Source organism: Aplidium turbinatum, chromosome 14 (genome assembly GCF_918807975.1).
Source record: "Aplidium turbinatum chromosome 14, kaAplTurb1.1, whole genome shotgun sequence".
In the NCBI taxonomy this organism is placed as follows: domain Eukaryota; kingdom Metazoa; phylum Chordata; class Ascidiacea; order Aplousobranchia; family Polyclinidae; genus Aplidium; species Aplidium turbinatum.
In genome coordinates, this window is record NC_137485.1 from 6326859 (window position 1) to 6395284 (window position 68426).

The 68426-nt window shown below is 38.1% G+C and overlaps 1 protein-coding gene and 2 pseudogenes across 2 annotated transcripts; all 3 read right to left on the bottom strand.

Moving 5' to 3' along the window:
- Window positions 1–17991: 17991 nt before the first annotated feature.
- On the bottom strand, window positions 17992–33204 carry LOC145782848 (uncharacterized; annotated as a pseudogene).
- A 1681-nt stretch (window positions 33205–34885) lies between these two features.
- On the bottom strand, window positions 34886–52413 carry LOC145782795 (uncharacterized; annotated as a pseudogene). Its single transcript, XR_014290888.1, has 3 exons — window positions 52374–52413; window positions 41519–41744; window positions 34886–35853 (listed from the first exon to the last, which is right to left on the bottom strand). The product of XR_014290888.1 is annotated as an uncharacterized LOC145782795 (transcript).
- Window positions 52414–52597: 184 nt separating this feature from the next.
- LOC145782794 (uncharacterized) lies at window positions 52598–56688 on the bottom strand. The gene has a single exon (XM_082594559.1). It carries the CDS (start codon window positions 56680–56682, stop codon window positions 55246–55248), a length of 1437 nt encoding a protein of 478 aa, XP_082450685.1. The 5' UTR covers window positions 56683–56688; the 3' UTR covers window positions 52598–55245.
- Between the last annotated feature and the right edge of the window lie 11738 nt (window positions 56689–68426).

The following is a 68426-nucleotide window of genomic DNA, read 5'->3' on the forward strand; positions in this document are numbered from 1 at the left end:
TCCTTCTACCTACAAATCTGGATTAACTAAATGCCTGCTCAAGCGAGCACAAGATATTTACTTTAATTTTGATAGTTTTAATAATGAAGTCAATCGATCGCTTTCTTATTTTAACGCAAACAACTACCCCACATGGCTTTTCAATAAGGTGCTCAGGGGGTTTTTGGATTCACGTTCTATACACACTCTCTAGTGGACGAACGTGAATTAAAATACTTTCTAACATTTCCCTTCATTGGTAAAGCATCGAAACGTTTTGTTAGTAATATGTCAAGTTTTATTAAAATGAAGTTCAACGTGGATATTATTCCTGTGGACAAAACATTTGAAGTTGGTTATTATTTTCAACTTAAATCTAGGAATACCTCCTGCTAGTGTTCAAATGTCATGTACAAGTTCACTTATTGTTCGCATGACGTGAACTCTACAATTTTACATACATTGGTGTGTCCACACGGCATTTGGCCACGAGAGTGAGGGAGCACTAGATGTAACTACTTTGAACAGAAAAAGTGCCATTAAAGATCATATACTCGATTGCCAAACATGTTCAAACAACAAACCATCCTTGGAGTCTTGTAGAGTTGTGCGTAAATGTTTCACCGAATTTGATACTAAAATCCACGAGGCTTTGCTCATAAAATCCTGCAATCCTCGCCTCAATACGCAATTGTTTTCGGCAGGCGCTTCCTATCTGCTAAACGTCTTTTCTTAATCCGTCATATGAAGCGCTTTTTGCCTCGCGTAATTAACCGTCACGTGATGTGCCTTTCTCCTCTGCTTTGCCGTTTCATTCTTATGCATTTCGTTGTTCAATTCATTGTTTAGATCAGTTATTTATTTTCAATGTAGATGTAAAATTAGTTACTTTTGTTACTTGAGAAAGGCTAACATGTGTATGGCCGAAAACGTTCATAGTTTATAGCTTATGTTCACTTTAATGTATTATATTAAATGCTGTGTGGTTGCTTGGTTTTATCTGTCTCAGTCTATCGTTTTGGACTGTAATCCACAAAACGCAGAGAAGCATAAATTCAAAACTGCTCAAGTACGCTGCTTGAATAATGAGTAGGGCCATTTTTTTATGATAAACAGATAAAACCAAGCAACCACACGGCGTTTAACATCATACAATTAGAGTGAACATAAAACTATAAACTACGAACGTTTTCGGCCATACTCAAGTTATCCCTTCCCAAGTAACGAAAATAACTGATTTTACAATAACATCTGCATTGAAAATAACTGATCTACACAATGAATTGAAAAACGAAATGTACAAGAATGAAACTGCAAAGAAGAGGAGAAAAGCACATTACATGGCGGTTAATTAGTAATTACGCGAGGCAAAAAAGCGCACCACACAACAAATTATGAAAAAAACATGTAGGAGATAAGAAGCACCTGCGGCAAACAACTGCGTATTGAGGCGAGGATTGCAGAGTTTTATGAGCAAAGCCTCGTGGATTTTCGTATCAAATTCGGTGGAACATTTACGCACAACTCTAAAAGACTCCAAAGATGGTTTGTTGTTTGAACATGTTTGGCAATCGAATTGCACTTTTTCTGTTCAAGTTAATTAAATCTAAGTGCTCCCTCACTCTCGTGGCCAAATACCGCGTGGACATACCAATGTATGTAGGCTACAGTTCGCGTCATGCAAACAAGTGTACTTGTACACGACATTTGAACACAAGCAGGAGGTAGTCCTAGATTTAAGCTAAAAATAATAACCAACTTTAAATGTTTTAAACACCGGAATAACATCCACGTTTGTTTCCAATCGCACCGAGCTTCCACTCCGGTCGTTGGAACACTGGCACGAACCCAGACCTGGCTTTCGCAAGTGATGACCCCGATGATCGCCAGCCGGACAGACGTGTGCTAGAGAAGTTCCCAAGATCTCAACACCGACCCTCGCTAATCACGGCCCCCTTGCTTGCCACACCTATTCCGAGCAAGCCTGTCAAGCGATGAAACTTCAGAAAGGCCGATTGGGAATACTACAGCTTTCTCACAAACGAACCTACGCAGTATCTCCCATCCCCACACACCATCAAAGTGGATGAAGCCTACCAGGACTTTTGTGATGCAAATGCAATCATATCTGCAGCAAAAGACTCCATCCCGCGAGGTCGACGGAAAAACTATATACCTTGCTGGGATGTGGTGTGCGACAGGCTCTACCGCGACTTCCTCCGTTCCCCCCAAGGCACCGCCACCACCAACTCAGCAACAGCCCTGCTGGCAAGATTGGATTCAAAGAGGAAGAAGCGCTGCAGAAGCCATAGACTCAATCGACTTAACGCACTCCAGCCGCACAGCATGGAGTACACTCAACAACCTCACTGGCAGATCACGTGCCTCTCGTCGCCAATGCCCCATTTCAGCAAATGCCATCGCCTCACAACTTGTGAAAAATGGAGTGCACAAAACGAGAAACCGTGAATCAGACAAGTCCGTCCTTAAGGAAATGACGGACCTCTGGAAGGTCCCAACACCTGTCGAGGGCAACATCTCTGGTGAGTTTACCCCAGAAGAATTTGCCTCCGCCCTCCAACACCTAAATCCAGGCAAATCCCCGGCCTTGACCACCTATGCCCGGAACTAATACTCCAAGCTGCCCCCTCTATGAGGTCCTGGTTAAAAGACTTCCTTTCCTGCTGCTTGCGTCACCTGCGCATCCCAAGAATCTGGAGAAGAGCCCTAGTGGTTGCAGTCCCAAAGCCCAAGAAGCCCCCAGGGGATCCGAAGAGCTACCGCCCCATCTCTCTGCTCTGTATCCCCTTCAAGATACTCGAGAGACTTATCTACGCCCGTGTCGAACCGATAATAGACCCTCAGCTCCCTCGGGAACAAGCCGGCTTTCGCCACGGAAGATCAACCGTAGACCAGGTCACTCTGTTGACCCAAGACATCGAGGACAGCTTCTCGGCAAAAAAGAAGGCTGGCGCCGTGTTTGTCAATCTCACGGCTGCCTACGACACTGTATGGCACAGTGGCCTTACCTGCAAACTACTCCGTCTCCTTCCTGACAGGCACATGGTCCATATGATTATGGAACTTGTGCAAAACCGCAGCTTTACCCTTTCCACCGGTAGCGGCCGACGAAGTAGACTACGTCGACTCAGGAACGGCGTCCCACAGGGTTCTGTCCTGGCTCCCCTCCTCTTTAACACTTACATCTATGACCTGCCTGACACCATCTCCAGGAAGTATGCTTACGCAGACGATCTGACTCTCCTGCATCCAGCCGGAGATTGGCAGTCAATGGAGAGGAACCTAAGCCAGGACATGTCAACTATATCAACATATCTCCAGAAATGGAGGCTACAGCTCAGCAAGGCAAAGACAGTGTCGGCGGCCTTCCATCTAAACAACAAGGAAGCAAAACGTGAGATCAACATTACCACCGATGACAAACATCTCCCCTACTGCGCCGAACCCACTGTTACGGACAATTTTCACCAAATTAAACGTCATATAAAAACCGTTATGGTCTACTTAACCTAGCTGGCATCTTACGTCATGGAAATTGCTAGAAAATGTCCAAATATTGCACCATTGTTCGTAAGACCTGATAAAACATTGCATCACCACCTTTGAACACCTGTTTGAATTGCGTGACAATGTCTTTCATTATTGCGTCACAGTTACTGTTTACGTGAGTTTGAGATATTGCAAATTATTCTAGTCATTCGTAAGGTTGTTGCTTGAAAGTTGGTCGCAAATTTAACTGTTTCGCTTAGTGCTTGTCAGCTGGACGAAAGTTCCGTCTTTTATCTAAGTAGTTTGTATCGTAGTGACAAGTTTTTAGTGGCGTACCGTGTTGCGTCCCAATTTCGACAGCTTTGAGGCTATTTTTACAGAAATACAATTCTTGAAAAAACGTTTCGGAAGAGTGTTTCTTTTCGGTCATTGCATACAGACGAACGGATCCGGAAATCTTATGTTACAATTTTCCCACGAAGACTCGAAGAGATTATGGTTTACTGCTGTGACCACCCACCTACCTCGGCGTAACCCTGGACAGGTCACTCACGTACCGACGACACCTGGAGTCAGTGCGCAAAAAACTATCTGCGCGTGTTGCACTTTTGAGGCGGCTGGCGGGTTTCGGTTGGGGAGCTGATGCGAAAACCCTTCGCACAGCTACCTTGGCCCTCGTCCATTCTACCGCTGAGTACTGCGCACCAGTGTGGTGCCGCAGCTCTCACACCCGCCAGTGACGCCACATTGACACCGCCATCAATGACGCACTACGCACTGTGACTGGATGCCTGCGTCCCACTCCAACGGACTGCCTTCCCATCCTTGCAGGCATCCAACCTGCTGAGCTTCGCCGTAAAGGAGCCATGATTTCCCTTGCTCGTCGCGCACTGGACCCCGACCACCTCCTCCACAGTAAGCTACACTCCAGCGCCTACCTGGAGGACAGCAGCGACTGAAATCAAGATGCCCATTTGTGCCAGCCGCACGACAGCTTCTGAACAACGTTGAAGATCTTGGAATAAGTGCGGCACACTGGACGAACTACACATGGAACATAGAGTGGCAAAACAATACCTTTCGACTCCGTGATTTCCTACCCGACGTCGATCCCCACCCTCCGGGAATGTCCCTCGCAAGACTTGCGTGGGTCCGGCTTAACCGCCTACGAACCGGCGTCGGTCGCCTTCGTTCAGACATGTGCAGATGGGGCCTGGCTCCCTCACCGGGATGCGAGTGTGGCGCCACAGACCAGACAGTAGATCATGTCGTCCATGACTGCCCAATCCATCAACCACCACATGGAACGCTTGGACTGAAGGCCCTGGATGACGAGACTGTCGAGTGGCTGATGACATCATGCCCAAACATATAACTTAGTCCGGAAGAACAGCTCATACGACGAAGAAGAATATCCACGTTGAACTTCATTTTAATAAAACTCGACATATCGCTGATAAAACGTTTCGATGCTTTACCAATAAAGGGAAAAAACCATGTGGGATAGTTGTTCGCAATAAAATGAGAACGTAATCGGTTGACTTCATTATTAAAACTATCAAAATTAGAGCAAATATCTTGTGCTCGCTTGAGCAGGCACTTACTTAATCCAGATTTGTAGATAGAAGGACATATAGCATTAAAATTGAGAAGGAAGTTGGTATTGGTTGGTTTTCGCCAAACCAAGTGTCAAACTTGTTGTTATTAACTTTAATTTCGACATCGAGAAAGGGAATGGTCTGGTTGGCTTTTTCTACCATAAAAGTTATATTAGGATGTTGTGCGTTAAGAAACTGCATACAAGAATTAGCATCATTAAATATAGCAAAAATGTCGTCAACATAACGTAAGTATAGAGAAATAAAACATAGTAACTTTAGCGGGTTTAGCATACTTTATTTCACACAAAATATAACATAATTAAATAAAATAAACTCAAACGTTTTCGACACGTACGTGTGTCCTCATCAGGAATTAAATCTGCAATACATAAAATGAAAATCGTAAGATAAATTTGACTATGCACTGTAACGACACTCTGGACTGAAAGCACAAACTGAACAAATGATACGAGAAAAAAATACGAGAGTGATTACGAGAAAAAAATACTCGTTTTTTTGGCAACACTGGCGTGGTCATGCAGCCATATAATCGATTTGGTTGCAAAGTTACTATGTTTTATTTCTCTATGGTTTAACAAAGCAAACTCTCTACCAAAGCTTTATAACGTAAGTAGGCTACAATTTAGGATGGCAGTTCACATCAGTTCAGAAAATTTTTTATTTTCAATATGAGCCAGAAAGAAAATTAGCAAGAGTTGGATTCAGAAGCGAACCCAATGGGTAGTCGATGATTGTCGTCGAAAAAATGCTAACGATCAGTTCTTAAATGGCTACGAATTGTCATTGCGCATGACTACAAAACTGCATAGCCGAGTGGTGAAGGCCCTGGAGTGGCAATCGAAAGTGCACCGGTTCGACACCGCTCAAGAGCATGCGGCTATGTTTTTGGCAGGACACTTAAAGGCATGCCTGAAGGTGGACACGAAGATTGGCTTCCTTGCCTTCCCGACCACTTAATCTAAATCTTCAACTACCGGGTATAAGCCTGGATACGACAAACAAAAAACTACAAAACTGTGTTCCGAAAGCTAGTGTAAACCGTTACTACCACAGCGAACTCACAGCATCAGGCACAGGTTGTTTGCATCTAGGCTACAATTATGAAGTAAACAACGATCATGAAAGTGAAACTCAATCTGCCCAGTGTTCCTTATTGCACTTATTTTGCTATGGACGGCATAGTTGCCATTCCGCGATTTTTCCCACTGTTTTAGACTGAATGTAGGCTACAGGGCTTCATGCTCTGTTTAGGACTTGTTCAGTTGAAACTTACTTGCTGAGCTGCAGCTTGCTAAACTGCTGATTTCATATTTACTGACTTTGGTTGTTTTGCTGAGTTTCATCACTTGCTGAGTTGTAGCATGCCGAGTGGTCTGTCGACCTTAGGGGAAGGGAAGGTAATTTGATACATGTTTAACATTTTTGCCTGTTAACTGAAAAATACATTGTATTCGTGCAGACATTGTTAAACTAACAGACAAAAACTGAGCTATGCTGCAAAGCATTCAACAACCCAGCAAACTCCGTCATTTTTACATAGCTTCAATGTTTGCAGACGTTGAATCAATCAAAGAACTGGTTTGCTGACTGGGTAGTTTGAATGGAACTCACAACGGAACTTAGGCAAAGCACTGTTTTGATTGAAATGCAGCACAAGTAATCAAATCAGACACTTGTAGGCTACCCTGCACATGAGAATGCAAATGCTTGGGGTAATCTCACACATTAAAATAACGTTACATTAACGCAAGACGGAAGCATGAGGAATCGCACAAAACTCAAAAAATTGAAAAAATCACATAGGCTACAATTCAGAGTCATTTGTAGTCGGGCAATCAGTTCAGTGGCCGAGTGGTTTCGCTTTTAGTTCTGGTAGATCATGGGACGATTCCAGGTCGGGTCAAACAGGAAATTTTAATAACGGTAGCTTACAGTCATTTATTCCGGGTTTGACACCTTTCAGAAGATATTTCATTTTCTTGACGGTAGCTGACAGGTTGTGTTTTTAGTTGATTTGTATCTAAGAGAAATTTCACTTTTGAAAGGCCACGATCTTACTTCGGAACAAGAAACTGGAATATTACTGACTTGCAGAGGTGGGCAGTAGCGCGCTACTTTTGTAGCGCCGCCACTTTTTTGGTAAAAGTAGCGGCGCTGCTTTTTAGTTGGAGTAGCGGCGCTATTTTTTTTCCAAAGTAGTGGTAGCGGGAGAGGCGCTACTTTTTTTCAGTCGCACTCCCGCTTCCCGCTACTTTTTAATTTGAAGTGAAAAAAAGACTCGTTTTTTTGGCAACACTGGCGTGGTCATGCAGCCATATAATCGATTTGGTTGCAAAATTTCGGTCTTAAGGCGTATTACGGAGTCTTGCTTCCAATTCCAACCATTACAATTTGCGCAAAGAAGTTTACCGAGATCAGTGATCTTGTGACCTGTGAGGAGTTGAAAGTGAAAGTCCTTGAAGGGGCGAAGAAACGATTCAACAAGTGCTTCAACGACACGAAACGCGTTATGGCATCATGTCTTCATCCCTCCTTCAAGACGTCGTGGCTACAATTTCTGCACTACGTTTCCACGAATGATGCTGACGCACTGCGAGAAAAAGTCAAGACAGATGTAATTCGACTGTTGCGGGAGAAATCAAGCCAGGTTGATACCAAGAAGAGTGGCACCAACACCAGTCACGACTCCGAGGATAAATTTTTTGGTGTGTTGGCACCATCCCGTGAAACGTCGGTGCAGAAGGAAACAGCAATTGTGGACGCCCTTTTTTCGGACAGGAGCAAGTCCTTGAGCTTTTCGAATACCAAGTTAAAACATCTGTTCATTAAATACAACACCCCCATTCCTTCCAGTGCTGCGGTGGGGAGACTTTTCTCTGTTGGAAAAAATGTGCTTAAGCCAAAGCGGGTAGGACTTAGTGACTCTCATTTTGAAATGCTCGTGTTTGTGAAAGATGCGTAGCCTACTGGTAACAATAAATTTCCCTTAGATTGTGTTTTCTATGACAACGTTAAAATGACAGTGTAAACGAATGATAACATTCGTTTTCAAGGTCATTTTTGACTTGAAGAGTGTTTCCTAGTGTCATTTTAGATAAAAGTAGCGGTAGCGCGCGCTATTTTGGTCCGAGTAGCGGGTAGCGCGCGCTATTTTGGTCCAAGTAGCGGTAGCGCGCTACTTTAAAAGTAGCGGGTACCCACCTCTGCTGAATTGGCTCAAAGATATAGGCTACACAATGATACGGGCGAGGACATGTTCCCAGACAGCAAAATCCGTCAAATTGCTGTCTGGGTTAACTTGAGAAAATCTTTGCAAAACAAGATGGACAATACGTGAGTGAACCTCACGTGTTGTGACATCACCCAATACAAGAATCATTTAACGAGTTATTTGGTGACAAAATAGTGACATCGATTGTCATCGGGAATCTTGAAGTTCAAACAAGCAAAAATATTAAAAACTAAAATATAGAAAGTGTTTTATTTTAATAGCAATTTTCTATAGAAATTCTCCAAGAACCTCTTCCCCAAAAATTCCAATTCCCCAGTCAAAAATTTGGCTACAATTTTTTTTCATCAGCGGTCTGTCATCAAAAAATGTTGTTTGACTAAGAAGCCGCCACGTTTTTACATCATTTTTTTTTTAGTTTCTGTTTTTTTAACGTGTTTGTAAAAAATTTGTGCTTTTTGAAAAATTTGTTTTTTAGAGTAGCCTACGGTAGCCTAATGGCATACCATGACCACTTTTCGGGTGTTCACACTATTTCAGCAGGTTTCAAACACACACTAAGTTTTCTCAACAGCTGTTCAGACCACATCGAAATAAATTGATGGGATACTCTGGCAATATTTCATGACTAATGATAGTTTATATCTTGATTGATTAAATCAATATTGTTATCATTGTTATTTATTTGCGTCAAACAAAGCTGTCCATATCCAAAACAAAACAACGAAATAATACACAAACTGCAAATGCACAAAGGTCACAGAGAGCCACTTTGGATGTCGTCAGTTTAAACTCTCACTAAATAGGCTATCTACTGTTACAAGTTTACATACAATGGTACGGTAGTGTTACAAGTTAGAAGAATTGAAAGTATTCAGAACGATAAAAACAATCAGATGACATGGCAGCCATCAAGACTAGGTAACAGCATACATAGAATTATTATAATGAAGACGGTAATTTGGTATACGATGGCAATCGGACCTCATCAGGGAGGCAACAATACAGTTAGACGATACTTCGCATCTTCCAACAAAAGAAAAAACATATTTCCGAAGTAATGCATCAAATGTTATAATGTTGCACAAGACTTGATGTTCACGTACGCTATAGTGTTTAGGCAAATTGTGTATAATTCTTAATGCGTTACTGAAGGCAACACGCAGGCGATTAATGTCACGTTGATGATAATTTTCCCACAGATAACATGCATATACATTGGAGACTGGAGTACAATATAAACGGAATAGGAGCACTTGTAAAATTTTGATTTAAATTTGTTGGCAGATATTAAGACTGTCCGACTATCTGAGGAAAATTCTATCTACCGTATCTAATTTAAGTGACTCCATTAAACTATTTACACACAATTATTAGCCTACTCGGATTATAATTTTTAGTATCAGAAGGTGTTCGTATAATATTGTGTGTATTGAATAACGAAATAATAAGAGGTTACGAATTATTACATTTTAACAGTCGTCAAAAGTGTTACCGGTACATAAAACTACACAATCTATTTAATGTTTTCTGAGCTGAGCTCTCGCCAAATGCAAACAAACCATTTTATTGTCTGCTCCCTTTTTACTTCGGGAGCAGGTTGTATGGAAAATTACAGAATCCCTAGGAAACAATATGTATGTCAAACTGGTTTACTATAGTTAAAGAAAGGGAATCCTATTTGACGCTATCATGGATCGCTATAATATGATATAAAGAGTCACTGCGCAAATCAAGCATGTGTTTGAAGCCAGGGATATCTAAAGAGGGGATGCGAAGGCTCACAGCGATTGCCATATTCTTATGACACTACCGGGGCGGTAGTTTGTAGCGCGTGAAACATGTGGTTGTTTTCAAAATTGCAGAAAGTTTTGTAGTGCAGCTGGTACAGTCAGCTACCAAAGACAGTTAGTAAACGTTACATAGAACATATTTAAAGAATAGTTGTTTAGACAGTTGAAAAGTTACAAGTAAGCTGTTTTTCTTAACAAAGCCTTTGCAGTAGGCTAGATGTAAAGGAAGTAGGCTATACGAGTAGTTGAATTAACAAGTAACCATGAGCATGCAGTTGGGATCCAGGACTGATGCTAATAGCGCAATGCAGGTTAGCATAACAAGATTTATTAACCTACTATCGGTGCCATCGTCATTTAAAGGTAAACAGACATTATTTACGATAAACGGAAGCCCTTCTACAGTCAGACGTTTTAAAAGCCTTCGTATCCCCTTCTTTAGATATCCATGTTTGAAGCTTTTTAAAAATTTTGAATACCGGTACCCAAAAAATGGCCACCGTATGCCACTGGAGTAGCCTACAGCTAGCCTATAATCTATTCGAAGTAGCCAAAAATTGGTATTGTTAATGTACGCTAACCACAGGGATATCTAAAGAAGGGGATAGGAAGGCTTTTATTATACGTCCCGATAGCTCAATTGGTTAGCGCGTCACCTCTGGAACGAAGAAGCTTCAAGATCAAGCGGCGCTGGTTCGACTCTCGGGGTGTGTGCTTGAGCAACGCACGTTAAGGACTGCTCTCCATTCAGCGGCATCTATTGGATGGAATAATTTCCCGGCAATAAAAACTTCAACAATCGGAAACTTCATTCTGTCAATCTCGGTGACCGGGCCGCGAAATTTTTTTTCCCACGAGATTTCTGTCTCATTGATTTTAGTCACTTTAAAAGTAAGATTTTCCGAAAGTGTTTGAGAGATTGGTTGATTCAGATTGCGAAATAACTATTTGCCAATAAAATTCTGCAATGATAATAAAATATAAGCTTTCCCTAACCCTACTTTTTTGAAAAGCTCTTGTGCACCGCAAAAATTAATTTAAAGAAAAAAAAAAGTTTGACTTCGACGGGCGTCGAACCCTCGTTCTCACGAATACTAGGCAGAGGATGATACCACTGAACCAACCGTGCCAACGAGAAAATGTTGCATTCACACGGTTTTAATACAAACTTTTACCAAAATATGTAAATGAGACAGAAATCTCGTGGGAAAAAATATTTCGCAACCGGGCCTGCGTCAGTGATTCAAAGCCTCTACAAGTATGCGAAACTGCCAGGATTAAGCTCTGCAAGAAGCTTTCCCAGTCCGAGGATAAAGATTCAATCAATCATTACGTCTGACAATAGAAGGGCTTTTGTTTATCGTAAAATGACAATTGGATATTCACAGCATGTTCTTGGTTACTTGTTAATTTAACTACCCATAGGCTATACTTGCTTTACATCTAGCCTCCTGCAAAGGCTTTGTTATAAAAATCAGCTTACTGGTAACTTTTCAACTGTTGTTGTAAACCAGTATTCTTTAAATATAGCCTACTTTACGTAACATTTGCTAACTGTCTTCTGTAGCTCATCGTACCAGCTGCACTACAAAACTTTCTACGATTTTAAAAAGAACCACATGTTTAAAGCACTACAAACTACCGCCCTGGTAGTGTAATGAGAATAAGGCAATCGCTGCGAGCCTTCATATCCCCTTCTCTAGATATCCCTGGGTAACCATTGTAATGTATAGGAACCGCACGGTTGCCCTCTTAATTTTGTGTGGGAATTTGCCCTTACCAGTATCTCGCATTTGCTTTAAGCGCTTTCGATGACGTCATAATTGGTCACCTTTAAATAGGCTTCCTTGACAGTGTTGCGCCAGTTTTCTTTCTTACATGTATTACAATTATAAGTTCAATCGACTTAGTGTCGGAGTCAGAGATGGATTTGATACAAGCAACAAAGTCAGAGATGAACTTCCAACAAGGAAATGTTGCAGATAATTTTGAAAAGTGGAGGTAGATGGTCGAGTTAACGTCCGAATTTGCGAATTTTTGTGATAGTTGGAAAACTAATCACCGAACGTCTAGCCCATTATTCCCACAGTTAAACGTCGAGAAATGCAGATACTTGTTGCTAATAAAAACATTGCTACTAATGAAAAAGTTGCTGTTGATAAATGTAACGACGAGCCATGTGAAAATAATATGCCAGCACCGTGTACGACCCGTTTTGGCCGGATAGACCTACCAGAACGTTAATGACCTACCAGCACGTTAATGAACGGGAAAAGGTGGCAAAACCTTGAAAGGTTTAAAACGTGCCTGAATGAAAAATTATGTAGTAGTCACACAATACATGAATCATTCAACAAGTTTTTTAAAGTGCCCCTGACAGGTTGGATCCAAGTATAGTAACTTTTTAAAGCATTTCCTAGCGCAGAATTATACTTAGCAAACTTTTTAATCTTAACCTCGTAGCTCAACTGGTTAGGGCGTAATTTATATCAAACGACTGTTCCGCAGCGCCACCACAGGCGAAACTCCATATTTCACTGCTCTGGGACGACTTTGATGGTATTACGTCATCCTAAGTGGGCGTCGTTAACGATGGATGAAACAAACGCTCCCTAGATATAATTGGTGGATCACAGTTTGGTCGGAGTTGGTAGGGGAAGGTGAGGTAAGTTGAGCCACCCCCCGTAACTCGAAAAATAAAAATCGCATTAACTTTCTATTGCCACCTACCTGACCGTTTATCTTAAATGGAGCTGTTCTGTAAAGATTATAGGTCTTTGTCTTGTAGAAAGACAGAAAAACTGTTTTTAGTGATTTTGGGAAATTTTTTGAACTTTTTAAAAAAAAATATTTTTTGAGTTTTACAAAATGTCTATGGCATTCACTAGTATTGATATGTCTAACAGTAATCACTAATGTTAGCTTATTCAGAAAATATTAAAGTGAGGTTGCTAGCTCATATATGACTGGAGAAATTCTCGTTTAACTTTTAACGGCGACCTTGAGGTAAGTTGAGCCAGTGATGTACAGGTAAGTTGAGCCGGTGGCTCAACTTTTCTCACTTCAGCTGCCAGTGTTAAGTGATGATATATGTAGTCATTAAATAGATAACAAAGTGTATTTTACTCTTTAAGAGTCTAAATCTCTGGAAAAAATAATTTGTCCATTGGTCTATTGAAGTTTAAATTTATTTGTAGTGTAACTTGCAGCCTACTAGCAACATGCAAGGGAAAACCCGACCTGTGCATTACATTGGTAAAATCGAATGCTTCAATGAAGATGGAGAAATTGAGGCCAACTTTTTAAGAAAAGTGCCTGGAAAGTCCGAGGAAAAGTTGTCCTTTGTCTTTAAAGCAGACGATGAGTGTGCTTTTCTTAAAGAGGATGTCGTTAAAGCTTCCTCACACGAACAGTTGGAGAAACTTTCTGCCGTCAGCAGAAATTCCGGTTTCCATGCTCTCTTGATCAGTGGCATATGGAATAAGTTTAGATCTGACAGACAACGGAAATTGATTTAGAAAATTCACATTTGGAGGTTTATTTAATCAGGATTGTGTAATAATTCATCGTTTTATTTTCTGTTCTGCAGGTCAGTTGACACGATCTGCTAGTACTACATTGATTCAACGTCTGTTGACGTTTAATCAACAAAAAAGTGGCAGCTTTGTCGGCTGGGAAGTGCGCAATTTCACAGTCGAACATTCACAACCAGGCCCGGATTTAGGGGGGAAGAGGGGGCAGGTGCCCCGGCCCCCCGACTTTTGAAGGGCCTCCCTACGTGGAAAAAATGTGATTTTGTGTTATTTTTTCTTCCTTTCAGCCTTTGAAGTTTCTGCAAAATGCTGTGCAGTGCTGGATTGATGCTACTGTAGACGCAGAGGTGGTTTTTCGCGCCGTAGGCTTGAAAAAAAATTTTGCAGGGGGGCCCCCCGATCTAAAAGTGCCCCGGGCCCCCATCAGCTAAATCCGGCCCTGGTCACAACAAAATAAATTTATCCTTTTACATGTTGTTCTTTCTTCCTGGTAGCAGATATGTATTAACTGCTACCCAACCTGTCTTCTTTCTAACTGTCGACTAAGGTTCCACATGTGTCGAGTTAAGATTGTATATTGTCAAAAAGAGACGGGTTCAATTGTGATGTGGAATAGTCACTGCACACTCTAATACGTCCGTCCGATAGATTTATCACATCGTAAAAGGCCGAACCACGTTTTCGCCAAGCAGCAAAACACGAGTTAGTGAATAGAGAAAAAATAACGAGAGATTGTCGCTCAAGCATGACAGTGCATCGCAATGATGACGTCACCATTGCGTCACAGTCCATGTTACAATTCGGGACAAATATCTGGGCAATAATTTCGTGAACATATGTATTGCATAGCATTTTATAATGTAGGCTACCATCGCTACAGCTTTTGTTATTGAACAAAAACGAGTGGCTCAACTTTCCTCACACCCCGGCTCAACTTACCACATGGGGTAGGTAAGTTGAGCCAAAATGACGTAATATTTAATTTGAATTTAGCTAATTTTAATAAAAACAGTGCAATTAAAGACCATATTAGAAACTGCCAATCGTGCTCTAACAATAAACCGTCTTTGCAGTCTTTCAAAATTGTTCGTAAGTGTTTGTCCGAATTCGACACCAAGATTCACGAGGCATTGATCATCAAATCTTTAAACCCAGGGCTCAACAGGCAATTATTTGCTTGCGGAGCTTCTTACCTTTTAGCAGTTTTTTGATTGAATTATCACGTCTTGTGTTTCTCGCATTTACTTTGTTTTGTGCCACTATCTCTTGTGCTTCTGTCTTTCTTGCGTAATCTGCCTGAGTCCTTGTCTGAACAATCAATTAATTTTACCTCTGAAATACTTGACCCGTTGTGCTGTGTAATTTTCAGTTATCATTTTGTGTGAGCGAGGCAGTTTCTCAAATGTTTTAGCTTTGACCATATTTTTGCTGTGATACTATATGATTCTTTAGCATTTCTTTTAATAATGTATTTTCTTATAGGCTTGAAAAGGGCTATATGACTAGCCGAAAACGTTCGCTTTTTGTTTTTATAATGTTAAATGTAGTGTTGTTGCTGAGTTATGTCTGTTTATAATTCATCATCATTATTCAAAAATAAATAAAAGTTCTCTCTCTCTCATAATGTGCCTTCAGTTAGCCATTGAAATCCGGTGTAACGGCCATCTGGATCTAGAAAATTGTTTCGGATTCGCCAAACAATGCATGACGGCAGCACAATCCGATTGTTGCTTCCGAGAGCATCAAACTGCAAGCAGTGAGCTTTGCGCAATGCAAGTTGTCAGTGCCAGTGTTAACAAAATCTTAGTTATACAGCTACGTAGCCTACATAGCAGAGTCTACACATGTAAAAGCCTACTTTACCTGTGCAAGGGTACGTTTTTGTAAACGTTGTTGTTTAGAAGTGCTGGAATCATCATCAGCAACTGGTTGCATCTTTACTTTTATAGATGGTATGGCAGATTTTTTCAAAATGTAAAGTTCGCTCAAGCTCATTTTTACTTGAGTGGTATTAATAAAATCATCTTCAGTGAAGTGAAGAGAGCATAATACGACTAGTTTTGTATGGCCCATCCCACTTTCGAACACTTGAAGAAAACTTTGACCATTTTTTTCTCAGCACCTTGTTTTGTGGGAAAGCGTGAAAAGAAAGCACACGGTTTTTGTCACTGACACATAAACAGCAATTTGTAGGCATTGCCTTAACCATAAATTAAGGCTACTGTTTGTGAGATACTATTGTTACACTGCAAATGGCTATAGCCAGATTAGGACAAATAAAAAAAGTATCCAAATTGTAGGCCTAAGAAACTGCAATTTCAATTGAAGTGAGATGCTGTTTGATAAAAATAAACTCAACCTATTTGATCGAAACCTGATAGTAATAATAAGTTCACTTTTTCATTTCGGTAATTCTTGATTTGCACATGCGTTAGACCAACAGAGCCCCACACATTCACGTTTTGCAGTAGCCGTACTATACTTTACCAAGTCACCACAGAGAAAGAATGTATCCTTCCCGCTTACGGTGACGTCACAGCGGTGTTGCCGTTTTTATTTTCGCAATTGAATGAGTGCCAGATTCGCCAATGTCAACGAAAGTTTGCAAGCTTGTAACTTAGTAGCCTGTTGATATTTTTTACGATTTTCTGGTCAGGGAAGTTTGTTAGTGTCATTTTTTTGATATCTTAGGCAAATAAATTCGGTAAATTTACCTGTCAGAGGCATTTTAAGATCTGAAAGACAGGTAACAAACTGTGAAAAGGTCAGTAATGGTTAACAGTTGGAATTTTCATGTTCAAAAATGTCACAGGTTGCATTCTATTTTTATGAAATCACACAAAATGTGCATAAAAGTATAATCCTGAAAATTAATAACTATATTTCACATATTTTTAAAAACAAACGAACCATAACTCTTTTCAATGTTACACCAAGCAGTCATTTTTCAATGTTACACGAAGTAGGCTACCAAACGGAAATAGGAAAGGTTCAATAATGGTTAACAGTGAGAATATTCATTATCAAAACAATCACAGGTTGCAGTCTATATTCACAAAAGCAAGGTTTTTGGCATATTATTGAAGTTGAAACGTTTTAAATCAAAAATAAGTCAAAAAACTCTTATTCAGTTTAAATACATTATTCTTATTCAAAAGTTCATTCTTATTCATTTTATCAGCAGTTCGATAGCTTCGCCGAAACTTGCTGCCATTGTTGTTTGGCGTCTTTACTTTGTGGATCCGCAGTTAAGAGTCTACGCTAGGGCACAAGTCTTTTAAATTCATACTTTACTAAGCAATATAGACTGTAGTGCAACATCAACATTTCCTCAATTAGACGTCTAATTTGCTAATAAGAAAATTATCTTGCAAACTAAAGTAAACAACAGAATCAAAACAACAAGAAAACTAAAAACAAACCTACGGCAATGTGACAAAAAAAATCAGAAAACATAGATATCAATTGCTTAAAGCAATATCAAGTCATGGTGTAGTTTGAAATTCAATCAAAGATTAATTATTGTCGGGTTAGAACATGTTCTCAACAAGTTCAAAAAATACCACAAATGACTCCTGTCCAGAAACACAGGAAACAAATCACGAAAAGTTACACAGGGGTCGGCAACCTACGGCCCGCCAAGGAAAATCATCCGGCCCGCCGCCGTTTTTTCAAATTATAGTACGGTAGCCTATAAAACGACCTGCCTACTGGGCCTCTGAGAGAAATTTTCACTAGGGGTACTGTACGAAGAGTCATTCCGGCACCCCTTTGTCAAAACGCGTGATGTAACTTGAGAACAACATTTTTTGACAACCACTTGCAAGATGTCATGCTTCTTTCCTTATCCAACTCACGGCTTGAACTTCAAAAACTTTCAAACTAAAACAACTGCCAAATCTCACATTAATGTTGTTTTAGCAATAAATGTACCGTATGTTATATTTTGTGATTTTGTTAACGAAATCAGGACTTAATCTGATTAAATTTTGTAAATTCGAAAGTTGTGACAACTTTATAAAAAAAATAATTTGTTAATGGAAAATGTGAGCTACCACCCGCCAAGACTTCGTAAATTTTGGTTTTGGCCCGCGGTTCGAAAAAGGTTGCCGACCCCAGTTATACGACGATTAGCAATACAAAACATTCAAAAATATCACAAGCGACAATCTATATTCATAGTAACAAGGTAGCATACAAACTACAAAGTAACTTCAATCAAACAAAACAATCTCTTAATACCCATTCACCAAAAACAAAGGAAAAGCAGACAAATTGTTAACATAATAATAAATAAGTATTGCAATAACAAACAAATCACATCCCTATAACTTTCCTCCAGAGTGTTTCTCCATCTTCTGACTATTCAAATTGCTAACACACGGAACCACTTTTTCACATAGGCCTACATCAAATTTTGGCTTTTCACCATTATCAATTCGCATATGCCGTTTCAGGTTACCGACCTGTGAAAACGATTTGTCACACACGTCACATTTATATGGCTTTTCACCGGTGTGAATTCGCATATGCCGTTTCAGGTGACTGACCCGTGCAAACGATTTCTTACACACGTCACATTTATATGGCTTTTTACCAGTGTGAATTTGCATATGACCTTGCAGGCTAATGACCTGTGCAAACGATTTCTCACACACGTCACATTTATATGGCTTTTCACCAGTGTGAATTCGCATATGACCTTTCAGGTAACTGACCCGTGCAAACGATTTCTCACACACATTACATTTATATGGCTTATTACCAGTGTGAATTTGCATATGACTTTTCAGGTTACTGACTTGTGCAAACGATTTATCACACATGTCACATTTATATGGCTTTTCACCAGTGTGAATTCGCATATGACCTTTCAGGTAACTGACCCGTGCAAACGATATCTTACACACGTCACATTTATATGGCTTTTCAACAGTGTGAATTCGCATATGACCTTTCAGGTAACTGACCAGTGCAAACGATTTCTCACACACATTACATTTATATGGCTTATTACCAGTGTGAATTTGCATATGACCTTTCAGGTTACTGACTTGTGCAAACGATTTATCACACACGTCACATTTATATGGCTTTTCACCAGTGTGAATTCGCATATGACCTTTCAGGTAACTGACCCGTGCAAACGATATCTTACACACGTCACATTTATATAGCTTTTCACCGGTGTGAATTTGCATATGACTTTTCAAGTGACTGACCCGTGCAAACGATTTCTCACACAAGTCACATTTACATGGCTTTTTACCAGTGTGAATTCGCATATGACCTTTCAGATCACCGACCCGTGCAAACGAGTTCTCACACACGTTACATTTATATGGCTTCTCACCAGTGTGAATTCGCATATGACGTTTCAGGTTACCGATGAGGGCAAACGATCTCTCACACATGTCACATTTATATGGACTTTCACTAGTGTGAATTATTTTATGCCGAATTAAACTACTATGTTGTGGAAATGATTTTTCATATAAATCACACTTGTATGGCTTTTTACCAGTGTGACTTCTCTCATGAATTTTCAATTTCACCACTTGTTCTTGGTTATTGATTCCATATGGTTCACATTCTTCAAGCTTTACCAGAATTGCTTCACTTTGATTCATGTTAAAATGTGAAATGGTGAAAAAAAAATCAGTTAACATACAAAGTATGAAAAATATTGCAGGATAAACAGCCTATCACCTGAAACATAGATAACAAAATGTGAAAATTCAATATTGGTGAACAGTACGAATAGTCGAATGCTTTTCTCCAAAAATATCTCAAGGTAAATTCTATATGCAATTATCCATAAAAGCACAAATAATGCTCACAAAAGTGAAATCTTGAAAAGTAATATCACATTACACAAACTTTTAACGAAAGCACAGTGTTTTATTTCCATGTTGCACAAACTAATATAAAACATACGGTAATAGAACTATATACAGCTGATAGGCTTCAAATAATTAACTTAAGAAAAGATTTTGCACACATCACAGACGAAAGCTTTTTCACAAAAATGGAACCTCAACTTAAAATAATGTAGAAATGATTTACAACATATATATATATACCGTACTGTAAACGGAAAAACACTAATTGTTGGTTTCTTTTTAAACTTAACTGCTGCATTCTTAAACTGACCTACTAAAGATTTTACTATGCCTGTTATAAAGTAGAGCTGAAGAGAGTTTAATATTCGAAATCGCGATACACAACAAGATAACCTGATATAATTTGGACTCGTCATACATTTTTCTTCAACATATAATTATCATAATATAGTTTCGGGAGAGAGTTTGCTTTTTTATACCAAAGACAGGCAAGACACAACAATGCCACAGGGTTGAGCATTACAACAGTATATATTTTTTACATATTTACAAAATAGTTTAACATTCAAACGTTTTCGGCTTAACCTAAGCCCTCATCAGGAATCTGAAAATATTAATAAAATGCAATAAATTTCAACTTCTTGAAGGTAACTAGCTAACTAATTGTAAGCATCAAGAAATACGCAGCGGTTAAAAGCAATAGTGTGGAAAACAAACAGACGGACAGAAAACAAAATTACATTAGAAAAAGGCAACCACATGACTACAAACGAATTAGCACCACAGGGAACGTGATCCATCTAACTTAGTAAATGTTTAGTAGAATGGACGCGCCGCCAGCAAATAATTGTTTGTTTAAATTTGGGTTGTAGCGTTTGATTAATAGCGCTTCTTGAATTTTTGTGTCAAATTGGGATTTGCCTTTGCGTAAAATTTTAAATGAGTCAGCAGAGAATTTTCGATTCGTGCAAAAGGAACACTCCATAATATGGTCTTTGATGGCACTTTTTTTTAAGTCTTTAAAGTTCAAATGCTGCCATACTCTCGTGGTGAAATGTCTGGTGGACATACCGATGTATGTCAATGCCGAATCACACGGACATGTAAAACTGTATACGACATTTGAACAGAGAGGCGAAGGCGTCTGGGACTTTAGTTGAAAATACGAACTGATTTTGAATGTTTTATAAACAGGAAAAACGTCCACATCAAATTTACTTTTCATAAACTGTCCGATTTTGCGAGCAAACGTTTTAGAATCTTTTTCCACAAACGGAATGAACAAACAATGCTTCATATTGAATCGCTTTAATCTCCACGAATTCCGACCAACAAGAAAAGGCTGAAAATGAGTTAAATAGGTCCAGTTGTGCTGACATCTATTGATTTTGGAGATTTTTGGGTCCGGTTGTGCTGACATCTATTGATATTGTAGGCTAATTTTTATTTCGACTCAGTTGTGCTGACGATTCCTAATGGAAGAAAACCGGTTCCACAACATAAATTAAATCTTATTGAAATACTATTGTGAGTGTTAGCCTGGTTAAATGCTTTAAGGTTCAGACCAAGGAAAAAAAGCTATTGATGTATTTTCTTAGTGATATTGCTTTCTGTATTAGGTAGATCGCCCATTTGAGGAAGTGTCATAGTACCAGATCACCTTTTTCAGTTGGTTTTTCCCATTTTTGAACACATCACATTCATATGATTTTTGACCAGTGTGAATTCGCATATGACCTTTCAGGCCACCGATCCGTGAAAACGATTTTTTTTTACACATATTACATATATCGGAATGGCCTGTTTCGGCTAGTTCCCTATTCGGCTACAGTCCGATTTGGCTAGTTCCCTATTGGGCTTCAGTTTTGAATTGTATTTTATTCCACAATATCGTTTCTTTTGCATTCCGACAAAGAAAAATAAATTGAAATGAAATTTAGAGCAAAATGTTTGAACTATTAAATTGAAAACTTTGCTCAGATAAAATTGACATGTATCCCGCGTCGCCGTCTGCATGCAAACTTAGAATATATTAGAAACTTCAACTATTACAAAATTCTAAATCCCTCGTCGCCTTCTGTTTATTTAGAGAATTTTGTATCTTATTCAACAATATTTTTTCTTTTGCATTCTTGCATTTTATCCAGTGTTTACCTTTGAGTGCCTTCCCAGACGGCAAAATCCGTCATTTTTACATTGATTCAACGTCTGCAGACGTTAAATCGATGTAAAAATGATGAATTTTGATGTCTGGGTGAGCCATGTGATAAATTAAAGCCTTCGGTTGCATCATAATGAATTGCGTAATTAATACTCTCGACCGAGGAGCAAGAGTACGCTTGCCGGTATTTAAAAGAGAATTGCGGACAAGAAAGTGGGAAGTGAGGTGAAGTTGTTTACCATAAACATGCATGTCACAGCGCAATAACGAAATTCTTGAAAACCTTTTCGAATGCGCTGATTAATGATTTTAATTCGGAAAGAAAGTAGAAATTTTTTTTATTCAGGTTGAAGTGAAACCACTCTACGTTTGACTAACGCGTAAAGTAACTCAATCAAGTTGCTTTGCAAAGCAGAAGATCAAAGTTCGCAAAACCGGTCCTAAATTTGACTTTGCCCAAAAAGTAGGTCGTTGAAATCAATGCATAATTACTCTCAACTTTCACGTGAAATAGGAATAGTTTTTTATTATAGTCAGAGTGTAAAGATGGAGGTTTGATATTATTGAATTGAACCGCCGGTTAATACCTGTTTTTTATACTCTAAATTGATGGACCGCACATTATCGTGAAAACTGTCCGTCCGCGCATTTGCCAGTTTGACTATATATGATAATATATGATTTTGTTTTAGAGCAGGGGTCACCAACCTTTTTTGCATGCAGGCCACTTTAGCACTAAGGAGAGTTGTGGCGGGCCGCACTAATAAAATTTTATGTTAGTTGACTCGTATGCTAGAAAAGAACGCATTTCGTACCCAGTATCTAGCGTTACATGTTAATATTTATCTTAGAATACCGCAGCAATAAAATTAGTCGAACAATGCTAACTACCAGGCCAAACTCCTTTAACAACACTTCTGACTTCTTTGACAATGTCTAATAAACGAGGCCACTTGTTTTTCGCACTTATAGCGAGGCGAGCGGTTTCATCAGAATATTCATCGCCAAGCAAGATTGGTGTTGTCACTTCGCTTCACAAAAGATATCTTTCAATTAACAGTAAACAAGGAAATGTTTGACACATCGCAATACGACAACAATATGTTTGCAGGTCACTACCTGCAAACATATCAGCAAAAAATAAACTCCAATAACAAAAAAACCAGGCACCATGAAACAAACGCTTGTGGAAATCACCGAAAAAACGTTTCTATCGTAACTAATGAACAGCGTTCTCTCTAAAAAAGCAATGAATTGGTTTTTTATCCTTTCTGTGAAAGTTTCTAAAACCGTCTTTCTTTGATTATCAGACAACTGTCACTTGCGGTGCTTATCAGCATGGCGAGAATTGTTGATTAACAACATTTTGCAGTATTAAGCTAAATATTTTCGTATTACAACCAGAAAAAGTCTTTAAATTTATACATAACGTTTTGCCAATTTATTATAAATTGAGTTGTCACACCGACCTATTTTGCCAATAAAACTTGCATAAACGGAACACTGCTTATGAAAAGCAATAACGGTAAAACGCACACTAGTGTTTACATGACATTTACAAACTTAAAATAAGCAACCCTATGCTGACAGATAATTTCGAAAACAGACGTTTTAATTAACCACTGAGACAGTGTGGTTGGACATTGCATTGGAATAACTTCAAGCGACCCCCACCTAGAACTACAATCTAATTAGTTGGTCGGTGGAATCATAAGCAAAGCGAAAATATGCCTTCCAGAAAGTATGTTTTGCCTTCATGCTCTTTAACTCCTCAAGAAAAGTATTTTTGGTTATACTTGTACGCTGATACCTTCCGCGGGCCGCACATAACAGCGTGCCGCATGCGGCCCTGAAGTTGGTGACCCCTGTTTTAGAGCATAAGATTTATGCTATCTCCGTAATTAATGACTCGTATGTAGCCTAAGTTTTTACATGTATTTTGAACAATAACACACTCGAACCACTAATAAAACACTTCTGTTTATCTCATTAACCTCTATTGTTAATCATGAAAAATGCTGTTTTGATGTAGCCTAAAGCACATTATTTTGAACGAACCCAGACAACAAAATTCATCATTTTTACAATAAGTCAACATGATTCAACGTCTGCAGACGACAATGTAAAAATGACAGATTTTGCCGTCTGGGAAGGCACTCAAAGGTAAACACTGGATAAAATGCAAGAATGCAAAAGAAACGATATTGTGGAATAAAATACAAAAATTCTCTAAATAAACAGAAGAATCGGACATACATCTCTCTGTTAGCCTATCATTTTTAATGTAAAAATTCCTTTTTGTGGTCCCTTGTCTGGAACAAATCCAAACTGTGCCGTTGAAATTTCCGATTTTAGTTTTGGTCTCAATCTGATCATCATGATTCGGAGTAAGATCTTTGTTTAATGATTCACAAGGCTAATTGTTCTGTGGAGTGAGCATTCTGTTGCTCCGGTTTTCTTTGGTAAAGTTATGAATATACAAAAAAATACAAAAACACTAAAAATATCAGTAATTCAATTTTAGTATGAGTGAGAGGTGTAAACTTTGTAGATGTGACAATAAAACAACACAAATATATATTGCTTAAAACAGTGGTCTGTGGTACGCAGGAGTTTTCCAAGTGGTACTTTGCTATGCCAAATTTTTGTTGCTCTCAGAAGGCACCAAATTCGAAGTAATTTTTCAAATTTTTCTTCATTCTGCTGATCTCGGTAACCGGCCCTGCGTCAAAAGCCTCTACAACAGTGGTTCTCAACAGCGAATTCAGGGGTTCCGCGAAAGTTTCAGCATGATTGCTAAACTTAAGCTTTGTTTATGTATTAGCCTGCAGTGATTTACAAACTGTAAGTCGCAACGCACTGGTACGTCGTTTGAAATTGCAAGGGACATTGCACAAACGTTTGGTTTCTTAACTAAAAAACATCATATAAATGACTTAAACCTTTTAATAAGGCTATGTTCAACTTAATTCTTTTGAGACAGCAGATTGTTGATTTACTTGGAAATGCAAACTTTAGTCAGCAGTCTATCACCACTCACAGTTTTGCAATGACTGCGATTATAACGAATTAATATTGATAACAAATGAAAAAGGGAGAAATTCTTTGTAACGGTCTCAAGTATTCTAATAACTTTTTATGAAATTTATATAAAAACATCAAATGAGCATATACATTACTGATGTTTGATCTTGTGTGCCAACATATAACTCATAACATAGCTAATTTCGTCCATCTCATCAATCGTCAAGTGCGTTGCGAATTCAGCAAATTCTTTGTGTGTTGCTTCGAAACTTATGTAACACAGGATTCCATATATACCAAAATTCAAATAGAAATTTTTAGGGGTCTACGACCGCTTTGAGGCACCAAAAGGGTCCACCAAGACAATAAGGTTGAGAACCATTGCTCCACGAGTATGCAAAACTACCAGGAATAATCAATCAAGGCTTTGTCAGTCCAAGGATAAAAATTCAAAACCAACAAACAATCAAAATATTACAAGCCATCATCTATATTCATAGTGCAAGGTGGTATGCAAAGTAATCCCACTCAAACAAAAGAATCTCTTCACACCCATTCACCAAAAACAAAGCAGACAAAATGTAATAATAATACATAAATAATAACAAATAAATAATAACTCTACGACCAGTGGTTACCGAGATAGGCAATTTTACCCCCTCGCGCGCATAAATTGGGGGGTTGCCGGCTGGAAAATGGGGGCAACCCCCTAAAGTCAATTTTTAATGAAGTTTTAGGTCATTTGTCGGGATTTAAGAACCCCGTTTTTTTTGATTTAAACAAAAAAAAATTTTCACTCCACCCTATTATGTCGTCTATAAATCTCTTGAAAATTTCTGCCCGGTTGATAGTGGTAGCGACTGATCTAATAATGTAATGCATACAGATATTTGCAATTGATACCGAATTGTTGTCACCAGTCACTATTCCTTCTTCTTGTTTGTAAAATTTGTTTTTGAATCGAATGATGACGTTTTCCAACCACAACATGATTAACTGAACGAACGTTTTTTAACTGAATTTTCGGATTATGAAAAAATCATGGAGAATCAGCTAAAGAAATTTCAAGAGATTGAAACTTTGAGTATTAGCAACGTTGATAAGCACTTAAACTCTGTTCGGGAACAAGCGGAAGCTCTCATCAAAAAGCTTCACACAGATGGTGTTGTAGATGATAATTTATTATTTCACACCACTGGAATAAAAGTTACACTGACAGGCTACCAGAAGAAAACCGGTTCCAGCTCTAAGTATTTTTGCGATCATACAGTTGGTTATGCATATCCCCTGTTTAAAACGCACAAAATTAATCCAATAGAATTAAAAAAGATTGATGTTTTTAAAATACCTACTAGACTGCTCCAATCCGCGGGTAACATTACTACCTCCAGAATAACAGCCTTCCTTGAGTCACTCCTACAGCCAATCAGCATAAATTTTTGTCAGTCAGAAGTAGATGAATATTGTAGAGGCAGCAAATATTATATTTCTAAATTAATTGAATGGCAACAAACCAAAGACTTTCAAAACAAATTAAAAAATAACAATCTGTTCAATACAGCATAGTTTCCCTTTATGCATTCATTGCAGTAATTTGTTTGTTTGTTTGCAGAACTGAAGATGCTCATTACTATGTAGCGAAATATATATTCTTGTTAAACAAGAGGCTGCTTGAACTTCATTTTAATTATTAACTTATTTCGATGTGATCAAGTCAACCGCTTCTTGCTGACGGCGTGCCAGGGTTAGGTCTTGGTGTCTCAGATGACATTCACACATCACATTTATGTGGCTTTTCACCAGTGTGAATTTGCATATGAAGTTTCAAGTGATTGACTTGTGCAAACGATTTCTCACACAGGTCACATTTATATGGCCTTTCACCAGTGTGAATTTGTATATGAACTTTCAGGTGATTGACCAGTGAAAACAATTTCTTGCACACCTCACATTTATATGGTTTTTCACCAGTGTGAATTCGCATATGACCTTTCAGGTTACTGACCTGTGCAAACGATTTCTCACACAGGTCACCTTTATATGGCTTTTCACCAGTGTGAATTCGCATATGATCTTTCAGGTTACTGATCCGTGCAAACGATTTCCCACACTGGTCACATTTATATGGCTTTTCACCAGTGTGAATTCGCATATGACCTTTCAGGCCACCGACCCGTGAAAACGATTTCTCACACACTTCACATTTATATGGCTTTTCACCAGTGTGAATTCGCATATGACGTTTCAGGTTGCTGACCCGTGCAGACGATTTCTTACACACATCACATTTATATGGCTTTTCACCAGTGTGAATCATCTTATGCCGATTTAAACTACTACGTTGTGGAAATGATTTTTTACATAAATCACAATTGTATGGATTTTCACCAGTGTGACTTCTCTCATGAATTTTCAATTTCACCACTTGTTCTTGGTTATTGATTCCATAATATGGTGCACAATCTTCAAGTACTTCAAGCTTTACCAGAATTGCTTCACTTTGATTCATGGTAAAAGGTGAAGTGAATTGTTGATTTGAATTAGTGGTACATTAGCGATGATTGACCAAACAAAAGACTAGCAAAGTATAAAAAATATTGCAGGATAAACAGCCTATAACCTGAAACATAGGTAACAAACAGTGAAAAATTCAATATTGGTAAACAGTGCAAATAGTCGCATAGCAAAAATATCGCAAGTTAAATTCTATATCCATAAAAGCACAAACCATGCGCACAAAAGTGAAATCTTAAAAAGTAATAATTATATTACACAAACTTTTAACAAAAGCACAATCTTTTATTCCATGTCACACAAACTAATATAAAACATAATTGAAGTATAGCTGATGGCGCTTCAAATAATTAACTTAAAAGATTTTACACACATCATAGGCGAAAGCTTTTTCACAAGGATGAAACGTCAACTTAAAATAATGTGGAAAGGATTTACAACATATACAATATACATACATGTGTGTTTTCTTTTTGCTAACAATGATGTGAAATCAAACGTTGTTGAGTCTCTGCTTATCGACTTTCTGTCAAATTTCTTGAAACAGTTTCAGTAGTATTTGTTTCTTGAATTGGACGATGGCAAATTAGATTGCATTCAAAACCCATCTGCAATGCTAAAACAAAGTACACTGCCAAATACCTCCTTCCTAACTCTCAGGAAGAACTTGCGGGTGTAATTTCTGACTCTAAGTTGCGGCTTGAAGTTTGTGGAGAAAAGCTTCACTCCTTTTTGGCTTGCCGTTAGAGCGGAATATCCATCATTTTCTGACTCAGCAGTAACCGCACTCCTGCGGTTGGTATCGCCATATATATGCGTCTTGCGTAGTGCGGGTCAAAGTTTTCAACATTGACAGCAATCAAAGCAAAATACTGTCCCCGCCTACAACACATTAACACTGTCTTGAAGCCAGCATCAAAAAACATTTAGTCACGGCTGTACTAACTTTGTAGCCTGGGCTTTAGACTAAAGTCATTTAGGCATCTCTGGAGACGGAGTCGTAAAAAAAGCCTAGAGCACGATTTCCTCTACCGAGGAGACCTATCGTAGTAAATTATTTTCTATCTGAAAATTATCGCAGTAGACATAGGCTTTCAAACTGCTTTAACTGCATACAGAAAATTTCTTCAGTGTTGTTGTTGCATTTATGGGATCTTGTCATAATCAAGACTGAAAAGTGTTAAGGAACGTCAAACCGAATGTTTCTGGAACATCTTTCAAATAGTCCAACTATTCAGCTATAATCTACATTTAATTATCTATATCAAAAATGAATGTCAGGAAATACGTGAATTCAAAAAGGGCCCAATTCCCCTTTTTGTGTTTTTTCCAATTCTTTTCTGTTTATGGAACCTTACGCACCAACGTAAATTGTGTGACGTCATAATTGGTAGGCGTCGTGTTCTAAGTTCTGTGTTCAGAGTATACATTCTTTAGTTGCACCTAGTACATTTGACACGTTATATATGTTCTCTCTCTTTCTCTCCTTTTTGTTAACACTGGTGAACTTCGATGAAGAAGACGACAAAAACAAACCAGACATACTTTTGAAAAAAATTAAAGAACAATGTTTTCCTAAACAGAACTCAGTCATAGATTTTGGAAAGTGCACTATCAACAGCCTTTCGAGTTTGACACATTCTTTAAAACTGAACTCAGACAATAAGCTGAAGGATGTAACTTCCGAGAAGCAGACAGAATGATTAGGGACAAATTGTTTTTTCTAGATTCAAATTACAACAAGTTTTGTTAAAAGATTCGGATTTACATTTAGAAAAAAAACTATTCAATTATGCAGGTTGGACAAAACGTCAAAAAAACAATTATTTGATCGTACGTATTTGATCATCACGAGTGATGGTACCAATTACAAGAGAAACAGAGATCATGTGCGCTCTAATTATTGCGAAGGAAATTGCAGTTTTTGCATCGTTGTAACGTCGCTAAACGTTGAAATCGTGTAGAAAAGAGAACTTTTGCTGACTAGGATACTTTGGTACGTTGCAATTTTAAGATTATGTTTTTCAAACACTGTTTTACTGATGCATACTTTAAACCAGGGAGCCGAACCGTTTGATTTTTCCGGTTTGGGTCCGGTTCTGGTTAAAAGATTGTTTCAAAATTTGGTTCAGTTCCAGTTTGGGTTCGAAGAAACTTAAGAGTTCCGATTTAGCTGCGGTTCAACAACAATGATTTGTGGTTCGGTTTCGACAAAAATAGTCTCAACACCGGTTTTATAAGTTCCGGTTCGGGTCCGATAAAATTAGGCCTAGGCCTACTATTGAAATCCAACACTGGTAGCCTACCAAGGTTTAGAATAATAACACGTGTAACTCCAGTCAATGAATCAATATCATCACTTTATTAGGCCTAGCCTAATATCAAGAACCATCGAAATAACGAACACAGCACGAAGTAACATCCGTTTATGAAACAATGCTCACAAGCAACATCACCTTATTAGACCTAGCCAAACGCCAAGAAATAGGCCTACCGGCTACACACACTTAATAACACACGTTACTGCTGAAATAAGTTGTTGCAGCGAATGATCAGCACGTCTTCCAAAATTTTTTCCGTCATGTTCGTTCGCAATGGTGACAGAATGAATTTTAAACCAGAAAATGCTCGCTCCACGCTGACTTGAGTAGCTGGAACTGCCAAAACCACCTGTGAAAGTTGATAGAGTTTAGGCTTGCTGTCTTTAACATTTTCCCAGTAACTCAGTATGTCTTCTTTTTTTCCGAGTCTTGGTTCATTTCCGAATGAAGTTAGCAGTGCCGAAATTGAGCTCAGACTTTTTCGTGCATTATTAAAATCTCCTCGCATCTGCTCTGCTTGTTTCTCTCGTGCGTTTATGAGTAAGTCTAGGTCGTCATCTGCACTTGAAGTTCCGAATGAATCTTTTTCTTCGGCAGTTGAGTCTGTTTTGGACTCATGCTGTATTGAGTTCAAGCGGTCCCAGGTTTGCTGCATGTACTGCGTTGCAACGATCTGATCACTTTGAGAAACAAACATTTTGTACCTTGGATCAAGATATAAGGAACCCAAGAAAAGACGATTTTTTAGTAAATTTGCTTCTCTTTTATCCATTGCAGACAGCAGCAATTGTTTCGCTGTACTAACAAAACCAGCCCAAAAAACCGCAACCCGCAACCTTGAAAAAAAAACGCAACTCAAAATGAAAACTAGCCCAATTGGGCGTGAAAACCGCAAGGTTGGCAACACTGATCTCAACACTGCTTTGCTCAATTAACTTGCCTTTGTTGTTTGTTGCACAAGTTACAATCAAACTATATTGTCTATGATGTCACAGAACAGAAGTTGCTTACCTCAAAAAATTCCTCTCCAAAGCATCGATGATAGTGGATCGATTTTTTAACTTTTGATGAAATTTATATAAAAACATCATATGAGCATATAAATGACTGATGTTTGATCTTGTGTGCCAACATATAGCTCATAACATAGCTAATTTCGTCCATCACATCAATCGTCAAGTGCGTTGCGAATTTAGCAAATTCTTCTAAGCGTGTTGCTTCAAAACTTATGTAACATATGATTCCATAAGGAGACGCAAAACACCAAAATTTCAAATAGAAATTTGTAGGGGTCTGCAACCGCTTTGAAAGCACCAAAAGGGTCCACCAAGACAATAAGGTTGAGAACCGCTGTTCCACAAGTATGCGAAATTACCAGGAATAACCAATCAAAGCTTTGTCAGTCCAAGGACAAAGATACAAAACCAACAAACAATCAAAATATCACAAGCGATAATCTATATTCTTAGTAACAAGGTGGTGTACAAAGTAATCTAGATCAAACAAAACAATCTCTTAATATCCATTCACCAAAAACAAAGCAAACAAAATTTAATAATAATAAATAAATAACAAAAAATCAATCACATTCCTCCAAAGTTTTTTTTCCATCTTATAATGATTCAAATTGTTAACACACGGAATAATTTTTTCACATAGGCCTATATCATATAAATTGAGCAAATATGGCTTTTTCACCAGTGTGAATTCGCATATGATCTTTCAGGTTACCGACCAGTGCAAACGATTTCTCACACAAATTACATTTATATGGTTATTCATCAGTGTGAATTCGCAAATGATCTTTCAGGTGACTGACCCGTGAAAACGATTTCTCACACATGTCACATTTATATGGTTTTTCACAAGTGTGAATTCGCATATGAATTTTCAGGCTACCGACTTGTGTAAACGATTTCTTACACACGTCACATTTATATGGCTTTTCACCAGTGTGAATTCGCATATGAACTTGCAGGTGACTGGATTGAGCAAATGATTTCTCACAGACGTCACATTTATATGGTTTTTCACCAGTGTGAATTCGCATATGACCTTTCAGGCCACCGACCCGTAGAAACAATTTCTCACACACGTCACATTTATATGGCTTTTCACCAGAGTGAATTAACATATGACCTTTCAGGTGACTGACCTGAACAAACGGTTTCTTACACACGTCACATGTATACCGGTATAGCTTTTCACCAGAGTGAATTAGCATATGACGTTTCAAGTAACTGACCAGTGAAAACGATTTCTCACATACGTCACATTTATAAGGTTTGTCACCAGTGTGAATTCGCATATGAATTTTCAGGGTACCGACCTGTGCAAACGATTTCATACACACCTCACATTCATATGGCTTTTCACCAGTGTGAATTCGCATATGGATTTTTAGGCTACCGACCTGTGCAAACGATTTCTTACATACGTCACATTTATATGGCTTTTCACCAGTGTGGATTCGCATATGATCTTTCAGGTGACTGGACTGTGCAAACGATTTCTTACACACATCACATTGATATGGTTTTTCACCAGTGTGAATTCGCATATGACCTTTCAGACCACCGATCCGTGAAAACGATTTTTTACACACGTCACATTTAAATGGCTTTTCACCAGTGTGAGTTCTCTCATGAATTTTCAATTTCATCACTTGTTCTTGGTTATTGATTCCACATGGTTCACAATCTTCAAGTACTTCAAGCTTTACTGGAATTGCTTCACTTTGATTCATGAGATGAAGTGAATAATTGATTTGAATTAGTAATGCACTAGTTGACCAAACAAATCAGTTGTTACAAATACGGAATATATTAAAGGGTAAACAACATAAAACCTGACACACAATAGCTGCAAAAGTTAAAGCAATAAACTTTGAACAGTCAAATAATGGTTAAGAGTAGGAACACTCATATTCAAAAGCAACACTGCTTAAGATTCTGTATTCATGAAAGCACTAAGAACACACACAAAAGTATAATCCGAATAAAACATTATTTCACAAATTTTCAAAAGCGAAAGCACAATCTTTCATCTCCATGACGCATCAACTAGTACAATATAAAAGAAATACCCTATAATCTTTCAGTGGCTTATCACACCAATACAAGTTATGTGTGCCTACAAAAGCTTTCATTTGTAAAGTTGTTTCATTTATTTTAAGTTGTTGTTTCTAAGTTAAGTTGTTGTGAGTTGCTTCATTATTTGCATCGATGCGTTCTTTTCACGTAAGTGAAATAACAGCCTCTCAAATTAAAAATAACAAAAAAATATCTTTCACACTTGCATGACGGTTAATAATAGAATGATTCCATAATGGCTTCCTCGAATAACTAAAATGTGAAAATAGTATTTTAAAGAGGTGGGCATCCGCTACTTCAACCCGTAAAGTGGGTAATTATGTTTTTGCAACTTGCGTCACATTGTGAAAAAAGGAGCGTTCTTTTCGGCTATTAGCTCAAGGCTGAGCAGTAGTGAGCACTCACTAGTACAGTGAGCAGTTGCCATTCCTTAACTATAATAGTGTAGCTTCCACGCTAGCCATTTAGACAGTCAATATTAGTTTGCTCATACGCTTATCTGCATACTTGTTAAATGTTTCAAAGCTGTGCATTGACGGCACTCTACACGACTTTTTATGCTTTTTTGAAGGCTTTATGCAAACTTTCATTCATCATAATAAATAAAGTAAACAATATCACACCAAATCAGAAGAATCGGTTTATTTAAATACAGAGCTTTCGCCACACAAGTGTGGCTTCATCAGTATAAACTGCAACAATAATAAAGAATGATATACTATTAAGATGGTTATAAAATTTAATGAAAGTGTTAAAAAAGTAGATAATATAGTAAAAAAATAGAAAAGATCAAATATTATACATAACTATAAGAGTTTAGGTCAATACACTAGATAATAAGATGATAATCAACATGTAAAAATTCAAATCTATTAAAATTGTAATTGGAGAGAACTTTTAACTATAAAACTAGTTTCTACGTATTGTAGCTCCTATCATTTGTCTGACTTCTAACGATGACATAGCCTACACTATTTATTATCGTGATAGCAAGGAATAAAAACAAACTGAACTGCTAATTCAAAGAATGTTGAGATGCAAACAAACTGAACCGCTAATTTAAACAGAACTAAATTCTAAGAATGTTGAGATGCAATGACATTGGCATAGCAACGAATGGCTATCATTCATCACCACGTTTTTGCGACTGCTTTGCAAACAACACATTGACCAGTGAACGCATGCCCCTCGAAGGCTTGGGATGCAGCTCGCCAAGCATATATCCGTTTGGTCGGCCATGTCGACCCACAGGAACTATAGTTGGACGTTGAATGAACAATGTTTCTATATGCTGTGCAGCTAATGCTTGCATGAGGCTATGTGTGCAAGGGTTAGTGGTTGGATTTGGATGTTAAGCCTCCATGGAAGCAAAACATTGTGTAATTAGGAGCATATATGCAGCTATTTATGACATTTTCCTCGATAGTTAACGTAATAACAAGCATATTTGTCAGACTTGAGACAAGATTTTCCACTTCCAGTACAATCCTCTGGAAGTTCCTGCAAGTATTTATTACTTGATCCATGCAAACAATTTGTTTCAATACCGATCCTTAGAACACACACTAATATTAGCATCTGGTTCTTCTTTATGATGCAAATATGTATCAGATTTATTGAATTGACTAATAAAACTTTTCTGTTTTTTGTGAACCACCCAGCAAACTGTCCACTCAGGACGAGACAGATTTATTGAAATCTGAATAACAATTTAAATAATAATCCAGGAATTGATTTATGTTGATTCATATTAAAGGGTTTGATATACAATTTTAATCAAAGATTAATTATTGTGAGGTTATAACGTGTTCTCAACTTTAGAAAATACCACAAATTAAAACTACTCCTATAAACAACTCCTGTCCTGAAAAACAAATGATGAAGAGTTATTAAAAGCAATAAAAAAGGAATATTCAAATAAAAAGAAATTCAAAACTAACAAATGAACAGTCGAAATTTCATTGTGAAAAATAGAATGCACAGTTGCATACAAAATAATCCCGATCAAACAAAAACAGCTCTTAATATTCATTAACCAAAAACAATGGGAATCACAGAACGCATTTTATGACTTTACCCTCCAGTGAATTATCTTATGATGTTTCAAATAGGCAAGACGCGAAAACGCTTTTTTACATACATTACATTTATATGGCTTTTTACCAGTGTGAATGAGCACATGCTTTTTCAGGTGACCGACCTGTGCAAACGATTTTTTAAACATGTCACATTTATATGGCTTTTCACCAGTGTGAATTCGCATATATGACCTTTCAGGCTACTGACCAGTGCAAAATATTTCTCACATACGTCACATTTATATGGCTTTTCACCAGTGTGAATATGCATATGATCTTTCAGGTGACCGACCAATGAAAACGATTTCTTACACGTCACATTTATATGGCTTTTCACCAGTGTGAGTTCGCATATGACCTTTCAGTTGACTGACCTGTGTATACGATTTCTCACATACGTCACATTTATATGGCTTTTCACCAGTGTGAATTCGCATATGACCGTTCAGGCTATTGAACAGTGCAAACGATTTCTTACATACGTCACATTTATATGGCTTTTCACCAGTGTGAATTCGCATATGACCTTTCAGGTGGCCGACCCGTGCAAACGATTTCTCACACACGTCACATTTATATGGCTTTTCACCAGTGTGTATTCACATATGACGTTTCAGGTCACCGACCCGTGCAAACGATTTCTCACACACGTCACATTTATATGGCTTTTCACCAGTGTGTATTCACATATGACGTTTCAGGTCACCGACCCGTGCAAACGATTTCTCACACACGTCACATTTATATGGCTTTTCACTAGTGTGAATATTCATATGCTGTTTCAGGTACCTGACTTGTGCAAACGATTTCTTACACATGTCACATTTGTATGGCTTTTCACCAGTGTGAATCATCTTATGCCGATTTAAACTACTACGTTGTGGAAATGATTTTTCACATAAATCACAGTTGTATGGATTTTCGCCAGTGTGACTTCTCTCATGAATTTTCAATTTCACCACTTGTTCTTGGTTATTGATTCCATATGGTTCACAATCTTCAAGTATTTCAAGCTTTACCAGTATTGCTTCACTTTGATTCATGGTAAAAGGTGAAGTGAATTGTTGATTTGAATTAGTGGTACATTAGCGATGGTTGACCAAACAAAAGACTTACAAAGTATGAAAAATATTGCAGGATAAACAGCCTATAACCTGAAACACAGGTAACAAACTGTGAAAAATTCAATATTGGTAAACAGTGCAAATTGTCGAATACTTATCTCCAAAATTATCGCATGTTAAATTCTATATCCATAAAAGCACAAACCATGCGCACAAAAGTGACATCTTGAAAAGTAATAATTATACTACACAACCTTTTAATGAAAGCACAGTCTTTTATTTCCATGTTACACAAACTAATATAATTGAATAAAACATGTATATAAAACATAGTTACATAACATATATAACACATTTAATAAAACAGTTAACATAACAGTTACATTAAACAGTTACATAAAACATATATAATTGAACTATAGCTGAAGAGAAGATTTTACACACATCACAGAAGAAAACTTTTTCACAAAAATGAAACGTCAACTTAAAATAATGTGGAAAGGATTTACAACATATATATACATAGGCGTCGAAATAGGGTAGGCCGGGTGAAACGAGGGTGGGCAAAATATGTTTCGCCCACCATCTTTTTATGACACTTACTGTATGAAGTGTTTGTTACAATTATTTCCGTATTTCTTAAACGCTGGACTGTCCAACCAACTGCAGCGCAACTTCTTGTTTTACGCTATGTCTCTCGCTAGGTATCCGACAGAACAAAGCAATTCCGCAACAACGCTGCGTGGAAAAAATGCGGTACTCACTGCATTGTTGTTGCTACGGCAACTGTCACAGCTGGCAATTCCTGGTGAGAGAAAGCCACGTTTGATCTTTTCTCCGAATTTGCGTCGGCAATTTGATCTTTTCTCCGAATGGTCTCACTTTCGTTACGTCACAATCAAACTTCAGTTTCCGGTCAGCGTAAGGGAATGTGAATATGACATCATAATGAGCATGACAATAAAATAAACGATACAAACTAAAGACGTATCAATACAATCGCAATCAAAATGCGGCAAATCCGAAGGCGCCACTTTAAAGATAGCAGGTCATGAGTCACGCGCTTTTTAGGTCGCAAACGAAAACATAAAAGAAGTTTGTTTAGTTTAGCAGCGCTCATAAGATCGCAAGATGCAAGAAAGAAAACATCCAACCTATTAAAGCTTAATTGCTGCAGCGACGCTAAACGCAGTCTTTGTGAGAAAGACTAACACACTTTCCGAAATTAGCGTCGGCAATTGTAAGGACCACAAGATTACAAGAAAAACCTAATTTTCTTACACTACACCAGACTAGGATGTTGATTCAATCTTACTATTGCTGGATGTTTTATTTGGGTTACCTCCTATTTCGCCGGCGCTTAGACACGTGCCCAGCTGGGAAAATCTTTTATAAATATCACCCTATTTGCATTGATTTAACTCCAGTAGACGTCATATTATTGCAAGCATCTACTCCTTGTTGCGCTTCGTTTTCCGTTATCTCGTCCAGCTGATACAGCATTTGATGATACCGATTCTGACTAGTTCACCAAACAGACTTTGTGTTGCTCGCAGTGTCTCAATTGTGCCGAAATTATGTTGGCTTATAAGCTTACATAAATCGAGGCGATCTTCTCGCAGGGAGCTATTACTATGTTACCTGTACCTGGTTGAGCAATTACCGTTATTTTATGATAATTCAAGGTCGCTAGATGTCGAATTAACGTAAAACAAACGTAAATTTCTTATTGGGCGAATATATGAGCAAATGTTGTTACGCAATATAACTCGACGGAAAAATTAAATCGATTTGTGCTGACTTGAATGTTGAATCAACCCAAAATTAACTTACTTTCCCCTCCTGTGAGTTTTTTAACGTGAATTATGGGTCTGCTACTATTCGGCGAGTCCGATTCGGCGAGTCCGATTCGACTAGTCCGATTCGGCGAGTTCCCTATTCGGCGAGAGCCTTTTTCGGCGAGTGCCCTATTCGGCGAGTTTTTGAAATTTGTGAAAGGAAATTATCGGATACCGTAGCGTAATTACAATTGCCGTTTTTACATCGTTTTAACGTCGCTAAACGTTGAAATCGTGCAGAAAGGAATAAAAATTAAATGTTTAAACTATTAAATTACAATTCGTCATGTCAGTTCAGTTGTTTTTATTTCTGACCATCATATGAAAAACAATACACGTCAACATAGCAAAGGCGTAGAAAAAGGTAGAAGCGACAAAACACGAACGTTGAAACGTGCTTGTGACCGAAGTAAGTTATTGAGTTGAAAGAAACATACGCGCCGACTTCCAGGGGGCGGCGCCCCCCGTAAATTTATGGTTGAAGGGCAACAAAAATGGTGATGACAAGTGGTGTTTCAAAGATAAAACACTTCGTGAAAGAGATTTAGATAATTTAAACGGTCTTAAAGAATGCCGAAAGCAAGAAAAGCCTACGTTGCTCTTGCCCGCAAAACAGCAGCTGATCGCATGGCTTTCTCATACGGTATGGAAGTTTCAAAGTAGATGGTAGAGTAACTTGCACTGCTGGAATAGTCACGTAACTATTCACTGCAATATTAAGTAAACCAGCTAAATTAGACGCGCTATTTTCAACGAGGCCTTCCCGCTGTGAGACAATTATGATTCAACAGAACGCATTGTTTTCTTCGCAATGTGTGAGAATTAAATCGAAAACCGATAAAAGAAAAGGTGTTTAATGGTCTTGGTCGCAGATATTGCCTGCATTAACGACGTCTCTTACCGCTATTATCACCTAGCTAACCTGACATCATTGTTTTATGCGGCCGCTAAGGTTTGACATCGACTTCAACGATCATGGAATGTTACGTGAAAATAATAACGATTATATCCTACACGCAAAAATAAAAAAATGATCTCCTCTTTCTGTTTTGTCTCGTGAGCTTTGCATATTGCTCAACAAGTGCATAAAGTTTAGAATTGACAAGAAATCATTGAATTTGAAAATTAAGTTTGAATCACTGCAAATAAACGTATTCAAAAGTTTTACTTAGGCCGACGCGATTTCACACTTACGTAATCTACATCGACAATGATTTTTAGTGCGTTCATTTTGAAAATTGCCGAGCTGGAGACAACAGCTTGTCCCGTGTTAGTTGAACTTGTCTTTTTGAGGTGAAAATCACTTGCGAACATCTCGACCTTTACTCGAGTCTAGGCCACGCTCGAGTATAGCCTACTGTATTCAATAAAAGACTATAAAGACTTTCGATAAAAAACAGAAGAGAAAACACTTCGCAGTTGTTAACGCTTTGAAAGTAATTAGCGAAACGAGGTTAATAAAACTGATAGCGGGTTTTCACTCTGCTTGAGATCATGATTTTTTGCGTTTTATTTCGATAACTTCACTGTCTTGATCGTTGTTATTCACTCGCACGAAAAGGAAATGAATCGGCTTGTTTTCCAACAGTTCCAATTATGAGCTAACAATATCAAAATTTTTACGACTAGGCGTACTGCATGCGTAAAACTAATCCTTTCAAGCAGCGCTTCTAATAAATTCAGTTTGGGACCTATTTGTTAATATAAACAAGACACTAAGCTTAATCAAAGACTATTTTAATTGAGTAAAATAGCGTTATGGTTATGACGTCATCACCTTTCTCGCCCCCCAAGGTTTTTTGAAAAGTCGGCGCCTATGGAAAGAAATTTGGCACGGTCGCAACACCTTCAGAAAAATTTAAGATATGAAGGGAAAATAAAATAAAGAAAATGTTACAAAAAAAAATAAAATAAATTTTGTTTATGTCTATAAGTTAGTACTTTTGAATAGTTAAAATGATTAGTTTGGATCAACAAATGTGTGGCCTACAGCTTGGATTGAAAGGAAATTATCGGGTACCGTAGCCTAGTTATCCCGACCAGCAAAAATTTGTTCCAAGAACACAGTTCATTTTTACATTGTAGTAACAGAATGAAAAGGCTAACCAAATGTGTGGCCTATCGTGTTAACGTCGCTAAACGTTGAAATCGAGTAGAAAAGGGAGCTTTTGCTGACTAGGATACTTTGAAACTGAGAAACATTCACAGAAGCCTTTCGATTTGTTCCAAGAACCCAGTTAGCCTAACAGTTCATTTTTACATTGTAGTAACAGAATAAAAAGGCTAACCAAATGTGTGGCCTACTGTAGGCCGCCTACAGCTTGGATTGAAAGGAAATTATCGGGTGCCGTAGCCCAGTTATCCCGACCAGCAAAAATTGCCGTTTTTACATCGTTTTAACGTCGCTAAATGTTGAAATCGTGTAGAAAAGAGAACTTTGCTGACTAGGATACGTTGAAGCTGAGAAACATTCACAGAAGCCTTTCGAATTGTTCCAAGAACCCATTTAGCATAACATTTCATTTGTACATTGATTCAACGTCTGGATACATTATCTTAAAAATGCAACGTATCGTAGGGCTTCTGTGAATGTTTTTCAGTTTCAACGTATCCTAGTCAGCAAAGTTTTCTTTTCTACACGATTTCAACGTTTAGCGACGTTAAAACGATAGGCCACACATTTGGTTAGCCTTTTTATTCTGTTACTGCAATGTAAAAATGAACTGTTAGGCTAACTGGGTTCTTGGAACAAATTTTTGCTGGTCGGGATAACTAGGCTACGGTACCCGATAATTTCCTTTCAATCTAAGCTGTAGGTCACACATTTGTTGATCCAAACTAATCATTTTAACTATTCAAAAGTACTAACTTATAGACATAAACATGATTTTTTTTGTAACATTGTCTTTGTTTTATTTACCCTTCATATCTTAAATTTTTCCGAAGGTGTTGCGACCGTGCCAAATTTCTTTCAACTCAATAACTTACTTCGGTCACAAGCACGTTTTAACTTCGCGTTTTGTCGCTTCTACATTTTTCTCGACCTTTGCTATGTTGACGTGTATTGTTTTTGATATGATGGTCAGAAATAAAACTAACTGAACTGATATGACGAATTTTAATTTAATAGTTCAAACATTTTATTTTTATTCCTTTCTGCACGATTTCAACGTTTAGCGACGTTAAAACGATGTAAAAACGGCAATTGTAATTAGGCTACGGTACCCGATAATTTCCTTTTAAAAATTTCAAAAACTCGCCGAATAGGGCACTCGCCGAAAAAGGCTCTCGCCGAATAGGGAACTCGCCGAATCGGACTAGTCGAATCGGACTCGCCGAATCGGACTCGCCGAAACGGGCCATTCCGTGAATTATCGTAACAGCGTGCGTGTCGCGTTGCTCGCTTTATCACTACTTTTGGTATTATTACATCACAACAAATCAAACAATGCGTTCGTAATAGACTACTCTAGTAAATTTTTCGCTTCTCGTTTTACATGTTTTAGTACAATCTTTTCCTACTAAATATTCACAGTAATTGCCGAGGCAATTTCAAATTTTGCCATTTGGCCTCGGCAACGTTTTTGCCGAAGTAAAAATATGCTCATTTCGAAGACTGAACCATTGCGAATTCGCAAACATAGACATTCAATGAAATCTGTTTGAAAACTCTCGCCCACCCAGAATTCTTCTCTTCTAAGAAAAAATCGACGCCTATGTATACATACATCACACATGTGTAGTTTTTTTGCTAACAATGATGTGAAATCAAACGTTATTGAGTCTCTGCTTATCGACTTTTTGTCAAATTTGTTGAAACAGTTTCAGTAGCATTTTCTTCCAGAATTGGACAATACCAAATTAGATTGCATTCAAAACCCATTTGCAATGCTAAAACAAAGTAGACTGCCAAATACCTCTTTCCTAACTCTTAGGAAGAACTTGCTGGTGTAATTTCTGACTCTAAGTTGTGGCTTGAAGTTTCTGGAATAAACCTTCACACCGTTTTGGCTTGCTGTTAGAGCGGAATATCCATCATTTTCTGACTCAACAGTAACAGCATTCCTGTCGCTTGTATCACCGTATCTGTGCGGGTCAGCGTTTTCAACGTTGACAGCAATCAAAGCAAAATACCGTTCCCGCCTACAAAACATTAACACTGCCTTGAAGCTAGCATAAAAAAATATTTAGTCACGGCTGTACTTACCTTGCAGCCAGGGCTTTAGACTAGAGTCAGAGGGATTTTGGCGTGTCCGGAGACGGAGTCGTAAACAAAGGCCTAGTCCACGATTTACTGCACCGAGGAGACCTATCATAGTAAATTATTTCCTATCTGAAAATTATCGCAATAGACATAGGCTTTTAAACTGCTTTAGCTGCATACAGAAAATTTCTTCAGTGTTATGTTGCATTTATGGCATTTTGTCATAATCAAGACAGAAAAGTGTTAAGGAACATCAAACCGAATGTTTCTGGAACAGCTTTCAAATAGTCCAACTAATCAGCTAGGATCTACATTTAATGATCTATATCAAAAATGAATGTCAGGAAATACGTGAATTCAAAAAGGGCCCAATTCCACTTTTTTTCAAATTGCACTTTTTGTGTTTTTCCGATTCCTTTCGGTTGATGGAACCTTAAGCACCAACGTAAATTGTGTGACGTCATAATTGGTAGGCGTTGTGTTCTTAGTTCTGTGTTCAGAGTAGTCATTCCTTAGTTGCACCTAGTACAGTTGACACGTTATATATGTTCTCTCTCTCTCCTTTTTGTTAGCATGGTGGCAGAGGTGGGATTCGAACCCACGCCGTCGAAATGATTGGTGAACTTTGATGAAGACAACAAAAACAAACCAGACGTAGTTTTGAAAAAGATTGAAGAATATTGCCTTCGTAAACATGCGGTGACAACAAGGGCAAGATTGGGCTGGGCAAAGTTCAGGGAATGTGGGGAAATGTTGCATGGTAGAAAATTTTCACTAAGGATGAAAGGAAAAGTATATCGGAGCTGTGTGCGGCCTGCAATGCTATATGGTAGCGAGACATGGGTATTGAGAGAGAGTGAACTGGCAATCCTGAGAAGAACGGAAAGGTCAATGGTGAGAGCAATGTGTGGGGTGAAAACGAGAAGAGAAAAAAGGACTGAAGAATTGTTGGATATGCTAGAGATGAGAGAGACCATAGACCAACTGGCAAGGGCAAATGGAGTAAGATGGTATGGACATGTGATAAGGAGAGAGGAAGGAAGTTTTCTTAGAAAGGCACTACATCAAAAGGTGGATGGAAAGAGGAAACGCGGTCGTCCAAGAAGAACGTGGAAACAACAAGTGAAGGATGAATTTTAAAAAGTCAGACTGAAGGAGGAAGATGCAAGGGACAAGGTGAAATGGAGAAAAGAGATTAAAACAATTGCTGCGCGGAAACAATCGGCCACCCCCACTAGTGGGGAACAAACCGAGGATGGATTATGATAATGATGAAACAGAACTCAGTCACGGAAAGTTATAGATTTTGGAAAGTGCAATATCAACAGCCTTTCGAGTTTGACACATTCTTTAAAACTGAACTCAGACAACGAACTGAAGGATGTAACTTCCGAGAAGCAGACAGAATGATTAGGAACAAAATTGATTTTTCTATTCCAGACAAATTACAACAAGTTTTGTTAAGAGATCCGTATTTAAATTTAGAAAAAACTATTCAATTATGTGGGTTGGACGAAACGTCACAAAAACAATTATTTGACCGTACGTATTTAATCATCACGAGTGATGGACTGATGGTGCCACTTACAAGAGAAACAAAGTTCATGTGCGCTCTAATCATTGTGGAAAAAACGTGTGATGAATCTTCGTATTATTACTAGGACCACTTAGGGAACGTTCAAATATTATGTAACGCTTTTTTTTCGAATTTTTGACCCCCCCTTTCCCATGTAACGCCAACGTAATGCTTTTTTTAATCCCCCCTCCCCCATGTAACGCTTTTTCACTACAAATTCAGCACAAAAAACTACCATTCCGTACTCGAAAGCGTTACGTAACGTTTTGCTTGAACCCCCTCCCCCCGATGTGACGCTAACGTAACGCTTTGCATAAACCCCCCCCTCCTCCACGAAGGCGTTACGTAATATTTGAACGTTCCCTTACCAGAAGCCAGTCAACATGGTGAGCCTTGCAGCCACAACAACATGAACAGCAGGTGGAGTCTGTCCGAGAGCGTCCTCGGAGAAGCCGAAATCACAACGAAAAAACAATATATGATAAACATAGCAGAGGTCTAGAAAAAGGTAGAAGCGACAAAACGTGGCCTTTAAAACGTGCATGATACCAAAGCAGGACAATTAGTTTAAAATATGGCACGGTCGCAACACCTTAATAAATTTTTTTACAAATTTAGAAAACAAAGAGAGGGAAAAAAAGGCTAGTGATTTTTTTTAACAATTTATGAATAAAAAAATGAACAAAAAAATAACAAGACAAAAAGAAAGTTGCTATGTTGATCGACCTTGGTGGGTTATCAAAAGTGTTGATGGTCTTGTAGGGAACACTCTTGATGCGTTAGCTCATCTTGTAAAGCAAGGTAGGCAAAGAAAACCCCTGAAAGAAATTCTACCACGGGCAACGCCATTGCAAACGATTTCTTACACATGTCACATTTATATATATGGCTTTTCACCAGTGTGAATTTGCATATGATCTTTCAGGTGACCGACCAATGTAAACGATTTCTTACACATGTCACATTTATATGCCTTTTCACCAGTGTGAAACATCTTATGCCAAACTACTATGTTGTGGAAATGATTTTTCAAATAAATCACACTTGTATGGTTTTTGACTAGTGTGATTTCTCTTATGAATCTTCAATTTCAAAACTTGTTCATGGTTATTGATTCCATATGGTTCACAATCTTCAAGTACTTCAAGATTCACTGGAATTGCTTCGCTTTGATGCATGTTAAAAGGTGAGGTGAATAATTAATTTGAATTATTGATGCATTAGTTGACCAAACAAAATCAGTTGTTACAAATACGGAATATATTACAGGGTATACAACGTATAACCTGACACACAATAGCTGCAAAAATTAAAGTAATAAACTCTGAACAGTTTAATACCGTAATGGTTAAGAGTAGGAACACTCATATTCAAAAGCAACACAACTTAACATTCTATATTCATGAAAGCACTAAGAACACACACAAAAGTATAATCCGACCAAATATTATTTCACAAATTTTCAAAAGCGAAAGCACGATCTTTCATTTCCATGACGCACCAACTAGTACAATATAAAAAAAATACCCTATAATCTTTCAGTGGCTTATCACACCAATACAAGTTATGTGTGCCACTGTGCCTACAAAACCTTTCATTTGTAAACTAAGTTGTTTCATCATTTGCATTGATGCGTTTTTTTTACGTAAGTGAAATAACAGGCTCTCAAATAAAAAATAACAAAAACATATCTTTCGCAATTACATGACATTTAACGAGAATGATTCATTAATGGCTTCCTTGAATAACAAAAACTTGTTAGAAATCCTGCTGCCTTGCAGGAAATACTTTTTTAAGTAAAGGCTAGGCCCACCGCCAATAACTGTGGTTAGCGTCAGGAAGGGCATCCGGCTGGAAAATCTATGCTCCAAAATATTATTATTTAAATGATGATGATGAAAATAGTATTTGATCGAGGTGGGCAACTGGGCATCCACTATTTCAACCCGTTAAGTGGGTAATTATATTTTTGCAACTTGCATCACACTGTGAAAAAAGGAGCGTTCTTCTCGGCTATCAGCTGAAGCCTGAGCACTCAACAGCCCAGCGAGCGATTGCCATTCGCTAACCATAACGGTGTAGCTTCCACGCTAGCCATTTAGACCATCCAGTGAACTATTTGTTTCTCGGAAGCCGATTGTTTGCAAGAATTGACAGTGATAGGCACCATGCTTTGTCCATGAAGCTGGGATCGTCAGTATCGCACCACTAATTCTTGCCACAAAGGTGCGAAACACGGTGTCTATCGCTGTCAATGCTTGCTACAATCGGCTGCCGAGAAACATATTGTGTCACAGTGGTTATTTCATTTGGTGACTTCAGCATTTTTCGTCGCATTGGTACTTCATAGAGTATTGGTAAGCCCCCAGTATCGTATTTTGCTTATTTGTTGTTTTGGCTACTGCAGAGAAGACGATATTGTCCTATTGTTTTCTAATGTAATTGCATCATCACTGCATTATTTCCATCAGATTGTCATTGGAAACAATGTTCCGTGGTTTGTTCATAGCGCTGTAAAGCAGGGTTGTGGAATCATACTTGGAAGGATTTTGGCATATCTGGAGTCGGAGTGCTCAAAAAAAGGCCAACTCCGACTTGATACAAAACAGTGAACAATGAAATTTGTGCTTGCAATATTTTTTCAAAGTATTGTTTTTTGTTCTTTGTATTGCACTATAAAACGTAACCAAAAATTAAAAGTGTTTCTTCTTGTGAGTTTTCGTGAAAGTCGCCATTTCAATGTCGATTTTAACTTAAAGGTGCACTGCAACGAAAATACGTATATAGCTGATGTATTCATACATCTTTATGAAAAAAAGCGATTTGTAACAATAAAATTTCTTTTGGGTATGTCATTACCATGTCTTTTGGTTATGTCATTGGACGCAAAAGGCGTTTATTCAGATGGAAGATGGTTTATCTGGTGCAATGGACATAAAACGTGGAGTTCGCCAGGGATGTATACTATCTCCATGTCCATTCAACCTGTATACTGAAATGATTTTCAGACAGATTGATGGAATGGAGGGTATCAGCATAGGGTCCACGTCTTTTAGGCGCTGGTCTCATAGGCGCGCACACTGTGGCGTCTAGATATTTAGGTGCGAAGCACTGTGGCGCCCGGTCATTTAGGTGCTATTGCTAGTCAGGTTTTTTGTAAATTGTATCAGCTTGGCAGGTAGGAGTGTAGGGCAATTTTGTTAATGCGTGTGCGTTGTTGGTCATGGTTTCAGTGAGTGAAGTTGCTTAAACCGGCAATGCTTTTTCACACAAAATGTTATATTTAACAGAAAAAATATATGGGTGAAGCTGCTTAAACCGAGAATGCTTTTCACACAAAATGTTATATTGAACAGAAAAATATGTCATGGCTTCCGTGAGTGAAGCTGCTTAAACCGGCAATGATTTTCATATGAAATGTTATATTGAACAGAAAAATACGTTGTTTTGTTAATGCGTGTGCGTTGTTGGTCATGGCTTCAGTGAGTGAAGCTGCTTAAACCGGCAATGCTTCTTCACACAAAACGTTATATTAAACAGAAAAATATATGGGTGAAGCTGCTTAAACCGGTAATGCTTTTCACACAAGTTGTGTGAAAAGCATTGCCGGTTTAAGCAGCTTCACTCACGGAAGCCATTATATAATTTTCTGGCAAGCTGCCACTCTGATACAATCTACAGACTTTACTAGCAATAGCACCTAAATGACCGGGCGCCACAGTGCTCCGCACTGTAGGATTTCTTTGTGGGGTTTTCTTTGCCTGCCTTGCTCTTTGCTATGAGCTAAACGCATCAAGACGTGTTCCCCTTACGACCATCAGCACTCTTGATAACGCACCATGGCCGATCTTCATAGCAACTGTCCATACAAATCTTCAATATATCAGCTAAAGTTATGTAGGCTAATAAAGTTATAGCCTATAGGCTATATGTTTATTTGTTTTGTAACATTTTTTATTTTTTTAATTTTCCCTTTATATCTTAAATTTTTCTGAAGGTGTTGCGACCGTGCCAAATTTTTTTCAACTCAATAACTTACTTCGATCACAAGCACGTTTTAACGTTCGCGTTTTGTCGCTTCTACCTTTTTCTTGACCTTTGCTATGTTGATGTGTATTGTGTTGATATGATGGTCAGAAATAAAAAAACAACTGAACTGAACTGAACTGAACCTAAATATCCAGACGCCACAGTGTGCGCGCCTATTAGACCAGCGCCTAACTGTCAGCGCCTAAAAGACTTGCTCCCTCAGCATAGGAGGTATGAATATATCCAACCTACGGTATGCAGATGATACTGTTTTATTGGCGGAATCAGCAGAATCTCTCCAAACAATAATAGAAAAAGTGAACAATATAGGAAAAGAATATAACATGAAAATCAACACAAACAAGACGAAAACAATGATTATTACAAGAAAAGAAAATGTTCCAAGTGTAAATATGCTATTGATGGAATACTGGTCGATCAAGTCAAAAGCTTTACCTATCTGGGACACACAACAACTGAAAATGGCAGATGTGATACGGAAATATTGAGACAAATAGAAATAGCAAGAAACAACTTCGTAAAAATGAAAAAGACATTAACAACATGCAAAATTAACATCAACACTCGAAAACGAATTATGAAATGTTATATCTGGACTACGTTACTTTACAATGCAGAAACATGGACACTGTCATCACAAATGGTTAAACGACTTGAGGCATTTGAAATGTGGATTTATAGAAGAATGCTTAAAATTTCATGGAAGGATAAAATCACAAACAAAGATGTACTATCCAGAATACAAACCAACATGGAAATTCTACCAACAATTAAATCAAGAAAATTGAAATATTTTGGCCACATGATTCGCAATAATTCTATTGAAAGACAACTACTAGAAGGAAAAATGAACGGCAAACGAAATGGGGGAAGACCACCAAGAATTTGGACTAATGATATTGAAGACTGGTCAGGACTTAATTACAAAACTGCAGTAAAAAAATCTCACAAGAGAGAAACGTGGCGTCTCATTGCCTCCAACCTTCGACGAGAGGAAGGAACTTAATGATGATGATGTCATTACCTCAAAAATCTAAAAAAAGGGATATTGATTTAAAGCAGTGGTTCCCAACCTTTTTGTTGTCATGGACCCCTTTAGATAAATTATTAATTCTGCGGACCCCTACCTGAATTTTGCCTGAAACTCAATTAACATACTATTGACTATTGTAATAATTATTAATTATGCTACTCAACTACTGTACATACTGTGTCATATTGCATTGCCGCTATGACTACTGTGGCAAATATTAGGTTAAACAGTTGCTCAAATAAGAAAATGAATGAATTGTTCAAGACATGTCAGCAGTATTTGAATAATGAATATTAAGGTGACACAAAGCGCCATGTCAAAACTTTTTCAACGTAAGCAAATTTAATGAGAAGGCTGTTGTTGCCTTTCCTGAACTAATCGACTGAACTGTGGTTGGGTTTTGACAATGCAACACGAATGTCATCTTCAACGTCCAGGCGATTTCGATGTTTAGTTTTTATAGTAACAAGAGCTGAGAATCTTGCCTAAGTGGTTATGAATGGTAACAAAACAATAATCGCTTACTTTGCCAAGAATGGGTAGGTTTGCAGTGGTGAGTACCAAAATTCTTCCACAGTTTTTTAATGAAATTCAATGCGTAATAACTCTTTTGATCTCAAATCAATTAGGTCATCTTTACTGAGATCGTCATCGCCAATGTTGTTCAAGTCAAAAAGAAAAAGATTTCGAATCCATGTTTCAACTTCGTTCGGCAGGTGTTCTAAAAATAACGTTGAAATGAGATTTGCAAGGTTTCCAAGTGTGCGAACAATTTGAGTACATTCTCTTTGAGTTTCATCCACCAAGATGAGATCTTCTAACATTGGAAAGTTAGCGTAATTACCTGCTTCCAATCTGCGTTTCCAAACCGGCAACTTGGCTAAAAACCTTTCAGTTTTTCAGCTGCATCAATTATGGTCACACATGGTCCTTGAATGCCACGATTAACATTGTTAATATGACCAAAATATCGGCTAAGTAGGCCATACCGTATAGAAACTTTTACTCTCAAACAATTTTGAGAGGGTGAAGGATGAATTTAAAAAAGTCGGACTGAAGGAGGAAGACGCAAGGGACAGAGTGAAATGGAGAAAAGAGATTAAAACAATTGCTGCGCGGAAACAATCGGCCACCCCCACTAGTGGGGAACAAACCGACGATGGATTATGATGATGATGATGACTTCCTTTTGCCTTCAAAAAAGTTGATACCTCATTTTTTAGCTGCTGCAGTCATTTTAAAACTTCTCCTCTAAATCAGGGCTTCCCAAACGTTTTTGCTCGCGACCCCTTTTAGTCTCCTAAAATGTTTCGCCGCCCCTTACGATTAAAACGACGAACAGAGCGAAATATACATTTGTGATATTTATTGAAAAGCTTAAATCTAACGAAAACCAAAAACAATTTATCGTACTCAGTTCAGTTTGTTTTTATTTATTTCTGACCATAACACGGCAGCCTATGAGTAGCCTACTGTTAACAAAACAAAAAAGCAAACGCATTTATTCAGTGTGATGGGTGGGAATGCCATCTGCTACCAGGCCCGGATTTAGGGGGGTGGCAGAGGGTGCAGGTGCCCCGGGACCTCGAATTTTAAGGGCCCCCCTACGTGGAAAAAATGTGATTTTGTGCTATTTTTTTCTTTCAACCTTTAAAGTTTCTGCAAAATGCTGTGCAGTGCTGGATAAATGCTACTGTAGACGTAGAGGTGTTTTTTTGCATGGGGGCCCCCCGATCTAAAAGTGCCCCGGCCCCCATCAGCTAAATCCGGCCCTGTCTGCTACCAAGCAAGTCCAGCCGTTGCTCAATGTTTGTTAATGCTGGTTTCAATGTTGCTTAGGCTGGATCGGTAGGCGAAGTGAGAACATTTCAGATAAATCATTTTGAAAATTTTGTTTCCAGATGTTCAATTTTTTGATAAACGCATCAACTTTAGATTTCAAAGCAAAATATTGATGTTTTCTCCTAGGAGGGAACAAATTAAATTCGTTTAGTTTTTTAAGCAAATCTAACATTTGGCATAATTTCAAAAGCTAGATGTTATTGCAGAAATGATGGACAAAGACTGAACTTTATTCTGTTGGAAAAACCACGATTTCATTTTTCAACGTGAATTGGCTAGCCATTTTAAAGCTTTGACTTTTGAAAGCCACCTCACTTCACAACGCAGTGAAAGAGTTTTTAACTCCGATTCCATTTCACCTCATACATTTTCAAAAATACGGCCAGCCCATTGAGTGCGCGACTCTTAATACAGTTAATAACTGTCATATCATCTCTCATAGAAGTGCTAATATGCAGTAGCCTACTTTGTGCAAATTGGTATACTTTCTGCGACCCCTGAAGTTCGTTACGCGACCCCCAGTTTGGGAAGCCCTGCTCTAGATAACCAAGGTACCTCAGAATGACACAAAAGTACTTCATAATCTGACTCTACTTCCTGACAGAGCGGTTTAAAAGTACGGTGGTTTACAGCTCTGATTTTGATGAAATTAACGACTTTCACGCAATTCGTCAGAATTTCTTTGAGACTTACTGGTAAAGTTTTGCTGCTAAGGCGTAACTGTGCAAAAAGCAAACAACCACGCGAGGAGCTTCGTTTTTTACTAAAGCTTGACAAATTTGCATTTAAAGAAAAAAATGAAAGTAAAAGATCGTTTTTCGTTTTTTTCTCAAAATTCATCAAGGTAATCACGGACCCTCAAATGCTTTCTCAAGGACCCCCAAGGGGTCCGCGGACCCCAGGTTGGGAGCCACTGATTTAAAGGATTCTGATTGGTCAAAAGCTTTGATGACGTAGTTGGTTGTTCAGTCAGAATTCAGAACCACTATTTTGTATACAAATAAACTATAAACAAGTGGGCTACAATTTCAGAGAACAATTTTATACCTGAGTTTTACGCGTTGAGGTGGTTTTTATATATGGCCCCCGGTTGTAGTTACTAAAGAATCGTGAAAGGGGCATTTCATCGTTTACCTCTGAATAATCAGACAAGCTTAAGAAATGGATCTCTGCGATGAAACTCAAAAACCCACCAGCCAAAAAGCACTGCCGTGTGTGCAGCGACCATTTTCTGGCCAGCGATTACACTGGTCTACAAAAAGAATTTTTTTTTTGCTCCATGAACTTTGAAGATTGATTTAGAGTAATTTTGGGGTGCTGAATCCGAATCTGACCTCAGATTTATCCTATCACGTCAGGTTTGTGAAATATGATAACAACAAATTGCTACTTTCGTCAAAAGTGGAAGATTTGGCTTTGCGTTTACCACCAACATATGCAGTGCTGTAACGAAAGGTTAGTGTTAGACAGGCCAAAACAGCCTAAATATGGTTACTGAACAAGCATTGCCATAGGCTTGCTTAAATCTTTGTGGTTTCATGCAAAACATTGACGGGGGGAAGGGGTCAGTTACACTTATAGCCTCCCTTTTAGCTTGTTATTACTGCCTTGTTAATAATGTTGCTTAGAAAACAAATTGGTATCAAAATTATAATTGGTAGGTGTATTTCAGCTACTTATGCACCACATGGCCTGGATTTCTGGATCTTGCACAATGTGTATGTGCAATAAACGCAACGTCAAATCTTCCACTTTTGACAAAAGTAACAATATGCTGTTATCATATCTCACAAACCTGACGTGATAGCATAAATCTGAGGTCATATTCGGATTCAGCAACCCAAAATTACTCTAAATCAGTTTTCAAAGTTCACAGAGCAAAAATCGTGTAGACCAGTGTTATCAGCGTGACAAGCAGAGCTACATGGCACCACATCCAAACATTTGCTCATCCCTGAAACAGTCCCTTCTGTGTTTGATTTGTCAAGGTATGTGAAAGCCACTGTTACTGCAGTGCCCACAAAACTTGCATTCTGTATTCAGGTATATCTTTTCAAAGCTGCCAACCTGGTTTATGCATTGGCAGGCTATGTCCGTTTTAGCTACCACGGCGTCAATCTCCTGGCAGCATTCATTTTCCATCATTGTTGGCATGATGGCACAATTTCCACACCTACACCATTTCAAATTTTCCATCCAACTGCTGTCGGAATCAAAGATTAATAATTGTGAAGTTAAAATGTGTTTTCAACTTTAGAAAATACCACAACTATGAACAACTCCTGTTCTGAAAAATAAAAAACAAATGATGAAGAGTTATTAAAAGCAATAAAAAGGATCATTCAAAAGAAAAGAAATTCAAACCTAACAAATGAACAGTCGAAATTTCATAGTGAAAAAAAGAATGCAAAGTTACATACAAAATAACCCCGATCAGACAAAAACATCTCTTAACATTCATTCACCAAAAACAGTGAGAATCACAAAATAACAAAACGTACTTTATGACTTTACCCTCCAGTGAAATATCTTATGACGTTTCAAATAGGTAACACGCGAAAACGCTTTTGCACATCTATACATTACATTTATAAGGCTTTTCACCAGTGTGAATGAGCACAAGCTATTTCAGGTGACCGACCTGTGCAAACCATTTCTTACACACGTCACATTTATATGGCTTTTCACCAGTGAAATTAAATTCCAAAAATAAAAACAGAAATTAAAAAAAAAGTTTGCAAAAAAACTCTCTTGGCAATAAAAAGCAGGTAACTACCAAGGTCTGGTTACTACAATGCTGTGTTATGACGTCCGTGTTTTGTCCACCTATTTCTAGACCTCTGCTAAGTTTGGCATAAGTTATACTGTTTGTCGTTATGATGGTCAGAAATAAAATTCAAAAATTAATTTCAAAAAATAAAATTCAAAACTGCTCAAGTATGCTACTTGAATAATGAGGCAGCTTTCTTTTGAATTTCCTATCTGGCCGGGTGACAATTGAAATTTGAAAATGACATACGCTTACAGTCGATCAATTACTCTAAAAATGATATGACATCTGGACAACACTGTGGCCTACAGTATTAACTCCAACTAAACTTAAGCAATGATATCCTTAAGCAGAAAACAAGCAAGAAGAGTTTATTTTTGCTTGAACATCTTTCACATTTCCAAACATGTTGGGTTGGAGCAATATGCCTGGCTTATTTTGAAGTCAAGATTTAGTTGGTCAAGCAAAAATACAAAAAACAATGCAAAAATACTAAAAATATCAGTAATTCAATTTTAGTATGAGTGAGAGGTGTAAACTTTGTAGATGTGACAACAAAACAACACAAATATATATTGCTTAAAACAGTGGTTCTCAACCTGTGGTACGCGGGAGTTTTCCAAGTGGTACTTTGCTATGCCACATTTTTGTTGCTCTCAGAAGGCACCAAATTCAGGGTCTGCTACTATTCGGTGAGTCCAATTCGGTGAGTTCCTAACCTCTAACCGTAACCCCAAACCCCTAACCTTAAAACGGCAATGATAATTAGGCTACGGTACCCCATACATTTAAAAAAAAATTTGAAAAAATCCCCCGTTAAAGGATCGGACTCACCGAATCGGACTCACCGAATCGGACTCACAAAATCAGACTCATCGAAACGGGCCATTCCGCCAAATTCAAAGTAATTTTTCAAATTTTTTTTCAATCTGCCAATCTCGGTAACCGGCCCGGCGTCAAGAGCCTCTACAACAGTGGTTCTCAACTGGGGGTCCACGGATCCTAAGGGGTCAGTGAAACGAATTCAGGGGTTCTGCGAAAGTTTCAGCATGATTGCTAAATTTAAACTTTGTTTATGTATTAGCCTGCAGTGATTCTCAAACTGTAAGTCGCAACGCACTTGTGCGTCGTTTGAAATTGCAAAGGACATTGCACAAACGTTTGGTTTCTAAAATAAAAAATATCATATAAATGACTTTTAAAACCTTTTAATAAGGCTATGTTCAACTTAATTCTTTTTAAGAGACAGCAGATTGTTGATCAATGATTTACTTGGAAATGCAAACTTTCGTCAGCAGTCTATCACCACTCACAGTTTTGCAATGACTGCGATTATAACGAATTAATATTGATTACAAATGAAAAAAGGGAGAAATTTTTCTCGAGTATTCTATTAACGTTTGATGAAATTTATATAAAAACATCAAATGAGCATATAAATTACTGATGTTTGATCTTGTGTGCCAACATTATAGCTCATAAGTCATAACATAGCTAATTTCGTCCATCTCATCAATCGTCAAGTGCTTTGCAAATTCAGCAAATTCTTGTAAGTGTGTTGCTTCGAAACTTATGTAACGTATGATTCCATAAAGAGACGCAATATACCAAAATTTCAAATAGAAATTTTTAGGGGTCCACGACCGCTTCGAAGGCACCAAAAGGGTCCACCAAGACAATAAGGTTGAGAAACATTGCTCTACGAGTATGCGAAACTACCAGGAGTAACCAATCAAGGCTTTGTCAGCCAGAGGATAAAGATTCAAAACCAACAAACAATCAAAATATCACAAGCCATCATCTATATTCATAGTAACAAGGTGGTATACAAAGTAATCCCAATCAAACAAAAAAATATCTTCATACCTATTCACCAAAAACAAAGCAGACAAAATGTAATAATAATAAATAAATTACAACAAATCAATCACATTCCTATAACTTTCCTCCAGAGTGTTTTTCCATCTTGTAACGATTCAAATTGCTAACACACGGAATCATTTTTTCACATAGGCCTACATCACATTTGGGTTTACTACTATTCGGTTAATCCGATTCGGTGAGTTCCTAACCCCTAACACCAAACCCTAAAACGGCAATGATAATTAGGGTATGGTACCCAATAATTTAAAAAAAAAAATTAAAAAATCACCAAATAAGGAATCGGACTCACCGAATTGGACTCACTGAATCGGACTCACCGAAATGGGCCATTCCGATCACATTTAGCCTATATGACTTTTCACCAGTGTGAATTCGCAAATGATCTTTCAGGTGACCAACCAATAAAAACGATTTCTTACACACGTCACATTTATATGGCTTTTCACCAGTGTGAATTTGCATATGACTTTTCAGGTTACTGACCAGCACAAACGATTTCTCACAAACATTACATGTATATGGCTTTTCATGAGTGTGAAGTCGCATATGAATTTTCAGGTGACTGACCTGCGCAAACGATTTCTTACACACGTCACATTTATATCGCTTTTCACCAGTGTGAATTCGCATATGATCTTTCAGGTGATTGGACTGTGTAAATAATTTCTTACACACATCACATTTATATGGTTTTTCGCCAGTGTGAATTCGCATATGAATTTTCAGGCTACCGACCTGGGCAAACGATTTTTCACACATGTCACATTTATATGGCTTTTCACCAGTGTGAATTCGCATATGACCTTTCAGGTGACCGACCCGTGAAAACAATTTCTCACACAAGTCACATTTATACGGCTTTTCACCAGTGTGAATTCGCATATGACCTTTCAGGTTACCGACCCGTGAAAACAATTTCTCACACATGTCACATTTATATGGCTTTTTACCAGTGTGAATTCGCATATGAATTTTCAGGTTACCGACCTGTGCAAACGATTTCTCGCACATCTCACATTTATATGGCTTTTCACCAGTGTGATTTCGCATATGACCTTTCAGGTGACCGACCTGTGAAAACGATTTCTCACACATGTCACATTTATATGGTTTTACACCAGTGTGAATTCGCATATGAATTTTCAGGCTACCGACCTGGGCAAACGATTTCTCACACATGTCACATTTATATGGCTTTTCACCAGTGTGAATTCGGATATGATCTTGTAGGTGATTGGACTGTGCAAATAATTTCTTACACACATCACATTTATATGGTTTTTCGCCAGTGTGAATTCGCATATGAATTTTCAGGCTACCGACCTGGGCAAACGATTTTTCACACATGTCACATTTATATGGCTTTTCACCAGTGTGAATTCGCATATGACCTTTCAGGTTACCGACCCGTGAAAACAATTTCTCACACAAGTCACATTTATACGACTTTTCACCAGTGTGAATTCGCATATGACCTTTCAGGTTACCGACCCGTGAAAACAATTTCTCACACAAGTCACATTTATATGGCTTTTCACCAGTGTGAATTCGCATATGACCTTTCAGGTTACCGACCCGTGAAAACAATTTCTCACACAAGTCACATTTATATGGCTTTTCACCAGTGTGAATTCGCATATGATCTTGCAGGTGACTGGACTGTGCAAACAATTTCTTACACACATCACATTTATATGGTTTTTGACCAGTGTGAATTCGCATATGACCTTTCAGGCCACCGATCCGTGAAAACGACTTTTTACACATGTCACATTTATATGGCTTTTCAACAGTGTGACTTTTCTCATGAATCTTCAATTTCACCACTTGTTCTTGGTTATTGATTCCATATGGTGCACAATCTTCAAGTACTTCAAGCTTTACTGGAATTGCTTCACTTTGACTCATGTTAAAAGGTGAATAATTAATTGATTTGAATTAGTAATGTGTTAGTTGACAAAACAAAATCAGTTGGTACAAATACAGAATATATTACAGGGTAAACAACATAAAACCTGGCACACAATAGCTGCAAATAGTAAAGCAATAAACTGCGAATTAGACCTCCCCAATCCCCGGACTTTTTTTTGTTTTCATCTATATTGTGACTTTTCTGCATGGGTTTTCAATGCTGATTTCAAAAATATGCATAAAATTTTTTTTCGATCAACGTCTGGGAAGTTATTTGCTGTTGCTTAGCAACAACTTTTCATAAAAATTACAAAAATCTCCTTTAAAACCCCTTTACTTTTAACCTAGTATCCTGATATCTAGATTATCTGAAAGCATTTCTTCTGCTGAAGAATTTAAAAAAAAAATTATTAAAATTGGACAATCGGTACCAGAGTTATGACCGTTTAAGTACCCAGATTATGCAGTCACGCATGACTGATTTTTGTTAATTTATTGCCAAATGATACTAGAAAAATGGTGAAAGTTGCTGTCAAGGGGTTTTTGGGGGTAAGGAGTTCAAAAAATATATTAAAAAGTGTCTCAGAGCAACAAAAAAAAAGTTATTAAAAAATTGATACGAACAGTCATGCATGAATGATTTTGTCGTAGTCGCTTCATTCCTACAACGAGATGTATTCCTTAGGCACCACAAACGTTAAATGCCTGGAGTCATATACAGTATAACGTGGAACCGATCATCTCAATGTAGCTAATATCTGGGTACCCATTGCACTTGATGTTAGAATACACGCTACATTGCTTGGAAAGAGCTCTGATCAAGTGCAAGATGGTCACAGTCCGCCACAATTTCAATAGCATCTCTTACCCAGCATAATGTAGTCTAATAACGGGCTTCCAACATATCTAAATCATGTGTCAAAAAATGGATTAAGTCAGCTGAACTTAACGATAACCTTCTGTAATGCATTTCAGGTTTCACTATTGATCAGTTAGCATTTTCTACTTGTATCTTGTATGATTATATAACGTATTGTATACACTTCTGCTGTCTGATATTCCGTGTGTATTCATGTATCCATCATGGAGCTGAGGAAGAGTAAAATAAACAATGGTGGTTTGCTTGGTAATTTGCAGCCTTTAAAACATTTTAAGGAAGGACAATTTAGACCAACTACTGGAGATGTTCTTCAGAAATACATATATCATCTTCAATTAAATCCCCATAACCACCAGAGTGGGAAGCTCGCAGCTTGGAATACAGCAGTATGTCCAGCAAAAGTATGGCAGCCTGCTTGCATTCCACTGATGACAAAACAAAATATCCAAAACAAAATTATTCGTTTGGTTGATGTATACAAGAAATACAAACATGACAAAAAGGAATCTGCTGCCTTAATTAAATTTCGAGAAACACTGACATCACGATTTATGATATCTGCTAAGAATGCCGAAAATCTTATTAACAAAAACAAAACATTGCTACCAGAAGATAGGGCAGAAGATATACAGTTTCTTAAATTACTTGAAACAAACCAACCAGCATCTCTTGGACCCCTTGATAGAAAGAGGTTGAAACGCTTCACAAATTATGCATTGAAGAATCGAATAAAGGTAATAAAGTATGATGTAAGTTTATTCCCAGTATGCTTAACAACCCAATGATTTTTAAAGTAACATACCTATTAATGTTTGATACGGTTGCATAAACAAGACGTTTTTTACAGATAAATGCAGATTCTCAGTGCAGATTCGACTTAATTTATTGGGAAAATGATGAGAGGAAATTAAGTCCTGAGGTAGATGGCTGTAAGGGAAGGAATAACCTTACTGCAGCTCAATGTGGAAGGCTTTTCAAGAGCCAAGTCTACAGTTTTAGAACACCTGATTGAACCCTTGCAACCGACTGCCATCCTGCTCCAAGAAACTCACTGTGTGGACGTTTCGCGCCTGAAGATAACGGGCTTCCAACTTGCCTCCTACACTCTTAGTAAAATCCATGGAGTTGCGACGTTTGTGCACAGTGCTGCAAATTGGTCACATGTGTCCTCTTCTGATGATAGTGACTCAGACATAGAGTGGGTCGCTACTACTATCGAGAGCGTATGCGTTGTTAACGTCTACAAGTCACCACAGACAAGATTTCTGAACGATTCGATCCCGAACTTCAGTTCCCCATGCATGTACGCTGGCGACTTCAACTGCCACAGCATTCAATGGGGTTATAACATCACTAACTCTGATGGGACAGTTTTGGAAGATTGGGCATCCCTCGTAGAGGCTCAGCTTCTGCACGACCCAAAATAACCTGATAGTTTCCGCTCTGCCAGATGGGGTACCACATCTAACCCCGATTTGGCCTTTGTGAAGCTTGGCGGAATCCTCCCGCATCGTGCTGTACTGGAGAAATTCCCTCGGTCCCAACACCGACCCTCACTGATTGTCCCTTCTAACCCAATTCGACCAGTACCAACCAAATACATCCCAAGATGGAACTTCCGGAAAGCGGACTGGGAAAAGTACACCGACCTTGTAGAGCAGCAATGTAACCAGATTCCTGAAGCAAACACCGTAGGAGTGGACGCAGCATACAAAAAATTCTGTCAACACCTTATTAAGGCAGCCAAGCTATCCATCCCAAGGAGCTGCAGGAGAAATTTTATCCCAACCTGGGATAACGAATGTCAGCAAAAATATGATATTTTTATGTCATCCGAACCTGGCTTGACAGCTGCGGCAGCCGCTACTGACTTAACAGACTGCATCAACAGGAAAAAAAGAGATAGATGGGAGGAATCCGTCGCTGGAATAGACTTCACCCACTCAAGTCGGAAAGCCTGGTCAACGCTCAACCGCCTCACAGGCAGGACCACGAAACCAAAGCCATGCCCTATAACGGCCAACTCCATAGCGAAACAACTTCTCGCAAATGGCCAATATCAAGGAGCTGATAAAGCGCATGCCAGAGCAGTGAAAAATGAAATCAACCAACTATGGAAGGTACCCAGTTCAAGCTGTTTCCTATCTACCTCTTTTAACATCTCTGAGTTAGACGCAGCCATCAAACACCTAAAAACTGGCAAATCACAAGGCCCAGACAAAATCCCACCAGAGCTACTTAAACATATTGGACCACTCGCACGAGAGTGGCTGCAAGAGTTCATGTCATTCTGCCTAAAGAAGTTGCTCCTCCCAAAGATCTGGAGGAAAGCTAACATCATAGCCATTAGAAAGCCCAACAAGCCAGCTGATAACCCTAAAAGTTACAGGCCCATTTCCCTGCTCTGTGTGCCATACAAGTTACTTGAGCGTCTCTTACTGAGCAGACTCGAACCAATCGTTGACCCAAAACTGCCAGAAGAACAAGCTGGATTCCGACGCGGCCGATGCACAAGCACAACTGACCAGGTTGTCAAACTTACTGATGACATCGAAAGTGGTTTTGAAGCCCGTGAGAAGGTGGGTGTTGTCCTAGTGGATCTTACAGCAGCCTATGACACTGTGTGGCACCGTGGTCTTACTATGAAACTATTACAACTCATTCCTGACCGACACATGGTTAAGTTTCTGGTAGAGACCATCTCGAACCATACCTTCATACTGCATACCAACGAGGGAAAACCCAGCAGACCACGCCGCCTGAAAAATGGCGTCCCCCAAGGGTCAACACTATCGCCACTCCTATTTAATATCTATATAAGTGACCTCCCATGCACTACATCGCAACAGTATGGCTATGCGGATGATCTAGCACTTCTTAATCTATATGCTCACAGGAACTGGCATGAGGTGGAAAGAAAACTTGAAACTGATCTGAAACTGGTGGCTGACTATCTGGACAAGTGAAGGCTCAAACTGAATGCGTCGAAAACAACAATCTCTGCTTTCCATCTAAATAATCGGGAATCTCAGCGTCAACTGTCTGTCTCGCTAACAGGAAATCCTTTACCATACCCTGCAAACCCAACTTACCTTGGAGTAAAACTTGACCGGCAGTTGACCTACAGACCCCACATCGAGTCACTCCGTGCCAAGGTTACCTCGCGAAATAACCTGTTGAGAAGCCTAGCAGGAACAGGATGGGGAGCCCGAGCATCAACCTTGCATACAAGTGCACTAGCCTTGGTCTACAGCTCAGCCGAATATGCCTCAGCTGTGTGGAACCGCAGCAGACACACAAAAAAGATGGATGTATGCATTAACGACACCTTGCGCATCATCACTGGCTGTCTCCGCCCCACACCTACTGCTTATCTGCCAACTTTGGCTGGCATTGCTCCTGCTCATGTCCGTAGGGAAGAAGCCTCTCACAAACTGGCTCTACATGCGAGACTCGATCCTCAACACCTTCTCCACAGTCACTCCCAAACAAATGGACCAGTCAGACCTCAACGCCTATCATCAAGGCGCCCATTCCATCGATATGCTACACAACTTGTGGATAAGAACTTCAGCTGCATGGAAACATGGGCCCAAGAATGGAACGAGCTGCCACATATCCCTCCCCAGTTTTCAGTTATGCCAGCACTTTCCATCCCTCCTGGAGCAGACCTCTCAAGAAAGGCATGGGTCACATTGAACAGGATCAGATGTGACGTTGGCTGTACTGGAGCTAATCTGTTTAGGTGGGGGTTGCATAATTCGCCGATATGTGTCTGCGGAGCGGTAGAACAAACAATGCAACACATGCTCCACGAATGTTCCATCTTACGACCCCCAAGTGGAATCACTGGTATTCGACAACTGGACCCAACTACCGTATCTTGGCTGCACGAGGAGGCATTGCCAATCTAAGCTACTACAAGTCAAACGAGAGAAGAGAGAGATCAACTAAACGAATAATTTTGTTTTGGATATTTTGTTTTGTCATCAGTGGAATGCAAGCAGGCTGCCATACTTTTGCTGGACATACTGCTGGATCTCAAGCTGCGAGCTTCCCACTCTGGTGGTTACGAGGATTTAATTGAAGATGATATATGTATTTCTGAAGAACATCTCCAGTAGTTGGTCTAAATTGTCCTTCCTTAAAATGTTTTAAAGGCTGCAAATTACCAAGTAAACCACCATTGTTTATTTTACTCTTCCTCAGCTCCATGATGGATACATGAATACACACGGAATATTAGACAGTAGAAGTGTATACAATACGCTATATTAATCATACAAGATACAAGTAGAAAATGCTAACTGATCAATAGTGAAACCTGAAATGCATTACAGAAGGTTATCGTTAAGTTCAGCTGACTTAATCCATTTTTTGCCACATGATTTAGATACATAGACTACATTATGCTGGGTGAGAGATGCTATTGAAATTGTGGCGGACTGTGACCATCTTGCACTTGATCAGAGCTCTTTCCGAGCAATGAAGCGTGTATTCTAACATCAAGTGCAATGGGTACAGAGATATTAGCTACATTGAGATGATCGGTTCCACGTTATATTGTATATGACTCCAGGCATTTAACGTTTGTGGTGCCTAAGGAATACATCTCATTGTAGGAATGAAGCGACTGCGACAAAATCATTCATGCATGACTGTTCGTATCAATTTTTTAATAACTTTTTTTCTGTTGCTCTGAGACACTTTTTAATATATTTTTTGAACTCCCTACCCCCAAAAACCCCTTGACAGCAACTTTCACCATTTTTCTAGTATCATTTGGCAATAAATTAACAAAAATCAGTCATGCGTGACTGCATAATCTGGGTACTTAAACGGTCATAACTCTGGTACCGATTGTCCAATTTTAATAATTTTTTTTTTAAATTCTTCAGCAGAAGAAATGCTTTCAGATAATCTAGATATCAGGATACCAGGTTAAAAGTAAAGGGGTTTTAAAGGAGATTTTTGTAATTTTTATGAAAAGTTGTTGCTAAGCAACAGCAAATAACTTCCCAGACGTTAATCGAAAAAAAATTTTATGCATATTTTTGAAATCAGCATTGAAAACCCATGCAGAAAAGTCACAATATAGATGAAAACAAAAAAAAAGTCCGGGGATTGGGGAGGTCTACTGCGAATAGTTTAATAATGGTTAAGAGCAGTGGTGGATTTCCAGGAGATTAGCTTCCGGAACGTTAGTTTTTTACTTTCCAAATGCGCTAGGTGCCGTAGAAGAGATTCAGAAGTATGCCCTTATGAGACTTTGAAACAACACACTTGATGTACCGGTAGCCTACGTAAAACGTTGCTAAAGTAAGTAGCCTAGGCTATCATGGTCCATAGATGATAAGCGTTGTTCAACGCAAATATTCGTATTTTAGTGAAACAATAACACAAAAGAATAGGGAGACTGGGGTTTATTGGAACATGGGGTTTGTTAGAACATTGCTTTTTTTTGCACCCCGAAAATATTTTACAAGAATTTTTTTTAATTTTAAGACTGGAAACTCTGAAATGCTGTTGCAGTGACTTTCTCAGACCCAGATTGGCCTTTTTAAGGCCAAATTTCTCGAATTTTGGCCTTTTTTAAAGTCTGTTGGCCTTAGAAATTATACGTTTGGCCTTTTTCTAGATTTGGCCTTAAATTTGGCCTTTTTTTAAATTTACTCCTCAAAATGCATAATGATCAATATTTCTCATATATCGTAACCTTATCAGATGAAACCATATTCACCATTGTTCAATACATGTTCTATGCTTGTTTAATAATCGTAATGTGTAATGTCCGTCCGCTAAGGCAGCTAGTGGTGCCAGATGTCACCACTGTAGCGGATTAAAACTCATCCGCTACAGTCCTTTTATACTTGCTAACTTTTGGGCTATTTTCAGAATTATTTTTGCTACAATTCATTAAAATCCGGTACAAGTCATAAAATATCGATAAATATGAATATTATAGATATTATTTTGGAATTACAATGTCAACGTTCAAAAGTAGGTAGCCTATACAGAAAGTTCACGTTTCGATCGATCGGTAGTATAACACAACCGCCGGCTTGCCAGCCAAGTAGTAGCCTACTATGTGCAAGGTGAATATATTGCCAAAGGTAAGCAACATTTCTACACATGAAAAAACCAAGAAACACCTAAATAAAATACCAAACTCCTCTTAAAGTTCTCTCCCTAAATTTGTCAATGATTCAGAAAAAATAGCAGAGATTGATCTTGGGTTTAACCATAAAGGTTTAACCATAGCGTGCCATGCATCTATTTGCTCAATTGATCGCATTGGTGATGTGAAGAAGTATCATGGTAATATTTTTACTAGTTAGCATAGGCCACTGCTGTAAAAACAAAGCCTAGAAACAGAACACAAATTCGGCTATTGGAAGTTGTCATAAGAATTCGTTCTCACCTGTTGGACCAAAAAATGTGTTGCAAAGACTTCAAGTGCACCTCAAATATGATTGTTCAATGTTCAATTTTAATGGATTATGTTAAATGCCGTGTGGTTGCTTGGTTGTATATGTCTGTGGTTAATGAAAGTGACCTCTTTACAAAAATTGTAAATATGATTGAATTGCACAACAGTGAGAATTTGTATAGTTCATCAGAAAATGAATAAACCAACTATTTAGAAGAAATTCTTCAATAATTCAATAAAATATAAGTAAATTTGTTAAATATATGTAATTGTGTATTTTTCATTATTTTTATTATAAACAGGTAAATATCCATTTGGCCTTTTTTTATCTGATTTTTTCCTTGTTTAGGCCTTTTTTTTGTATTATTTTGCATTAACCCTATTTCCTGTGACGTATTTTGGCCAGTTGACTTGCGGAGGGGGGGGGTCGGTGCGACACTATCACTTTCAGCTCGTGTAACTCAAAAACTACGCAAAATAGATCAATCAAATTTTCACATGATGCAGATAATTTATCTGACAACATAGCATCGAAAATCTTTTGCAATTTGTTCAACAGCGTAACTTGAAAAATCAAATAATTTGATGGTTGGTCATATTTTTTTTATTTGACTTGAGAAATCGTTTCTTAATTACTTTATAATTGAGTGTGACGGGATAATTCCATTGTGTTGGGATTTTAATCTCTTACGCGTGGACGTCGTCCACGCTTCAATGAAATCGTAATTGGCGTCTGACTTGCGTTTGCTTGTTGTTTTGCCCGAGGCATTGCAAAAATCTTTCGCTTTGTCTCAACATTTGCAGAGAATGAGACAAAATCACGGCAAAAAAAAACTGTTTCAAGTCATTTTTGAGCCATATGTTATAATATAGTCTACACATTTTCAAATGTACTGTCATCGCTTGATATTAAAACTAAATCAAGCAATGAGCTTTAGTAAACATTTTATTTGTAACAATTGTGTTTAGTTCAGTTTTCTTTTCACACTCATACTGTCCAATTTGGTTATACATGATCAAGAAACACTTTGCAGTTTACAGCACATCCCAGGGAGCTATTTATTTGTTTTTAACATTGTTTCAACGTCTAGAGACGTTGAATCGATCTAAAAGTATCTGATTTGCTTTCTAGCTAGCGGTTGATACAGAAAAGTAAGGTAGCCTATTGGTGTCACATGGTGTTTGAACTACAACCTATCCAAAGGTAGTTACTTGCTTCGATAGGAGCTCGTTCCAACTTGGACCTTCATGCACTTCAAAAACAAAAAGCGTCTAGAACTTCTGACTGATAAACTATGTCACGATGCATTACAGAACTGATTTGTTTCCATACCTACCAACAATGATCACTTTGAATGAAATAATTTTGCAACAATCTTGATAAGGTGAAGTGACAATAATCGTTTAGTCAAATCGTATTGGTAGGCTATAGAAAAGGTCGTTTGTACATTGCCAAAGGGAACTCCCGCTCTGCGTGACAAACTCAAAGTCGTGGCATAACGATAGGAAAAATAAATACATTCAGCAAGATATCAAATCTTGCAAAAAAAATCTTTTTTAGGCTGATTGTTATTATCATACAAAAAAATCACTAAAATTTTGACTTTTTTCTTCTGCAAAATTGAAGGTATTTGATATTTTGAAAATGCACGTTTGTGTCTAAGCGATTGAAACGGCTTTTTTATGTTGTCAACTAGATTTGCAAGATAAGGTTTTCCACATGTTTTTCTAATTTGTTGGACATGCATTTTGTGTCAAGCTATTTTTTACGCATTAGAAGATTTCTTTCTCTTCAAATTTTGAAATAACATTTTAGATGCAGTTTGCGGTTGACGGCATTACTGCAAAAGCCATCTTTTGTAATTGATACATAACCAAAAACAAAAGGCGCATAAACTACTGCTGGCTGATAGACCACGTAACAATACATCATAATGATGTTTTTCCGAACCAAAGACTCAGAAAACCAATTTTGTTGTATATTAGTTCAGACGTTGAACCAATGACAAAAAGTGATTTGCTGATTTGAAACAAAGTGATTGCTGTTCCCAATGTGCAAACCTTTTGATAAAAGTAATCAAGTTTTGGCCACAGCTTTCTGGTCCACTGAGGCTACTCTGGTCAATCGACTCACGTTGCAAATAACTTATCGACATTATTGGGTAGGCTCACACTGAAGTTGTTTTGTGTAAAGTCTTGCTTGTGAAAAAGTCGAGGTAAAAACACAAAAATGAAGTAAGTTATATTTACAAAGTATTATATTCTTGAATCAACCACAGTTTTAAAAAAAATAGTTTGAACAGGTTTCATGTAATAGAAACTACAATTGATATCATCGCGAAGGATCAAATAGCTGTGAAAATCACTTCGAGCAATTGTTTGTTATGATTTTCATTTTTCATCATGCAAACCAAGGTGAACCTCAATATCATATTTTTATGCCAAACGATAAAAATCGTTTTCATTTTTTTTTAGTTACTTTTAGGAGACAAGGAAAACAATCCCTATAAAAAATAATTCAATTCAACATATTTCCCTTATTTTGTCAGATATGTATTTCGTGCAACAATTTTTTAGAAAAATTGCTGAGTATGGTATCGCGTTTTAGATGCAGTCAGAGAATGCAACTTCGCGGTTGATGGCGTTATTACAAAAGCCAATCTTTTGTCACGGAAATGTATTCGAAAACAAAAAGGCTCAAAAGCAGCTGACTGATAGGTTACGTTGCGATACCTTACAAAAACAAGGCATTGATTTCAGATTCTTTCAACCAAGCAAACAACTTTGCTCCAAATGACATAAACATCCTAATTGATTGAGAAAATGATATATGCCTACACCTTTTTGAGGTAAGCTTTTATGAAAATAAGCATTTGAAGATCAACATTTGAAAACAAAGTTTGAAATTATTGAGTTGGTCCTAATAGTGTTTCTGCTGAGATATATCAAAACATTTCAATCCTCGTAGAGAAAAAATAATTTTGTAATCTCTCAAGCAACTGCAAAATTACCATTTAGGTAAAGATTCATTGCTGACAATACAGTATGTGCAATGTTTGTCAAAGCACAACAATTTCGCTGCGCGTGTTTTTCCACAAAAGCAGAGCAGTTTAGATAGACGATGTCAAGTTCTTTTCAGTATCCTTCAATCTCTCGTTTTTATAAAAACGTTTTAACAACATCCATAAATATTTATGTGAATATAAGTGTACCGGTACATGCAGAAGTTTATTGGCGGGTCAAAAACTCACTCCTTGTTGCTTTCCGACAAGAAATCAACAAAAAACTTCCCACATCAGTTTGTTTGTTTTGTGAGATAGACTGAGTTTTGTCAAGAAATTTTCGTACGGCTTCTTGTTATAAGTTAGAAACAAAATGTATTGGCCATCGAAAACTATGTAAAATTACATCTTTTTCAGCATGGCTTATCGTATACTTACTCTCTGATATAATTTCAAAGAAACCCAGATGTAATTAAAAGATTAATCAAAGCAACTCAAAACTCGAGTTTGCAAACAAAAGGCGGAATCATTACGGTCGAATGCTTTACCAGTGTTGCCAGATTCTTTTTAAAAAAAGAGCCCAAAAATGCGCCAAAGCAACTTAAAAGTAGCCCAATTTGCCGTCGCGACGTCGACGGTTGAGCAACGAAGGCGCAGGCTTTCTAGGGGGTTTTTGGGCATGCCTCCAAGAGTCATGGACAAAGCAACATCTTTGTCCATCATGCTGATTGTGTAGATACAAAATACATACATTAATACAACATACAATAAGTACAATGTTCAATATTGAATAAGCATTGTTCAATAGAAAAAAACTTAGACGAGCCAATGCTATACAGATTTCATACAAATTCCTATTTTCAAATTCAAGATACAAATGGTTCCATAGTAGATGCTAATGCATAGCATAAGCCCGTCAACTCAGATGAACTACCAAGAACCAACACCCAACAAAATTCTATCATCAACTGCTGAAGCTTCATTTTCATATATAGAGCTGTCATGCTTCCGCATTGATGACCGGGGATCAAACAGCATTTTTCCAATTGTTGCAGCAAAGTTCTGATCCTCACAATCGCTGACAAAAGTTGAAGTCCGATACGATTTCGCAGTTTGGTTTTGATTGCAGAAACTCTCGAAAAGGCTCGCTCAACTACCGTAATGCATTGCTGATTGGTATAGACTACATTGTTAGTGCCAATTGAGCAACTTCTCTAAATTTATACTCCCCTGCAGCATTTCT

Coding starts and splice junctions, on each gene's coding strand:
- LOC145782794 (XM_082594559.1), bottom strand. CDS start 56,682: ATGCGAATTCACACTGGTCAAAAACCATATAAATGTGATGTGTGTAAG.